The 72089-nt window shown below is 36.4% G+C and overlaps 3 protein-coding genes across 3 annotated transcripts; 1 reads left to right on the top strand and 2 right to left on the bottom strand.

The window, feature by feature from the left end:
• Positions 1-6635: 6635 nt before the first annotated feature.
• LOC145955076 (uncharacterized) lies at positions 6636-7464 on the bottom strand. Its single transcript, XM_083069782.1, has 2 exons — positions 6796-7464; positions 6636-6665 (listed from the first exon to the last, which is right to left on the bottom strand). The coding sequence occupies exons 1-2, from the start codon at positions 7462-7464 to the stop codon at positions 6636-6638; spliced, it is 699 nt and encodes a 232-aa protein (XP_082925908.1).
• Positions 7465-20624: 13160 nt separating this feature from the next.
• LOC109794216 (uncharacterized) lies at positions 20625-24965 on the top strand. Its single transcript, XM_020353685.3, has 10 exons — positions 20625-20757; positions 21112-21352; positions 21635-21839; positions 22490-22580; positions 22658-22803; positions 22951-23194; positions 23270-23374; positions 23475-23657; positions 23827-24031; positions 24281-24965. The coding sequence occupies exons 2-10, from the start codon at positions 21133-21135 to the stop codon at positions 24766-24768; spliced, it is 1887 nt and encodes a 628-aa protein (XP_020209274.2). The 5' UTR covers positions 20625-20757; positions 21112-21132; the 3' UTR covers positions 24769-24965.
• A 2370-nt stretch (positions 24966-27335) lies between these two features.
• LOC145949313 (uncharacterized) lies at positions 27336-32908 on the bottom strand. Its single transcript, XM_083061292.1, has 8 exons — positions 32730-32908; positions 32399-32437; positions 31624-31701; positions 30641-30774; positions 30434-30560; positions 30080-30358; positions 29894-29995; positions 27336-27890 (listed from the first exon to the last, which is right to left on the bottom strand). The coding sequence occupies exons 5-8, from the start codon at positions 30452-30454 to the stop codon at positions 27432-27434; spliced, it is 861 nt and encodes a 286-aa protein (XP_082917418.1). The 5' UTR covers positions 30455-30560; positions 30641-30774; positions 31624-31701; positions 32399-32437; positions 32730-32908; the 3' UTR covers positions 27336-27431.
• Positions 32909-72089: the final 39181 nt, after the last annotated feature.

Below are 72089 nucleotides of genomic sequence, written 5' to 3'. Positions count from 1 at the left end.
ACAACAAAGGGAAAATTCTTGGACATGGCAATGTTGGTAATCCCTCCTCTCAAACATTGATTGAAAATGTATTGCTCGTTGATGGTTTGAAACATAATTTTCTGAGTATTAGTCAACTAAGTGATAAAGGCTTTAAAATTGAATTTGATGATACATGTTGCTTGATTTGTGATAAAAAGACAAAAGAAATCAGATTCATAGGAAAAAGAATTGACAATATATACATGTTGGACTTAGAACACTCAATAGCAATTTCAAGTACTAAGTGTCTAATAACTCAAGAAGAAAATATATGGCTTTGGCATAGGAGAGATGCACATATTCATATGGATCATTTGAATAAGCTGTGTAGGAAAGAATTAGTGGTTGGTTTACCTAAACTCAAGTTTGGAAAGGACAAACTATGTGATGCTTGTCAAAAGGGCAAGCAAGTGAAGGCTAGCTTTAAAAGCAAAAATCAGATTTCCACAACTAGACCTTTGCAATTAATTCACATGGATTTGTTTGGTCCTTCAAGAACCATGAGCCTAGGCGGAAACTACTATGGTTTAGTGATTGTTGATGACTACTCAAGATATACATGGGTTATGTTTCTTGCAAACAAAAATGATGATTTTAATGCCTTTAGAAAATTTGCAAAACTTGTTCAAAATGAGAAGTGTTCAAACATCACCTCTATAAGAAGTGATCATGGAGGTGAGTTTCAAAACATAATGTTTCAAAAATTCTGTGAGGAACATGGTATAAACCATAATTTCTCAGCACCTAGGACACCTCAACAAAATGGGGTGTTGAGAGGAAAAATAGGTCCTTAGAAGAACTTGCTAGAACAATGTTGAATGAAACAACCTTGTCAAAATATTTTTGGGCTGGTGCTATTAACACTGCTTGTCATGTGTTAAACAAAGTTCTGATTCGGCCTATATTAAAGAAAACACCCTATGAAATTTACAAAGGAAAGAAACCTAACATGTCATATTTTAGAGTGTTTGGGTGTAAGTGTTATGTGCTGAACAATGGGAAAGAACAACTTGGAAAGTTTGATGCAAAAGTTGATGAGGCAATCTTTCTAGGATACTCTACAAATAGTAAGGCTTATAGAATCTATAATAAGAGAACTCTAGTTGTAGAAGAATCTGTCCATGTGGTATTTGATGAGTCAAATAAGCAAGTGACTAGGCAAACTGAAATTGAAGATCTAAATGAGCTGATTGATCAATCCCTATTGGAGAATGAACCAAGTGAAGTGCCTAAAGTGAGTGAGTCACATGAAAAAGTGAAGGAAACATGTGAGCAACTGCCTAAGGAATGGAATACTTCTAGAGACTTATCAATGGATAACATAATTGGAAATATTGGTAAGGGAGTTTCAACTAGGAGTGCTATTAAAAATATTTGCAACACTATGGCATTTGTGTCACAAGTTGAACCTAAGAGCATTGATGAAGCACTTAAAGAAGAACATTGGTTAATGGCAATGCAAGAGGAACTAAATCAGTTTGAAAGAAATGAAGTGTGGGATTTAGTGCCATTACCAAAAGATTATCCAATTATTGGAACCAAATGGGTTTTCAGAAATAAACTTGATGAATCTGGGATAATACTAAGAAATAAGGCAAGATTAGTGGCTAAGGGGTATAACCAAGAAGAGGGGATTGACTATGATGAGACTTTTGCCCCTGTAGCAAAAATTAAGGCCATTAGATTACTTCTTGCTTATTCCTCTATAAAGAATTTCAAGCTGTATCAAATGGATGTAAAAAGTGCTTTCCTCAATGGGTTGATACAAGAGGAAGTGTATGTTGAACAACCACCAGGCTTTGTGGACTTTAAGAATCCTAATCATGTGTTCAAGCTCAAAAAGGCACTCTATGGCTTGAAGCAAGCTCCTAGATCATGGTATGACAGGTTGAGCAAATTTTTGATTGAGAATGACTATGAAAGAGGAAAGGTGGATAATACATTGTTTGTCAAGAAATTTAAAAATGATACAATGTATGTACAAATATATGTGGATGATATTGTGTTTGGATCCACAAATACATCTCTTTGTAAAGAATTTGCTAAAACCATGCAAGGAGAATTTGAAATGTCAATGATGGGAGAGCTTACATTCTTTTTAGGATTGCAAATTAAACAAATGCATGATGGAATATTCATAAGTCAAAGCAAGTATTGCAATGAACTTCTGAAAAAGTTTGGTATGGAAGGGTGTAAGGAGGCTACCACACCTATATCAAACAATTGCAATCTTGACTTAGATGAGAAAGGAATTGCTGTTGATAGTTCAAAGTATAGAGGCATTATTGGATCACTCTTGTACTTGACAGCAAGTAGGCCTGATATAATGTTTGTTGTGTGCCTATGTGCAAGATTCCAAGCTAATCCTAAAGAATCTCATATGAAGAGTGTGAAGAGAATCCTTAAGTATTTGAAAGGTACAACCAATGTGGGGTTGTGGTATCCAAAGGGAGTCTCACTAAGTCTGATAGGCTACTCAGATTCAGACTATGCTGGGTGTAGACTAGATAGAAAGAGCACAAGTGGAACTTGTCACTTACTAGGGAGTGCACTTGTTTCATGGCATAGCAAAAAGCAAGCTTGTGTTGCTTTAAGTACAGCTGAGGCTGAGTATATAGCTGCTGGAAGTTGTTGTGCTCAAATTCTTTGGATGAAACAACAATTAAGAGATTATGGAGTTGAGTTGAATAAAACTCCTTTGAGGTGTGACAATACTAGTGCAATAAATCTGACCAAGAATCCAAATTTTGCACTCTAGGACTAAACATATTGAGATAAGACATCACTTTTTGAGAGATCATGTTCAAAGGAATGATTGTGTTGTAGAGTTTGTGGAGACAAGTAAACAATTAGCTGATATTTTTACAAAACCTCTACCAAGGGAAAGATTCAACCATTTGAGAATTGAATTGGGAATAATCAATGAATCATGTTTGAATTGATTATGCTTTGAGAGTGATAGTTAGAGATGTTTGGAAGAGAATATTTAAGAGTGACAAATAAGACTTGGTGAAATTTGAGGAGTTAAAATTTCTGAGAAGCAAAACTTCTCTGGAATAATCGATTATCTTGAGATATAATCGATTATCTTAAGTAAACCCATGGAAATAATCGATTATTTGGGTAATAATCGATTATCTGGAACATGAAGAATTTCAAGAGTCTCTGAAATAATCGATTATTTGGGCAATAATCGATTATCTGGTAAGAAGGAACTCAAAAGTCACTGTAATAATCGATTATCTTGGGTAATAATCGATTATTTGAGTAGTGGAATCTGAAAGGCCACTGGAATAATCGATTATTCTGTAAATAATCGATTATCTGGGTTGTATTAGGAGAAAATACCCTCTATAATAATCGATTATCTTGAAAATAATCAATTATCCATATCAGATTTCGTTTTTAAGAGATTTTACTGATGCAAATAATCGATTATTTGCATAAATAATCGATTATCTGGACCGTTTTGAGAAGTTCCTGAAGCGTTTTTAAACGGTTATCTACGCGCCAACTCTTAAAACCACCCATTACTCTTATACCCAAAATGTGCTAGGGCATAAAACACTTCTCCCAACTTCTCTTCTCTCATTCTCTCATTTTCTCTCAAATCTCAAAACCCTAACTCCCTCAAATCCTCTCAAATCTCTCATTTCCTTCATCCTCTCCAATACCCACTCATGGCATCTTCTTCCAAAAGGCCAAAGAAGCTTGAAGTGAGGGGGAGCAAACGTCCTCTACCCTCTGGGCAACTTATTTCTAAATGGTTCCCTGATGAGAAGACTCAAGAGTACTATTTTGAGTGGTATGCTGGCCGGAGAATCATTCCTCCGAAGACTCTTAAACTGGAATGGTTTAAGAATGAGCGCTTTAGTTTTCCAACCCTTTTGGAGCATCAAGGGCTGAAGAAATTTTTAGAGCTGGAAGGTCCCTATTATCCTGAGTTGATTAAGCTTTCCTTCTATTTTTCCACTAGCAACGATGGCATTATGCAATCGGTGGTAAAAGGGAAAATGATTCGGTTGGACGGACCGACATTGGCGGCTGCTGCGGGGCTAAGCGGCACTGGAGTAGAGAAACCCCAACCGTTCAACTTTGGGGATTTTGAAGAGCTAACAACATTCCGGGACTGTCAAAGGAACCCGGTGAACACAAATTATGAGAAATTTTTTGCGGGAGGTATGAAAAAGAACTCTCGTCTAATTTCATTTATTATTGCTTGGATGTTGAAACCCAGGTTGCACAACCATGCTCAGATGTCAAAAGATGACATTCTGTTGATGCATGTGATTAAGAAGAATATAAAGATCGATTGGGTATCGGTCGTGAACGATTGTATGTGGAAGGCTAGAAGAAAAGAAGACGGTCCAATTCCTTATGCTCTTTTGTTGTCTAAGATTTTTGAAGGTGCCGGTATAGATTTATCTGGAGAAAGAAAAATAATTTTGCATGCTTCAAACAAGATAGAAAAGTCTTCATTGTTTCACATGGGGATGCTTAAGCAAGAAGACAAGTGGGTGTTTAAAGGTGATGTACCCCCAACTCTGGAGCAGGCAACCGATGAAGACGGTGTTCCGTCCCATGATGAAGATCAGCCACCACAGGTGGAAACTGAATCGAGCAGGGAGCCTGAAGTGGAGCTGAAGCCGTTTTCACCCTTTGAGCAAATAATGATCAACAAGAGGGATGCAGTGATGGAAATGTCGAGAAGACATGAGTCTTTGTTTTCCGGTATGCTTGACAGATTTGATGATCTGGACCATGAAGTGAGGCTGATCAAGGCTCAACTTGGGATACCGGAGGATGAAGATTGATCTTTGTTTTATTTTGATTAGTTTTAATGAGGAGTTTAAATTCTGGTTTGGAACAATTATTTTCAATTTGGTTGTAAGGTTTTTAATTTCTGAACAATTTTAATGTTTTGTTGTTGAACAATTTAAATTCTGATGAAATTGAAGTTTGGTTTACTGATGTGTTGACTTGATAATGATTCCAAAGTCTGATTTGGAATGTTGGTGCTAAAATGCTCTGTTTTTGTGAGTATATGTGGTGATATTTTGGTTTTAATTTTGCTGGTTGATTTGCTCTGGTTTTGTCTATTTTGGCTTGACATGGTCTGATTTGTGACTCATTGGTGCACAAATGACTTGAATTTGATGAATTTGGATTGCTGAACTTTTTATATTGTGATGCTCTGTACATGGCTTATAATTGTCAATCTTGGCGTACTTTGTTTTTGATAATGCCAAAGGGGGAGAAATGGTATGGTAGTATGGTAGTGTGTGTATAGTTGTTGTTTTTGCAGGTATTGTGCTTGTGTGTGTGTAGTGTGCAGGTTTTCTATGTTGGAGTTAAAGGCACAATATGAAGATTGAAGCACAATAGCATTGGGTTGATAATCATGGGTTGTCATCATCAAAAAAGGGGAGATTGTTGAGCTTAGGAGAGCTTGAAGCCTAAAGAAGTTTTGATGATCACAACACAAGTGTACAACAACAACTTACAACTTGGAAGCTCAAAAACAAAGTCAAAGAAAAGTCAAGAACATGCTATGTAATGGAGCAATGTAATAGAGTTTAGAAATTAAGTTGTTTTGAATGAGATTTTATATTGTTTGTGCTTAGTATGCTTTGTGCATAATCAAATCTATATCTAAACTAAGTAGAGAGTATATGATGATGAGTTAAAACACTGAAAAATTATTTTGAGACTTAAAATGAAGTTTTAAGTACTAACTCAAAATAATCGATTATTGTTAAATATAATCGATTATTCCAGCAATAGGCAAAATGGGATGCCTTGCTGCAATAATCGATTATTTGCCAAAATAATCGATTATCCCAGGAACAACTTTCTGGAATAATCGATTATCCAGCAAAATAATCGATTATATTGTTCTTGGTTGGTTTCCAGAAAACCTGAAGAACAAAATAATCGATTATTCTTTAAAATAATCGATTATCTGCGTCTGAAACTTTTATAAATAGTTTGAACTTTGAGAAACTTCAGACAAGAGTTAGAACTGATAATCAATTTGTGAAAAACGTTTTGTGGAGTCTTTGTGACATCTTGAAGAGTTTTCTTTGTGAAATCCAATAGTGAAAACGTTTGTGAAAAGCTTGTGAGAAGATAATCATCATCATATTCTTGAAAGGGGAAGATAAAGATTTGTTCAAGAATTCCAGGTGAATTCGTTCCTTTATTCTTTGTGAATCTTTGTAAAAAATCTTGAGAAGGGTTTCTCAAGTGGTAAGGTTTCTTGTAGTGGGTTCTACAAGGGGTTCTTTCTTGGGGTCAAGAAAGTGGTTATCTTTTGTGTTGAAGTATATGCATGTGTGTGTGCTTGTAAACCTTCTTGCTTAAGATAGTGAAACAAATCTTAATCAGGTGTTGATTAAGGACTGGATGTAGGTCACATGTGGAGTGGCTGAACCAGTATAAAAGACTTGTGCAATCTTCTTCTACCTTATCTTTTACTTTGAGTAATTGCTTGATTGAACATTAAAGAAGATAATTCTTGATTAACATGTGTATGTGAAAATTGTTGGTTTAAATCTGAATTAGAACATTGTATTTGAACCTCACAATTTTGTAATCAAGAAAGCATATTGCATTCATACTTTCATAACAAGTCTTTGAGAGAGCTTCATATGAAAATTCAGTGTTAGAAAAGTTTAAAAGTGAAATAAAGATCCTACATACTCTGATAATTTTTAAAGAGTCATAGAATCCAATTCACCCCCCCTCTTGGATTGTGCCATTCTTTTCTATCACCCCTTGTTGGGGTTGGGGCCTATCATACGGCTTCCTTTGGTTCCCTCTTTTCTTGGAACCGGATGGCCCCTCAGCAGTCTTCACCCCGCGGTTACCACCCTCCAACCGCTCAACCACCTTCGCCTTCTCCACTAAGGCTGGAAACTCCGTGATGGCCTTTGGCACCACCACCCTCTTCAGACCATACTTCAGTCCCTCAGCAAACTTTCGACACTTCCAGGCCTCGGCTATACCTTGCGAATAAAAACGAGCTAGGTGCTCGAATTTCGTCGCATACTCAGAAACAGTCATCCCTCCTAGGTGTAAGCGCATGAACTCAGCTTCCTTGGCATGTCTCACACACTCAGGGAAATATTTCTCCAAGAACATCCTTTTGAAACATTCCCAATCAACAACCACCCCTCTGGCAGTCAGCATATGATGGGTACCCCTCCACCAATGCTTGGCTTCCCCAACAAGCATGTACACTGCGTATGCTAGCCTCCTCTCTTGAGAACATCCCAGCACGGTGAAGATCTTCTCAAGCTCGCAAATCCAGTGGTCATCCACCTCTGGATCTGCATCTCCCTTGAATTGAGGAGGATGGCACTTCCGGAACTCAGCCAGGTCTCGGCTCTCCTGTGACCCAGTGGGCCTTGCTACACCAGCTGCAGCTCTCTCAGCATCCATCCGAGCAAAATAGGCATTTTGCTGCTACATAGCCATGGCCATCATCTCCATGGCCCGGGCTATCTGTTCATTGGCTTTAGACATTGTCTACAAAAGCAACAACATCTTTAGTATACAACATCTAAACCAAACAACAATTCAACAACACAACACAACACCACAACAATCAGCACAACAAACAACACAGCAAGACAACACAACTCAAAGTTCAACACAACAAAAGCCTAAAGGAACCACCCCCACAGAGTGTCCACTAGACTCGAACTGCTCTGATACCACTAAAGTGTAACGACCCGACTGGTCACTACACACGCCACTGTACACCGGAAACACCAGACAGAAAGAACGAGTATATAAATATAGGATCTAGAATATAAATATATACAAAGTCCCAATCTGACCAGAGTTAGAGTGTGCCAAAACAACCAAACAAAACAAAATACATCATCAACCGCTACACCAAGTAGCAGAAACAATACAACAGCAACTAAGGTTCGCTCTGCCTGCCAGTTGCAAACTCACCACAAGCCACACACCTATCCCTGCTCTACTCCCGTACATAGTACAATCATAGCAGTCTAACCACAAGGAAATGACAAAGGGTAAGCTAGTATAAAAAGGACAACATATAGCAAGATTTAAGTAATCAGAAACAACTTCAATTATCAACACATCGTCAGTCTACATCTCATCATTACACAACAAACCAGCAATTAGCAAATAATGCGTCGTCACGCTTGTCACCTCGGAGATCTCCTACAACAACTCAGTCGTTATGGCCTACAACAACTCAGCCCTTATGGCCTACAACAATTCAGCCCTTATGGCCTACATCAACTCAGCCCTTATGGCCTACATCAACTCATCCCTTATGGCCTACATCAACTCAGCCCTTATGGCCTACATCAACTCAGCCCTTATGGCCTACATCAACTCATCCCTTATGGCCTACAACAACTCATATCAACATACAACACAACACAACTTTTACAACTCAACATATCAACTTACAACACAACTCAACTTTTACAACTCAACATATCAACTTACAACACAACACAACTTTACAGCTCAACATCAATCAACCAACATTATCTACTAGTCATCACATTATATTCATCCATTTCAAATCAACTCAGCATTGTCGCCACCGGCCCGAAACGGGCTTTCGGCATTCGCGAAGGATGGTTGGACTCTTTTATTTGTTTAAAAATATGGATTGCTAGAATGACTTATTCTCAAACTGAGACCTTGTCAAACGAGCAATTTTATTAAAAGGCTCACCAATCCATGTTAATCCCAAGCGGGACCCTCCATGGATTAGCGGTTTTCATAAAAAGGAAGGGTTCGTGGAGTCGCCACCAATGTTTTACTCAAAACATTGGAAAAAGAAGTTTAAGGCAATCGATTCAAAAATTGACTTCGGCCATGACAACCAGAGTCGGGTAAGGGAGTCGGTTACGCGTGGGGAAGGTGTTAGCACCCCACAGCGCCCCTTTCGGGTTCCCTATGACAGATTATTTAAAAATAATAGTGCAAAATTACTAAATTACCCCTATTTATTCTAAGCAATTATAAATTAACTATCTACATGATGACAGTTTAAATATGTACACACAGAAAGCGGTAAAAGAAGGGACTTTAAAGATATAAACCTTTGAAGCGTGCTTTCTTATATATCTTGACAGAAATTGGGAAGCGTTTTGGCGTTCCCTCCCTCTACAAGACCGCTCGCTCCCTCCTATAAAATTTTAACTATGGAAATCCGGAGGATTTCCCTTCGACTAGGTTCGAGACTCAAGCAAATGGCTCGTGACTCAAGAACTTCGTCGGATCAACTCTCCGAGTGATTTCTAGGCAGAGCACTGCTCAAAAAAAACCCAGAATACTCAAGAAGAGGGTTAAAACTCAGTGTGAAAGTGTCGAATGACGTCCAATTGACGTCATATTTATAGGGATGAGGCGCAATACGGCCTCTGGGGGTCAATACGGTCCGTATTGAAGTTTTGAACTACAATACGGCCATATTGAATTCAATACGGCCGTATTGAAGTTCAAAAAAACCTCAATACGGCCGTATTGAGTTCAGTGCAGCCGTATTGAAGTTCAGTGCAGCCGTATTGAGTTCAGTGCAGCCGTATTGAAGTTCAGAAACTTCAATACGGCCGTATTGAGTTCAGTGCGGCCGTATTGTAGTTTAAAATGTTCAATACGGCCTTACTGAACTTTTGGGAGGCCGTATTGGGCTTCATTCCCTCCACTTTCTTATTTTGAGCTATTATAAGACCTCTAGACCTACAGAGAATCCTCCTAGGGCCTTCCATGAGTCCTTCTGGCTGACTTTTCTTCAGTCTTCAAGAGTCTTCAAGCTTTATTTCCGACCCGGACAATTTTAGGGGTCTACAGCTGCCCCCCCCTTTACTTAGTCAAACGGCCTTTTGGTGTACCGTTTGATAAGTAAAGGAGTTGACCCAATTGTCCGGGGAATAAGGCCATCCTTCCGACTTGTAGTGTCTTCAGGTGGGAAAATTGTTGAGTAGCCTCTCCAGGTTGAGTTTGCCCTCTCCAGGGTGAGTATTAGTCGTCGCCTCTCCAGGCTCATTGCATACCTCGGTGCTCTGGACATCTGGGTAGCTGAGTATTGCCTCTCCAGGCTTGTGCATACCTCGGTGCTCTGGACATCTGGGTAGCTGAGTATTGCCTCTCCAGGCTTGTGCATACCTCGGTGCTCTGGACATCTGGGTAGCTGAGTATTGCCTCTCCAGGCTTGTGCATACCTCGGTGCTCTGGACATCTGGGTAGCTGAGTATTGCCTCTCCAGGCTTGTGCATACCTCGGTGCTCTGGACATCTGGGTAGCTGAGTATTGCCTCTCCAGGCTTGTGCATACCTCGGTGCTCTGGACATCTGGGTAGCTGAGTATTGCCTCTCCAGGCTTGTGCATACCTCGGTGCTCTGGACATCTGGGTAGCTAAGTATTGCCTCTCCAGGCTTGTGATAGTTTTGTCTCCACAGTCCACGATGCTGCTTCGACGACTGTTTTTGATTTTGGTGCCGCTGAGGGCTGGATAACGCAGGGATCCGTCTAGGGGATGTGCAGTTACTCATAGGTTCTTGTGTCCCAATTTTGCATTGCGTAATTGGTGCCCATTGAGGAATTTCTGTTTCCTTGGGGTGTAGACACAAAGATGCTCTTTCTGAGATGAGCGGTGCCTTATGGTTGGCTGACGTCCTTTTGACGGTGGTGGAGTATCCCGGTTATCCTTATTCGGGCGACTCTTTTTGTTTTTCTGGTTTTGTTGCCTCTGTGTAGGCTATTATCCGCTGGGGATTTTGTCATTGATTTTGTCTCCACAGTCCACGATGCTGCTTCGACGGTTGTTTTTTTATTTTGATGCCGCTGAGGGCTAGATAACGCAGGGATCCGTCTAGGGGATGTGCAGTTACTCATAGGTTCCTGTGTCCCAACTTTCCATTGCGTAGTTGGTACCCATTGGGGAATTTCTGATTCCTTAGGGTGCAGACACAAAGATGCTCTTTCTGATGTGAGCGATGCCTTATGATTGGCTGACGTCCTTTCGACGTTGGTGGAGTATCCCGGTTATCCTTATTCGGGTATCTCTTTTGGATTTTCTGATTTTTGCTGCCTCTGTGTAGGCTGTTATCCGCTGGGGATTCTGGATGTTGATTTTGATTAGCCTCTTCTGTTAGGCATATCATCTTGATGTTCAATGATTGGCTGAAAAGCCAAATTCCTCTTGGGGAATTGTTATTGATCTTTTGGATTTTTTTCTTTTTTGAAAGAGTGCCTCTGAGTAGGCGAATTATCTTGATGTTTGGTGTTCGGCTGAGTGCCGGATTCCGCTTGGGGAATGATTATTTGTCTTTTGTGATTTTTCTTGAGGGGGTGCCTCTGAGTAGGCGAGTGGGGATTTAAAGTTTATTTATCCCAGAGTATTATTTAGAAAGCCTCTTCAGGCTTAGCTTCACTCATCGCTTGACTTGGAAAGCTACCTTCCACTGAGGAAGTTTAAGTCCTTTCGACTTGGATATTCTGTTTAGATGATCAAGCCTCCCTTGGGGAATTTTGCTGATCTTGGTTTGATAGCTTTCACTGGGGAATTTGGCCCGTGAGTGGAAGCTGAGGTTTCTCTGGGGAGTATTATTTCTGCGAGCCTCTCCAGGCTTAATTATTCTAAGAGGGAGTATTGTTTTTGCAAGCCTCTCCAGGCTCAGTTATTCTGAGAGTATTATTTCGGCAAGCCTCTCCAGGCTCAGTTATTCTGTATGAGTATTATTTCGGCAAGCCTCTCCAGGCTCAGTTATTCTGTACGAGTATTATTTCGGCAAGCCTCTCCAGGCTCAGTTATTCTGTATGATTTGTTGGATTTTCTGTATTTTGCCTTTTTTTGTCGATTTTGGCTTTTTCTGTGTTTTTGCTTTTTTTGTTGATTTCGGCTTTTTCTGTGTTTTTGCCTTTTTTGTTGATTTCGGCTTTTTCTGTATTTTTTGTTGATTTTGGCTTTTTCTGTATTTTTGCCTTTTTTTGTTGGTTTTGGCTTTTTCTGTACAGAAATGTCTCTGGGGAGTATTATTTTGGCAAGCCTCTTCAGGCTCAGTTATTCTGAGAGAGTATTATTTCGGCGAGCCTCTCCAGGCTCAATTATTCTGAGAGTATTATTTCGGCAAGCCTCTCCAGGCTCAGTTATTCTGTACGTTTTATTGATTTTCTGAATTTCTGCATTTTGTTTGCTGCTGTCATACACAAGCAATTTTTCTATTTTTTCTATTTTATGCGACTGCCTCATGATGAGGTCTTTGAATGTGCAATTAATGTGCGTGATGCACAAAATGCAAGTTTAATTATTTTATTAATTTGTGTGTTTTTTTTTTTTTTTTTTTTTTTTTAGAAAAAATGAATGGCTCCCCCTATCCTCTTCTTCTTGGAGGAATTTTGTCATCGACGTGAGGGAGGATTTCTGTTATTGCCAATACGGTCGTTATTCATTTCAGTATGCCCGTATTGAATTGAAAATTTGTTCATAACCCTAATTTTGGTACGGGCGTACTGAACATGATACGGGCGTATTGTTTTTCTGAAGTTTATATATTTTTTTTTTTTGTTTTTTTTTTCATTAAACAGAGAATAAGTGATCTTCCATTACACCTATCATCTGTATGCATGTATGCAGTATGATGCACCTAATTCTATTTGATTTATCTTTCAAAAGAATTAACCGATGCGTTTCTCTGTTTGGATTTTGCCATTCCTCAAGACGGACTGTGCGCTGCCGACTTCTGTAACCGAGGAATGATGCGTGTTATATTGAGATTTGGTGTCATCAACCAAATGATCCTTCCCTTCCTTTAAAAGATATGTCAACCCTCCTATTGACCACTATATCTCCATGTTTCCACTAGATTATCCTAAAATCGTTTGGGACAAGAGAGAAAAGAAAGGAAAGGTATATTCTTTTTTGAAAGTTTGTGTTTTAGAGGGGATTTATTTTTATTTTGAAAAATTATTTTTGTAAGAATGGCTGGCCATGGTAGGCTTATTGTGTTTAGGCTTGTTTGATTAAACACTTATGAAGTTAAACACGTCTTGGTTATTAACATTTGTGATTTGACAACTTGGATAGCTTTTCTTGAGCCCCTTTGTTGAATTCAGTTGGTGGTACCATCATGGATTTATTCTGTTTTTCGATTGCCCTAACTTTTGCCTAAAACACCCATTTGTGGAGTTTTAGTGGGCTTTTGTTTTTGTTCATTATTTTGTAACCCTAACTTTTGCCTAGGTCACCCTTTCGTGGGATTCCTAGCGGGTCTTTTGCTCTTATTTTTGCGCAGCCCCCCTTTTTGGGTTTCCTGCCGAGCTTTCTTTTATTTTAAAAGATTTCTTTTTATCCATGATGGCACTTGTCGAGGCCAAGGAAAGGTGCTCTAAGTTGTCACGCACACTTCCACATAAAAATGATGTGGGTTTATTGTTATTAAGACAATTTTAACCTCATTCATGCTTATTCAAACAGGGTTAAAAATAATGTGGTTTAGAGATTTATTGCAAGCAAGAAGAGAAGCAATAAGAAAGAATGATTTTATTATAATCATAGTGGAAAACATGTGCCCTATCGAGGCTCGGGGGTCGGGCTGTCCCCGAGGAGTGATCTCTAACAGTCATCGAGTTTATACATCCCTATCGGAAGAAGAAAAACACTTGATGACGATAGCTGGCCTTGATATTTGTGAACCAACCTTCCTAAAGATCTGGCTTAAAGAACGTCGAGAAGGATCTTGATTCCTCTTCGTTCTTTGATCTTTAACGGGGTTATATCCTAATCCTTGTTTCCCCGGATTATCCTTGATAATGGGTAGCTCCGGGATTCCTTGGGAGTCCTTGCCTAATCCTTGTCCTGGCAAGTATCCGTTCTTAGTGAGCATATGGGCTACCTTCTTCATTTCTCTGGGAAACGTCTCAACATTGGCAATTTCCAATGCTTGGAAGGCGGTTTCTAGAGCTTCCTCTGCTGCATCCACGTAAGGTATGGTGGATGGCTTGCTGATGAGTATGTCATCTTCAGCTTGTACGGTCACCAGTTTGTCATCCACTATGAATTTGACTTTCTGGTGGAGCGTAGAGGGAACAGCTTTCGCATCATGAATCCAAGGTCGGCCGAGGAGACAGCTGTATGCGGGAGTAATGTCCATCACTTGAAATTCGACGTTGAAGATGGTGGGTCCAATTTGGATTGGGAGATTGACTTCTCCCACCACTTCTCTTTTAGAACCGTCGAAAGCTCGAACGATCATGTTGCTCGGGCGCATTTGGATTCCCTTGATTGCCACTTGCTCGAGTGTTCTTTTTGGCATTACGTTCAAGGAAGATCCATTATCTACCAAGACTTTAGCGATGTGATACTCCTTGCACTTTACAGAGATGTGCAAGGGCTTGTTGTGATTTGGTCCCCCAGCGGGGATTTCCTCATCGGTGAAAGAGAGGTGATCATTAGCCGTAATGTGACTAACAATCCCCTCAAATTTGTCTTGGGAGATAGTATGCGACACATATGCCTCGTTCAAGACTTTCAATAGAGCTTGTCGATGCGGTTCGGAGCATAGGATCAACGACAACAGAGTAATCTTTGCTGGCGTCTTATGAAGTTGATCCACGATGGAGTACTCGCTCTATCGGATATATTTTAACAGCTTATCTGTCTCCTCCTCGGATTCTTTGTTTTCCTCGGTTTTCTCTTCTTTTTCTTTCCCTTTATTCTTGGGAACTTTATCATGAAGATCTTTGGGAGTGTAGATCCTGCCACTCCTAGTCATGCCCCCAAGTCCAGCGATGTTGGAGATATCGCTGTCGGCAGAAGAATGGATGTCGTATATCCATGGCACAGCCTTATTTGATTTGTAGGGAAAAGATCTTGGAGCGATGATCCTTAACGGTGTTGGACCTTCCCCTTTGTTCGTCTTGATTACCAACAACGGAGTTGACGTGTGTTCGCTTGGCACGGTTGTTGGCTTACACTTGATAACGAACGGCGTGCGATCCATTCTTTGAACATACGCATCGATTAATTCTTTCTTTTTATTAATGTTTATTAATGAATTACTAGGAAGGATGTATGAAATGCAAATCTAGATCCCTCCATGATCTTTGATAAGAATGCATGATATGAGATGATGACGTTGAATATGCATGCATTGTGTTTATTTCAACTAAGCATTATCATGTTTTTAGGATGTCCCTAAGATGATGCATGATATTGCTTGGTTTGGATAAATAATATTTTTCTTTATTTTTCTTTTGGGTATTTTTTGTATTTTTTGGGTGAAAAGGGAAACTACCTATATGAATGTGATGAAGGTAGATGTTAACACCATGCAATGGAAGATTCTTATTCCTATTTATTCTTATTTTAAAAGAATAGGAATGTTGTATGTTTAAAGAAATGCAATGTATGCTCATACAATGTCACATAATCAATGCACAAACAATTCACTCATCCACGAACAGTCACGAGCGAATCACGAGGTAGGGGTATCCTGCAGAAAGGTGCATATTCAAGGTGGTTCTAACTGTTCTCACCGGTCTGAGGCCCCCAAGGTGCCCCCATTATAGGGACCCAATTCCTCTCGTCGTAAGCCGATGGAAAGCTCCAACGCACTGTCGGACTCGAGTTCATGGTTATCACCTTGAGTGATGCTTTCCGACAACGGTCTACGGGCACCTATAGACCCATTCGACAACCGGCCGTACTAACATCCACTCCCTATGGCTTACCACTCATGCCCCCGGGTATAGAGGGAACTGTTGTGTGCAAAGGTTTGTGTGCAGTTTGTATTTCAAACAATTGCGGAAAATTAAACAAACAACAGTTATTAAAGCCAAATAAATAAAGCATGTTATCATACAAGCAAGGGGTAATGAAGTAATTTTAACTATTATTTGTTAAAAATAATCTGTCACTAAATGGGACTGACTCTCGAGGCTTCCCCAGCGGAGTCGCCATCTGTCGCCACCGGCCCGAAACGGGCTTTCGGCATTCGCGAAGGATGGTTGGACTCTTTTATTTGTTTAAAAATATGGATTGCTAGAATGACTTATTCTCAAACTGAGACCTTGTCAAACGAGCAATTTTATTAAAAGGCTCACCAATCCATGTTAATCCCAAGCGGGACCCTCCATGGATTAGCGGTTTTCATAAAAAGGAAGGGTTCGTGGAGTCGCCACCAATGTTTTACTCAAAACATTGGAAAAAGAAGTTTAAGGCAATCGATTCAAAAATCGACTTCGGCCATGACAACCAGAGTCGGGTAAGGGAGTCGGTTACGCGTGGGGAAGGTGTTAGCACCCCACAGCGCCCCTTTCGGGTTCCCTATGACAGATTATTTAAAAATAATAGTGCAAAATTACTAAATTACCCCTATTTATTCTAAGCAATTATAAATTAACTATCTACATGATGACAGTTTAAATATGTACACACAGAAAGCGGTAAAAGAAGGGACTTTAAAGATATAAACCTTTGAAGCGTGCTTTCTTATATATCTTGACAGAAATTGGGAAGCGTTTTGGCGTTCCCTCCCTCTACAAGACCGCTCGCTCCCTCCTATAAAATTTTAACTATGGAAATCCGGAGGATTTCCCTTCGACTAGGTTCGAGACTCAAGCAAATGGCTCGTGACTCAAGAACTTCGTCGGATCAACTCTCCGAGTGATTTCTAGGCAGAGCACTGCTCAAAAAAACCCAGAATACTCAAGAAGAGGGTTAAAACTCAGTGTGAAAGTGTCGAATGACGTCCAATTGACGTCATATTTATAGGGATGAGGCGCAATACGGCCTCTGGGGGTCAATACGGTCCGTATTGAAGTTTTGAACTACAATACGGCCGTATTGAATTCAATACGGCCGTATTGAAGTTCAAAAAAACCTCAATACGGCCGTATTGAGTTCAGTGCAGCCGTATTGAAGTTCAGTGCAGCCGTATTGAGTTCAGTGCAGCCGTATTGAAGTTCAGAAACTTCAATACGGCCGTATTGAGTTCAGTGCGGCCGTATTGTAGTTTAAAATGTTCAATACGGCCGTACTGAACTTTTGGGAGGCCATATTGGGCTTCATTCCCTCCACTTTCTTATTTTGAGCTATTATAAGACCTCTAGACCTACAGAGAATCCTCCTAGGGCCTTCCATGAGTCCTTCTGGCTGACTTTTCTTCAGTCTTCAAGAGTCTTCAAGCTTTATTTCCGACCCGGACAATTTTAGGGGTCTACAAGCATAAAACAACATAATTCAGTACATAGTAAATTCTCTTTTCTGTGCCCAGCGCCCTCGTAGTTGCACCCAGCGCAGTACAACCATAGAGCACCAGGGGGCCAGCGCGCCCAGTGCAAGCATACCTACGCCCGGCGTGACCCAACCCGTGAGCCCCAAGGCTCTCACGCGCCTGGCGCAATACCACTTGCGCCTAGCGCCTACCAGGTAGAGACTCTAAGGAGTCTCATGCCCCTGGCGGGGACAAACCTGCGCCCAGCGTAGGGAAGGTAGAGACCTCCCCTAGGTCTCGCGCCCAATGCAATTCAAATTGCGCCCTGCGCCCACAAGGCAGAGACTCCCAAGGAGTCTCACGCCCAGCGCGACAAGGGCCACGCTCAGCGCAGAGTCAAGAACCCAAAATCATGCTATAACTGGTATCGCGCCCAACGCGATCCAAGTCACGCCCAGCGCGGGCCAGCCAGAGACCCACATTCTCAAGCGCGCCCAGCACACTCATCATTACGCCCGACGAGCTTGGCCAAATGGGGTCCCCTGGTGGCCACGCGCCCAGCGTGATGAACAGCGCGAAGCGCGAAGCTCAGCAGCAACCTTACCAAGTTTGAAAATTTGCCCAAACCTGCAAAAATCCACAGAAACTCCACATGCAACCCAATCAAAATGCCACATTTTCATCAATCATCTTAGAAACACCATCTTTTTCAACATGCAACCACAATTTCATCAAAACCCCCGAAATTTATCAAAACTCCGAAGACCCCCCAAAACCCCATTTTTCAACAATCTCAACTCGAAATTCAACAATCATCAACCAACAAATGAGTTCTGGACTCAATCACAGCCAAACACAGCGAAAATAACCAGCTTCCCTTACCTCGGGCAAGATTCCGAGCTTCGGGAAGAAAGACGACAATGAAGGAGGAGAAGAAAAGGGAAGAATGAGAGGCTTGAGAAGGCTCCGCACAGCTTCAAAAACAAACACCTACTCCGCACCTATGAATCAATTCAGCCACCACCAAGGAAAAGGATCAACAAGAGATAGTGAGTAAAGAGAGAGTAAGAGAGTTTAGTGAGAGTTGAAAAGGAGAAAAAGAGAAAGAAGGCACGGGTCTCACATTGTTTAAAGAAAATCTTTTGTTTGTTAACATTAAAACATAAAAGATCTTCTGTTGTCTTAAAGGCAAGATTTTTCATTTAACATGGTTAATTGTAGATTTTATATACATGCATTTGATTTTATCATAATTGTTGATCATTTATTTTATAGTTAACAATTGTGAGTATAATTTATAGGATAAAGTACACTCCTTGACTTAGAGACACTAATTTTCATTAAAAAAGATTTGACCTCTCTAAAATGAAAAGATTTTACTTAGAAAAATAAAATATAATAATATTTGTTAATTAAAAATCATTGGTTGATATTATAATTAAATTTAAATTTTATTATACATGTATTTAATTTTTTTACAATTCTCGATCTTTAATTTTCTAGATAACAATTATGACTTTACTTTATCCTCTAATGTATATCTTTTCTTTCATATGAGCTAAATCCCATTAAAAAGGATTTGACTTTTCCAAAGTAAGGAGATTTCATAATTAATAAATATAGTTAAACATACAAGTTATATTTTTTATTTATAATAAATAATTTATTTTTTTAATACAAAGTTATTTTTACTTATTGATAATTAGTATTTAACTTGTAGAATGCACAATCATATTTACTATATATAATATAATTAAATTTATAACAAATTATATATATATATATATATATATATATTATATTTGAATATATAAATTATATTTAAAATAAGTGTACATGAATATTTTTAAAAATATAAATTATATTTTAAATTTATGATAAATAATTTATATTGTAATTTTTTTTATTTATTAATAATTTATTTTAAAAAATTATTATTTAATTAAAAAATAATCATGATAAATTAAAGTTGAATTAGATAAAAAGTTAAAATTTTTAAAAATCATGTCATATGAGATAAAAGTTTATGTTTAATATATAGGAGTTAATTTTTTTAAAAATATTGAAATTTAATTTAAAATTAAAATTATAAAAAATAAATTGAAAGATACGAGAGCTTACAAAAACTCTAAAAATGATCCTATCAAAGGAAATAGGTTAAAAATGCTCTTAATCTCTAAAAAAATACTTTTACTGTAAAATAACTATTCAAATTCTAATTTATACTAATACTATATTTTAAATTGTGCCTAAATATATATTATATGTTACTAAAATTTATAAAATTTTATATACAAGTAAATTTTAATTTGAATATATAAATTATATTTAAAATTTGTATAAATAAATACTTTTAAATATATAAATTATATTTTGTTGGAAAAAAAAACTACTAAAAATACTATCGTATAAGATAGAAATTTGTACTTAATATATAATGATTGATTTTAGAATATGTAATGCAAATGACAAATGTTTATTTTATATAGATATAATTTATAATAAATAAATAGTTTTACAATCTTAAATTATATTATAATTAAAATTTGAAATAAATAAATATTTTAAACAAATAAATTATATTTTAAATTTATAATAAATAACTTATATTATAAGACAATGTTATTTTAATTATTCATAATTTTTAAGAATAAAAAATGACAATGTTATTCTAACTATTATTAATTTTAAAATATTACAATTTAATTTAAAATAAAAATAAAAATAAAAATTTAAAAACTTAAAAAGATAGAAAAAAATATCTAAAAATGATTGATAAAAAATAAGCTAAAAATATTATCTACGATAATATAACCTTTTCTAATATTTTTGTATTGTTTACAGAAAATATATATATATATATATATATATATATATATATATATATATATATATATATATTTAAAAGTATTCAACATGTTTTTATAAAAAGACAAAATTATATTTCTGTATATTTGACTTTAATTCATGTTGAAACATCTTAATCCTTGACTAAAAGTTTGAAATTCTACTTTTATATATTTTTTTAAAAATATAACCAATATTACTCCCTATATATTAACATGAATAGATATCCTGCACTTTTAGGAATTATTTTAGAACTTTTGTACTTTAATTTCTTATGATTTAATTAATTATGAATTAAATTAATCTTTGGTACTTTAATTTCTTATGATTTAATTAATTTATGAATTTCTTTTGAATTTAATTAGTTTATGTATTTTGAAACTTTTGTACTTTAATCTATGTACTTTAACATATTAGTCTCTAACTCTTTAGAGATATACCAAAAAAAAAAAAAAGACTTTTCTTAATTTAAAATAAAAATAAAACAAGATTTGTTATTGGTTACAACAGTGAAACCGAATCATATCTTTAAATAAACTTTATTTTGGATTTTGGAGTGATCAATTATTTCAACAAAACACCCTGTTGAGTTTTCCCCCTCTATATATTCATACACCCGTAGCACATGAAGGAGCACACACACATTCTCTCTCTCTCTCATATCTCAGTAACAGAGGTGAGAGTCTCATTCCTCTTATGTTCTAGAACCTTGGTGTAGTATGTATCTCTTTTCAGTTTTCACTGTGACTTGCATGTGGATCCATCTTCTTTTATTATTATTATTATTATTATTATTATTATTATTATTATTTTCTTCTTCTGTTAAACAGCATGAATGAATTTGACAATGTTGTTTTTTGTTATTTGTTTACTGTTATGATTTAATTTTGGCCTGTCTTGTCAAAAACTTTTTATTTAGATTCTGTTATGTTGTTGATGATTTGTTGTACTTGTATTTGTACGATCGCTGCATGAGTTATCATTGATGGCAATATTGGAGTGACCCTGTTTCTGATCTCTCATTGTGAAGCTGCATTGAGGAGAAGAAAAAATGGTCAAAATTTGCATTTTTTTCGTGGGGCTTATGCTCCTGCAATGTTGGGTAGCCATGGCAGAATCAGAGCACTTCAAATATAAAGATCCAAAAGAGCTACTCAATGTTCGAATCAAGGATCTTATGGACAGGATGACATTGGAGGAGAAAATTGGCCAAATGGTGCAGATTGATCGTTCGGTTGCTTCTGCTGAAGTCATGAAAAAGTATTATATTGGTAAGGTTTCTTTTGTTTTTTTTTTTATTCTGAAAAATTATAATGAGGATAATATGATTTAAATCTCAAATTATGGATAAGCTTGTTTAAATATAAGTTTAGAAGTGTTTGTTCAGAAAAATATTTTTTATTTTTTGTAAAATATATTCTTAAAAATGTTTGTAACTTGTATCCATATAGACTCTATATTACATTCAACCTCGGTAGACTTAACTGTGTGTTTTTCTTAAATAGTGGGTGATGGGAATTTATGCAAGCTTTTACTTATTTGTTTTTTTGTAGGGAGTGTGCTAAGTGGGGGTGGCAGTGTTCCAAAGGCAAAGGCTTCAGCAGAGGATTGGGTTCACATGGTGAATGATTTCCAGAAGGGTGCTTTATCAACTAGATTGGGAATTCCAATGATATATGGGATTGATGCTGTTCATGGCCATAATAATGTCTATAATGCAACAATTTTTCCTCACAACGTTGGACTAGGAGCTACCAGGTAAATTACCTGTCTCATTATATAACTCATAATTGATATGACAATTTTAGTTTCAACAATCATCATTACGAAAAGACCTTTTGACAAAATCGTTGGTTTGAGATAGAACCAGAAATTGACATTGATTTTTATTTTCTCATGTTGTTAACTACATCGATAATGATTTTTAAATTGCCCAAACCAAATAAACAATGCTTACCTGAATTAACAATTATACGTGGTTGAAAACAACAATAAAAGTAGAATGACTCGTGCCCAAAACGTTATTATTGTCGTGATCAAATATTTATTGCGTGGTTATATTCTCATCCACACACTTCAAGTGAATCAGACAAGCAATTATTAGTTGTGTTTTTCTGCGTTTTAATATGTTAAGTTGAGAATCCAAACACAATTTATTGTCAGAAAGTCATAATAATAGCAATTTGTACATGTCATGTTGTGAATTCTTTGGTCGTATATTTTTGCTCTTTTGTTATTCTTTTCTCCACTCGTTTTTTATCCTGTGATGCTGTGACATATTTTAAACTCGCGCTTAAAAAAGGTGATTGAATAAAAGTTGGTTACAACTTACAAAGTTAATTGTAGTTAAAGCAAATAAATTATAATATGCTTCTGTATCTTAATGAAGTTTAACTCTGATCAAACAGGGACCCTAAACTAGTGAGGAAGATTGGAGAAGCAACAGCTCTTGAAGTTAGAGCAACTGGAATTCAATATGCCTTTGCACCTTGCATAGCCGTAAGCGAGAACATCCTAATTGATAATTGTACCATATATTTTTTTACCTTAGTCTTACCTTATAATATGTTGAATAGGTTTGTAGAGATCCAAGATGGGGCAGATGTTATGAAAGTTATAGTGAAGATCATAAGGTAGTTCAAGCCATGACTGAGATCATTCCAGGACTGCAAGGTGAAATCCCTGGAAACTCCAAAAAGGGTGTTCCATACGTAGTTGGAAAGTAAGAACTCACACTATTGCATTATAATTTGAGAATTGATCATATAAAATATTGACTTTTTCAAAGCGCTTTTGATTTTATTCTGGCTGTGATTTTTGTATTCCTGAGGAATGACAATGATCAATTTATGTTATTGAAATTGCACAGGAAGAAAGTTGCAGCCTGCGCAAAGCACTTTGTTGGTGATGGTGGAACCACAAAGGGAATCAATGAGAACAACACAGTGATAAGCAGACATGGATTGCTAAGCATTCACATGCCAGCCTACTATAACTCAATCATCAAGGGTGTTGCATCGGTCATGGTCTCTTATTCAAGCTGGAATGGAGAAAAGATGCATGCTAATCATAATCTAGTCACTGACTTTCTCAAGAACACACTACGCTTCAGGGTAACAACACTGAACTCATCAAGGCACCATTGAATTCAAAATTATGAACGCCTAAAATCCTTTGATTTCTTGCAGGGTTTTGTCATATCAGATTGGCAGGGAATTGATAGGATTACTTACCCTCCTCATGCTAACTACTCATATTCCATTTATGCTGGAGTCACTGCTGGAATTGACATGGTAAAATATTTCAATTCTGTTGATTATCTATGATATCACCTTAATTGATATTTCACATAACATGTATCATCTTCTAATACTTGCTCTGGCAATGCTGCAGGTAATGGTTCCCTATAACTTTACAGAATTCATAGATGGCCTAACCACACAGGTGAAAAAGAATATCATACCCATGAGCCGAATTGATGATGCAGTAAAGAGAATTTTGAGGGTAAAATTCGTCATGGGACTTTTTGAGAATCCTTTGGCTGACAATAGTCTAGCCAACCAGATTGGGAATCAGGTTAGTCAATCAAAAAATATGTAAAAATTGGCCTGTTTGTTTAATCATTTTCTCCTAAAGATACATTTTTTTTAAAAAATAATCAGTTTTCTGCCTTTTTAAAGAAAAAATTTCTATCTATATATCCACCATGTTCTGATATAACTGCGTTGTCAATGTAACTCTACAGAAGCATAGAAATTTGGCTAGGGAAGCTGTGAGGAAATCATTGGTTCTATTGAAGAATGGTGAAAATGCAGATGAGCCACTGCTCCCTCTTCCTAAAAAGGCTAAAAAAATTCTAGTTGCTGGAAGCCATGCTGATAATCTAGGATATCAATGTGGTGGCTGGACCATTGAATGGCAAGGACTTAGTGGCAACAACATTACTAAAGGTACATTATAGCTTCCTTCTCAACTTCTTACCATTTTGTATACCTTGGAGTCTGTTTAGTTACAAACTTATTTGAGCTTACAAAAGTTTTTCTATCAGTAGATGCAACAAATAGTTGCTTTTACATAAATTTTGATATGATTTTTGTCTAAACGTGGATCATGAATGTAAAATCAAACATATGCTAAATTTGTATTAATATAGACTCTTGGCTGAAATGCAATATTGACAAGGCCTGTATGATCTGCAGGTACAACAATTCTTAGTGCTATCAAGAACACAGTTGACAAAGAAACCGAGGTGGTCTACAAGGAGAACCCAAGTTTAGAGTATGTAAAGTCCAACAACTTTTCCTATGCCATTGTGGCAGTTGGAGAGACACCATATGCTGAAACAAATGGTGATAGCATGAATTTGACAATCTCTGGAAAAGGGGCAGACACCATAAACAATGTGTGTGGAGGAGTCAAATGTGTGACTGTGATCATCTCTGGTCGTCCTGTGGTTATACAGCCATATGTTGATGTGATTGAAGCACTTGTTGCTGCATGGCTTCCAGGTTCTGAGGGACATGGTGTCACTGATGTGTTGTTTGGTGACTATGGTTTTAGTGGCAAGCTTCCAAGGACATGGTTCAAAACCGTTGATCAGTTGCCAATGAATGTTGGAGATTCTCACTATGATCCCCTTTACCCATTTGGATTTGGCCTTGAAACCAAACCCCACAAAGCCAATTAGGAACTGAAAATAATGATGGCTTTGTTTTCCTTCATATTGCTCTCCAATTCCCAAGTAGTATAATAGTCCGGACACAGAGAATGAGAGGGGTCTAAGGATTTGTACATGTGTTAATTTATATTACCTATAATAAGATGTATTTACTTTACAATGGCTCATTGCTTAATAATTCTATAGTTAAACATGTTTGATTTTGAGTGATTTAGGAATGGGAAAACCACTAGTTTCCTAAAAAATATGTAAGTGAAGACAAAACACATTGTAGGGTCTAGTATTTGTTTGCGGAGACAATAGATGATCCTAAAAGTAGCCAAGCATCTCAAAAAGGGCTACTCACAGAGGATTTTGACTGGTGAATGATTTTGACCAATGAAAAATTATGTAAAGTGTCACCATGTGAAGTGTTATAGAGTACAACTGTAACCCCGCTTCTAGATTACAAATATTAATCCCATTTAATTAATAAGGTTAATAAGTTTTTCTATAATTATGAATAGATAAGATACTAAAATACACAAATAATTATTCTAAATAAAGTTCTATTATATAATAGTAATATTACAAAGGTTTTAATATAAAATTACTAAATACTACAAAATATTTCTAATATATCCATCATAACTGTCGCAACCCGAAAATTTCCGATCTCGCGACCTATGGTTTAGACATCCTTTTAAAGATGTCATCAATTAAGGAATGCCCAGACACTAGACTAATCCTTAATTAATGGTTTTGAAAAATGAGTTCATGGAGTCGGCACCAATATTTTACTCAAAACATTGGAAAAAGAAAAGGATTTTAAAAATCCAATAATGGCCTTGATAACCAAAATTGGGTTCGGGGGTCGGTTACCTGTGTAGAGAAGGTATTAAGCACCCCTACAGCACCCTTAATCGGTACCCTATGATTAAGTTAACGTGATAAGAATTAATAAATTAAATATTAGATCCCTTTATTAATATTTATTTACATTCTACAAATTTAAATTACACGATTAATCCTAAAATATCTACATGGTTACTTTTATTATAACAATATTTAAAATAACAGAAGTGAAAGATGAAGCAAGAGATTGATGAGAAATACCTCGTAGTAGCTTTATTAGATCTTCAACTATGGATACTTTTAGGCACTTTGTCGCAACCTTTCACACTACAATATGCCTCACAATACTCAAGAAATACAATAGGGGGAGAGAGAGAAATTTCGAGCTCCAGGGAGTCTTGGACGAAATTTTGTGGCCTTGAGAACTGTGGCCGAGTCTACTATTTATAGACATCAAAAAGTTGTTAGAACGGCCCGTTCCAGGTTCGAAACGACCCCATTCTAGATCTGAACATTATGTGTTAATTTCGCATCTTGAAACGGCCCGTTCCAAATTAAGATTTTAGCCCTTTTTTGTAACTTGGAACAGCCCGTTCCAATTATGGGAACGACCCGTTCCAGTTTAGGAACGACTCGTTCCAAACTTAAGTTTTAGGCCTTTTTATGGACTTGGAATGGCCAGTTCCGGTTTTGCAACAGCCCGTTCTAGGCTACTAAAACCAGCTTGTTTGGGCTTTTAGGCCCTCTGATGTCATGCCTTGCTGCTTCCATGCTTCGGGAGCTCCTTTCCTTGATAATAGACTTCCATTTCATTACTTTTGTGGGTCCGGATGAAATTGGGTGTCTATAGCTGCCCCTTTTTACTTGTCCTTTGGAATAACTATGTGTTGCTTTTCCAAAGGCAAGTAAAGACGTAGACATTTCGTCCAGGTCTTCTCTCTATCTCACTATAAAAAAATCAAGTTTTAGCTACCACCAAAATCGGTCGCTATTTAGGTAAAATCAGTCGCTATTTCATTCAGCGACCGAAATAGCGACCGAAAAATTCCGTCGCTAAAACCCTGGTCGCTATTTTAAATAGCGACCGAAACTTTTTCCGTCGCAATTTAGCGACCGAAAAATCAGTCGCTAGACAATAAAAATCCATCGCTAAAATTTTGGTCTCCTAACTTTTGGAGACCAATTTTGTGACTGAATTTTTTGGTAGCAATTTCCGTCGCTATTTTTTATATTTATTTAATAAAAACATTTAATGAATCAGTGGCTAATTCGATCGCTAAAAAACTGATGTAGCTACGGAAAAAATCGGTCGCTAAAAAACTGATGTAGCTACGGATAAAATCAGTCGCTATTTCGGTCGCTAAAAAATTGATGTAACTATGCACAGAATCGATCGCTATTTCGGTCGCTAAATAACTGATTTAGCTACGGATAAAATCGGTCGCTATTTCGGTCGCTAAAACACTGATGTAGCTACGAATACAATCGGTCGCTATTTCGGTCGCTAAAAAAAATTGACTATTTTGAATTAGCTACGCATTGTTTCAGTCGCTAAAATATACCAGTATTTTTAAATTCTTTTTTAATTATAAATTTATACCTGTTAATGAATATGAAATTAACAATATATTTATTAGCTAATTTATAATAATAAACTAGAACATACTAAAAGACATAATTTTATCGATGTAAATTTATATTATAGTGAAAACTAAATAAAATATAAGTATGTCAATATAGTATGCTAAAAACATAATAACATAAAACGTTTAAACTTCAACAAAGTAATAGTGAAATACAATAAAATATCCTGAAACAAGTAAAATAAAGAAGCTTAATTAAGGGTCTTCTGCTATGTCATCAAGAGCATCATCAACAGCATGGTCAGGATCATCTGGGGTAGTACTCGGTGCAGGAGGGGTTGGCCTTAAAGGGTCAATGTTGAGATGGCGTAGTATATACTGCATCTGCTCATCATGCTGTCGTATATGCTCTTCCAATGCTTTTTCCTTTGCTTCCTTTGCAGCAAGCTCAGCATTTAATTTAGTTATCCTATTTTGCATTTCTTCTATCACCCCTGCAGTGACTGGTAATGGCTGTGACGTAGAAGATTGTGGAAGTGTTGAGCGAATGAAATCATCGGTCAATCCAGCAAGCCCATACAAGTTCCCCTTCGGATTCTTTTTAACCACCTGCAAATAAACTTCATTATCACTGATACAAGTAGAAGCAGAGCCCTCTGTGTCATCCTGTGTAGCTTGTTGCTTGACTTCAATTAGACGCTCCTTATATTTCTCCTAAAAAAATAAAAAATATTATTTCAACAAAAATTTCAAGACAACATATTCTTTGATTTTAAATCAGCAAATAATATTTTTTGTGCTTTATATTATAAAATTAAACACACGCACATTCAGAATACACGTAATTAGTGGGTAGTTTTTATGTGTAATTAAAATATATTAGTGATATAATTTATAAGATTAGTCAAGATCCATAAAAAATAATTCAGAAAATATAAAACTGAAAAACAAATATCACATTACTGATAGTTAAAAGGTTCATGTATGATGAATAGAGTAATAAAGACATGCAACAATGGACAAGATCCAATAAACATTACTGATAGTTGTATATTTGAACTTTTGTTTGGCTACGTTATTAGCATGATAAAGATCCAACTAGGAATGGGAAGCTTCACATGTATAATTGTTTATGAATCTAATATTTTGGCGATTGAATTTAAATTTTGAACTGGGGGAAGAGTTGACTCTGGCATATGTTTAAGCCCTTTCTGTTTCCATGTTTCTTTTGGTTCAGTAGCATAGTTTGGCTTTTGAAGAGTCTGGTGAGCAAATCTTTTCTGAAGGAAATTGTTTTTAGAAATAAATGATTAGGATATGAATATTAAATTCTTATCAGTTTGGGGCCTTATTATTCAGTGATCCTCAACTCTTTGGAATTTTCCTTGTTTATATGCTTATTCTCCTTGGAACAGTTTCCCACTTTTGTGAAAACTACTAATATTACCTTATTGAATATTTATTGTCCAACCCAATATGCTGACTTCATCTTTATGTACACAATAAAGCACTAATATACTGTATCGTTAGGTTTAATTGTGTATGTTTTTGCCATTAAAAAAGATTAATGCCATCATAAACTGATAGCTGAGTCACCTGCTTAGGATAAAGAATAATGGGAAAACACATGCTCATACAACAAACACAAGGTGAGTATATGTTTGAATTTTGGGGTCGAAGTGTAATAAAAGTCCTTGAAAATAAACCTTTCTTTGCCAGCTGATGTAGTATACACATGCTGCTTGTAGTTTTACTTAATCTTACGGTTGTTTAATTATGTTTTTAGTTTTCTAAATTTGGGATATATTTTTTTTGGTCCCCTAAAATTAAAACTTGTGTTTTTAATCTCCAAAGTATAAAAAATTATTATTTTGGACCTCCAAATTTAAAATTTATTTTTTAATCTTTGTAATTTCAAAAAATATTGTTTGTCACTAATATCATATTTGATAGTGAAATTGAGAGGAGCTAAAATAATAATTTTTGATATTTTGCGAACTAAAACACATTTTGAATTTGAGAGGACAAAACTATTTTTTTTTTAATTATTAGGACTAATAACAGAAGTTCTAAATTTGAATGGCCAAAAAAATATACATTTCAAATTTAATAGATTAAAATCATATTCAAGACTCTTAGTACAATGGAATTGGGGATGCACCTGAATTTTACTGTAGATGCCTGTTTGACTTCATGGTGACCATTTCCTGTTTGACCTACTTGTTTAAGAGGCCTCTATGTTGCAGGTGATTTAGGAAGCAGTCTTGTAATGTAAATGATTTTAAAACCACTCAGCAGTTGAAAACAAATTGTTTAAGTTTAATAATATAATTTTATTGGACATTTACGCAATCTCTAGTTCTTAGCTTGACAATGCTCCTAATCTCATTTTTTCTATCATCTAATTCTCGTTTTGTCCTGTTATAGGCAGTATTTAAATTTTCTACTTTTATCTCTGCATCTTTTACCCAATAGTTCTCCCCATAGGATATAATTTCACTTTTTGCTGTTAAGCAGGACTAACTATTTTGCAATAGCACCTTTTCTAGGGTGATAACTATAAAGTAAAATAAACACTACATGGCCAGTGACATGCCTAATGTGTAACTATACAACAGTCACACACATCAACAACATCACAAGACAAAATTGATCACAAACAAAAAGGAAAGTCAACAAAAATTACATAATAAAATACAACATGGAGAGGAACTTACAGCAATGTTGCGGGCTTTATCACTAACCCATTCTCCAGTCTTAAGTTTTTTTATCTTTTCCACTAATTCCGAAGCAGTAGGGGGACGATTTAGCTCCTTCGCCTATATAAATTTAAATATTGCGATTCAACCAATCAATTATATTAAATTAAACTAAATATAAATAAAAAAATGAAATAAACTTACCAATTTTTCAAAGTGGGCTCCTGTAGATATGGAGCCACCAGTGTAAGCTGTTGCTCCATTCTCTACAGCCCGATTCCCTTTAGCAGTATTACTTTTGTTTTGGAATTTTTCAGAAGCCCAATGTTGATCCAAAATAGCTCGAGCATTTTCAGGGATCCAATTTCCCTTATCGACACCTAGTCTAACCTTATGCATAGCATTTTTCAGAAGAGTTGATCCTTTATGCTCAAAAGTCTTTCTTATGGCCCGATCATGTTGTGGATCCCACTTATACTCTTTCTGCATTAAAAATGAATTAGGAAACATACTAAAAAGTACATGCAACACATTTTAAATTAAACAAAATTTAATTACCTGAAACTCTCCGAACCACATGTCCCGAACTGATTCATCCACAGCCTTCCAAGTGGGCCACGCTCCCTCAAATTTTTGTTTAAAGATCCCTGAAATGACATCAGCAGGGCCTTTTGCAGGAACAAATCTATTAAAAAAGACATTGTCAAAATCACATTTAAACAATGTTATATTAGAAAAATCATCTTTAAATTAAAATGTACGTACTCTTTGCCTTTCAAGGATAGCCAAAACCTTTGGTCAGATGAACCCCCAGACTCAAGAATGGGAGGAGGTGGGTATTATACATCCACCTTCGATTCTCGGGAATTTCCATTGATGCAACTTATCATAGGTTGAAGCTTAATAGTAAAGTCAAAATAATGAGTTTAGACCCTATGTACTTGAAATTCAAGTATGCAAAGTGAATACAATCTTAATTAATATCATTATAAAAATATACAAAAAAAAACAACTAAAATGAATGACGAATAAGATTAAATTGAAAGTTTTCCAAAGTAATAATAATAACTGCAGCATAAATAGTAGATTCATCAAATAGATTTAATAATAATCATCATAATGGCATAAAAAAGATCACTAGATACAACCAAACAATGACAATAGTCTCATCCCACAAGGACTATGTACAATCAATCAATCAAAAACAGTGAACTGTTGATAAACTAGTTAGAATAACAAGTATAAAAAATGTAGATGTAGTTATAAATAATTTTTCAGATTTGAATAGTTGGCTAGAAGAATGGATAGAATACGTTAAATCTGACTATAATATGATTTGATCATGGAACCAGATTTGATATTTCATTTTTCTTTTATAATTAAATTTGATTATGATCTGAATTGATATGTGATTTTTCTGCCTTTAATTTATTTTGTAATCAGATTGGCTAGTTTTGACTTGAAGCAACACATTAAAAGAGGCAATATATTTTGATCATTTATTTCAATAAAAATTTAAAAACAACACATTAAAAAATTATTAGTAAAGGATGCATGATATTAAGTATGAAGAGTGGACATTATAGCATTATAAGTTACGGAGGGATAATACTCATGGTAAAGGGATTTCATATTTCATATTTAATTCTTCTCTCCACTCTCCAGTCAGGAAAAAGAGGAGAAATACGGGCCACTCAGATCAGACAGGGAGATAAAAGTTATCAATATGTATTTTGTAAATTTCTTACCAGTTCCTGACGAAGCTTGTTGTTTTGTTGAATTGAATTATTCTTTTCTTCAGTCAGCCCTGAGATAAGAGCTTTTGCCTGCAAAAAGTGACTACAATCAAAAAAAGTTGCTACACATAATAATAATATTAAGAAAATTAAAAAAAAAACTGAAGTTACGAGCTTTCAAAATAATTACAGCCTAGAACCCCCAAAAAAAAACAAAAGAATTCTCGTTTTCTTTTGTCCTGTTAATTCAAGATTGATAGGTCACACAATTTGACATGTTGGTACTTGAAAATATGAACTTATCCCTAAGGCTAAATATTACAAGAAAACTAAATCATTAGACCTCAAGGAAATTTTGGTTCAAATCATTTAATGTCATTCTTTAGAGTCTGATCTCTGAAGCAGAAACAACTTGCAAAAGTTGCATACGTCCTAAAGCTATATGAAGTGACTATGAAATCACACCAAATACATAATTTTATGTCCAAGAAAATTATTTCCTAAAGCCATCGGGTTATACAAATAATCTTCACTAGCACATAATGAATAAAACAGCCTAAAATTCCAACTGTATAACCAGCACACACACAGTGACACATGCTCAAACAACAAAGTTCAGTTTTCCTTATACTTTTCTGATGAATATCTATGACTAGAGTTAATTCATTAAGACAGCAGCCATTCACAAATCAAAAGGAATGTTGACAACAACACACACACAAATAAAAAATAAATAAAATAAAATATTTAAAAAAAATAAAAAAAGAAGAAGATTGGTTTGCTTTACCTCTGCAGATTTTTCTGGACCTTCAAATGCTCTTGTTACCTGCAATACCCAAAGAGAAAGGCATCCTAGTTAATATCATCAGATCTTCAATTGAAAAACAACAAAGGTTCATTTTGCTAAATCATCATCAATGACTCATTACTATCATAAAACCAAACAAAACCTAAAAGAAAACGATGTTTCCTAATCCTAATCGCAACACGAGTTAAGCACATTAGAAAACTACGAAACACGCTTGAATTAAATTAAATCAATAGGACCGTACACATCGATGCAACATTAGAGTAGTAACAGCTTGCAAAGAGGCATCGCAGAAAGAGAGAAAAATCACCTGTGTCGGGTGCACAATATCAAGTGGAAGTTGGCGATGGAAAAAAGGAGATAGCGGAAGCAATATGCTTGCAGAAGCTATTCGAGAGAGAGAAGTGTGAAGAAGAGGAACGGGGTTTTGGTTGCAAAGGTTGTGGTGACTCGTAATTGAGGAAAGTCCTTTTGTTATGGACTCATTGGCCCAAACCATTCTACCTGATGCTATAAATTCTTTTTTGAAAAAATTGAAATAAATATCTTTCCATAGAATATTTTCCAATTATAAAATTTAACATAACATTAAAATTATTTCTTATAGTTCAATATAAAAAAAAGGTATCATGTACTCTGTTAAAATAAAATAGTAAATATTTATTTTTTTCCTTAATTTTAGAAAAGTTGTTATATTAATTTTAAAATTAAAAATATTAAATTAATTTTTAGAAGTACAAGTATACTTGTAAAAAAAATTCAAAATACGAATTTATAAAAATTAAAATAATATAAAACATGTTTAAATATAAAATTATTTAAATATATACTTATAGATTACATAAATTTTAAAAATATATTAAAAGTTGTAATATTGTATCAAGTATCAACAAATCATCCGCAGAAACTATTATTATATTGGGCCTAAAGTTTATTAGAGTATTGAATTAAAACCTATGACACAATAAAAGGCCCAGGCCTTAACCCAAGCCAACCAAATTGGGTCATTGTGAAGCTGAGCCCCTTTTAAATTTTTTGGTGTTATTATTGAATCAAACATGTTATTATTGAATTAGAATGTTATTATTGAATTAGATTAAAATAAAGGAATTATTTTTAATTTCACTCGAATAGGATAATCATATTAATTTATTATCAAATTTTTAATTAATTTCATATCCTATTAATATAATTAAATAATTATGTTAATAAATAAAGTTTATAAATAATTAAATAATATTTATCTTAAAAATAAACATTATTTTTAAATGTTAGGTTGTTAGATTATGAAAATTAAATCATAATAAATCAAAAGATTATAAAAATTATAATTCAAATCAAAAGAAATCAAAAATATTAAATACATTAAAATATTATAATTAAAAAAATTCAGTATTAAATCAAAAGAGTATAAAAATCATAACTAAATTTATAATAAATATTTTAATATTTAATATTTGAATCAAAGAAATTGTTACAAATTTTAAATTTTATTTATTATGTTTTATAATCAAAAGATATCTAATATTAATTCAAAAGATTATAATAATTATATCTCAAATCATAATAAATAATTTGATATTAAATTTATTATATATTAAAACTAATTAAATATTTTTTATCAAAGAAACTGATACAGATTTTAGATTTTATTTACTATATTTTATAATCAAAAGAAATAATATTAAATTACATATAACTAAAATCAATACACATTATAATAAATTATATTAAAATTTTAAAATTAATTGAAAATAATATTTTATAATCCAATATTATATTATATATTTTATTTTATTAAATTAATTGAAAATAAATTATATTTTATCACTTTTTAATAAAATGAGTGAATGATAATAAATTAATTAAAATTTTAAAATATATTTTCAATAAAAATATTTTTTTATCAATACAGTGACTAAAAATATTATAATAAATAAAATTAAACAAATTAAATCTTATAATAGTTATTTTTTAATAATGCTAAATTAAATATTCTTATTCTTTTACAATAAATTAAAATGAAAAGGTAATAAAATATTTTAATTGATATTTCAAATAAAATATATTAAAATATTATAATCAAAAGAAATGCAATATTAAATTAAAAGATTATAAAAATCATAACTAAATTTATAATAAATATTTTCATATTAAATATTTGTATCAAATAAATTATTACAGATTTTAGATTTGATTTATTATATTTTATAATTAAAAGATATTTAATATTAAATTAAAAGATATCTAACATAATGAGGAGGATTTTTCAAAGTTTAGAAAAGATATTATATTATATATACATATTACTTTTAATATTTAACAAAGAAATTAAAGTGGCACAGCGGTACCATGCATGGCCTATATTCTCCATGTCCATGGTTCGAATCCTAGCTTTGGCATTTTAATAAATATTGCCACATCAATTGACATTTGAATGATAAAAAAAAAAAAAAAAAGTTTTAGCGACCGATTTTAATTCGGTCGCTAAAATATTCAAAAGTTTAGGATTAGCGACCGAATTAAAATCGGTCGCAATTTTTTTTTATATTTATTCAAAATTGGTTGCTAATTCCGTCGCAAACCACGCTTTCATAAAACCACAATTAAACAGCGACCGATTTAGCGACCGATTTTCTCGCTACCACCCTAATCCGTCGCTAATTCGGTCGCAAAATAGCGACTGAAAAATTTCGGTCGCTAAATCGGTCGCTATTTTAATCAGTCGCTAATTCGGTCGCAAAATAGCGACCGAAAAATTTCGGTCGCTAATTTCGGTCGCTATTTAGTATTTTTCTTGTAGTGTCTCTTTGTGCTGGCACTTCTACGTTGCTTTCCTTGGATAGGTGTATTTGCTTGTATCCTCGCCGCTTAGAGCATCTGAATGTCGGGTTAGGTACTCTATTGGGTAACAAGGGTGACAAACTATACACCTGATCTTCAGTCTTTGAGTAGATGCTCCATGCCATGGCTCTAATTGCTTCTTTTGCGATAGTGAAGTGGAGATCCGGTTCTTCATCCTGCTGATGTTCAGTATTGTTGTGTCGATCTCTCCAGGCAGGTTGTTGATGGTGAGTATTATTGTTTTGGCCTCTCCAGGCCAGTTGCTGATGGTGAGTTTTGTTGTGCTGGCCTCTCCAAGCCGGTTGCTGATGGTGAGTATTGTTGTGCCGGCCTCTCCAAGCCGGTTTCTAATGGTGAGTATTGTTGTGTCGCCCTCTCTAGGCCGCTTGCTGATATTGTGAGTATTGTTGTGTCGGCCTCTCCAGGTCGCTTGCTGATATTGTGAGTATTGTTGTGTCAGCCTCTCTAGGCTGCTTGCTGATGTTTTGAGTATTATTGTGTCGGCCTCTCTAGGTTGACTTCTAATGTTGTGAGTATTGTTGTGCCAGCCTCTCCAGGCCACTTGCTGATGGTGAGTATTGTTGTGCCAGCCTCTCCAGGCCACCTGCTAATGTTGTGAGTATTGTTATGTCGGCCTCTCCAGGATGCCTATTGATGTTGTGAGTATTGTTGTGCTGACCTCTCCAGGCCGCCTGCTGATATTGTGAGTATTATTGTGCCAGCCTCTCCAAGTCGTCTGCTGATGGTGAGTATTGTTGTGCTGGCCTCTCCAAGCTGCCTGCTGATGGTGAGAATTGTTATGCTGGCCTCTCCAGACTAGATGCTAATGATGAGTGTTGTTATGCCGGCCTCTCCAAGCTAGCTGCTGAAGGTGAGTATTATTATGCTGGCCTCTCCAGGCTGGCTGCTGATGGTGAGTATTATTATGCCAGCCTCTCCAGGCTGGCTACTGATGGTGAGTATTATTATGCCTAACCTCTCCAAGCTGGCTGTTGATGGTGAGTATTATTATGCTTGGCCTCTCCAGGCTAGCTGCTGATGGTGAGTATTATTATGTCGACCTCTCCAAGCTGGCTGCTGATGGTGAGTATTATTATGCCGGCCTCTCCAAGCTGGCTATTGATGGTGAGTAGTATTATGTCAGCCTCTCCAGGTTAGTTGTTGATAGTGTCATTTGATTGCCCTTTTTCTTTGGCGAGGACATCTGATGAAGATGAGGATTGCTCATAGGTGGTGCCCCTGCCATGTGAGTATTGTGATGCCTCTCTAGCCGTCTGCTTGTGGTAGGTTTTTTTCTAAATTTCATTTTTGTTTATCTTTGGCTCTTTCATGTTTGAAGCTTTCCTTTTTATGTTATTTTTCTAAATGCTTCGGCTTTTTCAACATTTACGAAGCTTGCCCTTTTTTCATGTTGTTGCTTTTGCTCTTTATTGTCATCATTGGTGGAGGGATCTATTCCCATGATGTTATTTGCTGAATCTATATTGATGAGTATTATTTTGGAAGCCACTCCTGCCTTTGGTGAGGAAACCATTCCTGGTCTTAGCATTCTCTTGGATCATCCTTCATTCAGTTGAGGAGTAGGGCGCGATGTACTCTTCATGCTTATGGGCTTTCTTATTCGGTCGATTTCGTTCTATTCCATTGTTGATATGTCTTTGCCTAGTGGGTACATAGAATACTTGGGGTTTTTATTGATAGAAAAGAATGGCACAATCCAAGAGGGGGGGTGAATTGGATTCTCTGACCTTTAAAAATTATCAAAGTATGTAGGATGTAACACCCCAGCAACCCGCATGTGGATATTGTCCGCTTTGGCCGCAGCCCTCACGGTTTTGCTTCTGGCAATGGCACTCATGCCACCCCAAAACGCGTCCACACAAGGAAGGTATCCACACCCATATATATGGCATGCTTCGTTCTCCTTCCTAACCGATGTGGGACTTCACAATCCACCCCCCTCAAGGGAGTCCAGCGCCCTCGCTGGCACACCGGCCCGGGTCCAGGCTCTGATACCAAATGTAACACCCTAGCAACTCGCATTTGGATATTGTCCGCTTTGGCCGCAGCCCTCACGGTTTTGCTTCTGGCAATGGCACGCATGCCACCCCAAAACGCGTCCACATAAGGAAGGTATCCACACCCATATATATATGGCATGCTTAGTTCTCCTTCCTAACCGATGTGGGACTTCACAATCCACCCCCCTCATGGGAGTCCAGCGCCCTCGCTGGCACACCGGCTCGGGTCCAGGCTCTGATACCAAATGTAACACCCCAGCAACCCGCATGTGGATATTGTCCGCTTTGGCCGCAGCCCTCACGGTTTTGCTTCTGGCAATGGCACGCATGCCACCCCAAAACGCGTCCACATAAGGAAGGTATCCACACCCATATATATATGGCATGCTTCGTTCTCCTTCCTAACCGATGTGGGACTTCACAATTGGTGTGCCAGCGAGGGCGCTGGACTCCCATGAAGGGGGTGGATTGTGAAGTCCCACATCGGTTAGGAAGGAGAACGAAGCATGCCATATATATATGGGTGTGGATACCTTCCTTATGTGGACGCGTTTTGGGGTGGCATGCGTGCCATTGCCAGAAGCAAAACTGTGAGGGCTGCGGCCAAAGCGGACAATATCCACATGCGGGTTGCTGGGGTGTTACATTTGGTATCAGAGCCTGGACCTGGGCCGGTGTGCCAGCGAGGGCGCTGGACTCCCATGAGGGGGGTGGATTGTGAAGTCCCACATCGGTTAGGAAGGAGAACGAAGCATGCCATATATATATGGGTGTGGATACCTTCCTTGTGTGGACGCGTTTTGGGGTGGCATGAGTGCCATTGCCAGAAGCAAAACCGTGAGGGCTGTGGCCAAAAGCAGACAATATCCACATGCGGGTTGCTGGGGTGTTACATAGGATCTTTATTTCACTTTTAAACTTTTCTAAGACTGAATTTTCAAATGAAGCTCTCTCTAAGACTTTTTATGAAAGTATTAATGCAATATGCTTTCTTGATTACAAAATTGTGAGCTTCAAATACAATGTTCTGATTCAGATTTAAACCAACAATTTTCACATACACATGTTAATCAAGAATTATCTTCTTTAATGTTCAATCAAGCAATTACTCAAAGTAAAAGATAAGGTAGAAGAAGATTGCACAAGTCTTTTATACTGGTTCAACCACTCCACATGTGACCTACATCCAGTCCTTAATCAACACCTGATTAAGATTTGTTTCACTATCTTAAGCAAGAAGGTTTACAAGCACACACACATGCATATACTTCAACACAAAAGATAACCACTTTCTTGACCCCAAGAAAGCACCCCTTGTAGAACCCACTACAAGAAACCTTACCACTTGAGAAACCCTTCTCAAGATTTTTTTACAAAGATTCACGAAGAATAAAGGAACAAATTCACCTGGAATTCTTGAACAAATCTTTATCTTCCCCTTTCAAGAATATGATGATGATTATCTTCTCACAAGCTTTTCACAAACGTTTTCACTCTTGGATTTCACAAAGAAAACTCTCCAAGATGTCACAAAGACTCCACAAAAAGTTTTTCACAAATTGATTATCAGTTCTAACTCTTGTCTGAAGTTTCTCAAAGTTCAAACTATTTATAAAAGTTTCAGACGCAGATAATCGATTATTTTAAAGAATAATCGATTATTTTGTTCTTCAGGTTTTCTGGAAACCAACCAAGAACAATATAATCGATTATTTTGTTGGATAATCGATTATTCCAGAAAGTTTTTCCTGGGATAATCAATTATTTTGGCAAATAATCGATTATTGCAGCAAGGCATCCCATTTTGCCTATTGCTGGAATAATCGATTATATTTAACAATAATCGATTATTTTGAGTAGTACTTAAAACTTCTTTTGAAGTCTCAAAATAATTTTTCAATGTTTTAACTCATCATCATATACTTTCTACTTAGTTTAGATATAGATTTGATTATGCACAAAGCATACTAAGAACACACAATATAAAATCTCATTCAAAACAACTTAATTTCTAAACTCTATTACATAGCTCCATTACATAGCATGTTCTTGACTTTTCTTTGACTTTGTTTTTGAGCTTCCAAGTTGTAAGTTGTTGTTGTACACTTGTGTTGTGATCATCAAAACTTCTTTAGGCTTCAAGCTCTCCTAAGCTCAACAATCTCCCCATTTTTGATGATGACAACCCATGATTATCAACCCAATGCTATTGTGCTTCAATCTTCATATTGTGCCTTTAACTCCAACATATAAAACCTGCACACTACACACACACAAGCACAGTACCTGCAAAAACAACAACTATACACACACTACCATACTACCATACCATTTCTCCCCCTTTGGCATTATCAAAAACAAAGTAAGCCAAGATTGACAATTATAAGCCATGTACAGAGCATCACAATATAAAAAGTGCAGCAATCCAAATTCATCAAATTCAAGTCATTTGTGCACCAATGATTCACAAATCAGATCAAGTCAAGCCAAAATAGACAAAACCAGAGCATATCAACTAGCAAAATTAAAACCAAAATATCACCACATATGCTCACAAAAATAGAGCATTTTAGCACCAGCATTCCAAATCAGACTTTGGAATCACTATCAAGTCAACACATTAGTAGACCAAACTTCAATTTCATCAGAATTTAAATTGTTCAACAACAAAACATTAAAATTGTTCAGAAATTAAAAACCTTACAACCAAATTGAAATTAATTGTTCCAAACCAGAATTTAAACTCCTAATTAAAACTAATCAAAACAAAACAAAGATCAATCTTCATCCTCCGGTATCCCAAGTTGAGCCTTGATCAGCCTCACTTCATGGTCCAGATCATCAAATCTGTCAAGCATACCGGAAAACAAAGACTCAGGTCTTCTCGGCATTTCCATCACTGCATCCATCTTGTTGATCATTATTTGCTCAAAGGGTGAAAACGACTTCAGCTCCGCTTCAGGCTCCCTGCTCGGTTCAGTTTCCACCTGTGGTGGCTGATCTTCATCATGGGACGGAACACCGTCTTCATCGGTTGCATGCTCCGGAGTTGGGGGTACATCGCCTTTAAACACCCACTTGTCTTCTTGCTTAAGCATCCCCATGTGATGCTGAAGACTTTTCTATCTAGTTTGAAGCATGCAAAATTATTTTTCTTTCTCCAGATAAATCTATACCGGCACCTTCAAAAATCTTAGACAACAAAAGAGTATAAGGAATTGGACCGTCTTCCTTTCTTCTAGCCTTCCACATACAATCGTTCACGACCGATACCCAATCGATCTTTATTTTCTTCTTAATCACATGCATCAACAGAATGTCATCTCTCGACATCTGAGCATGGTTGTGCAACCTGGGTTTCAACATCCAAGCAATAATAAAAGAAATTATACAAGAGTTCTTTTTCATACCTCCCGCCAAGAATTTCTCATAATTTGTGTTCACCGGGTTCCTTTGACAGTCCCAGAATGTTGTTAGCTCTTCAAAATCCCCAAAGTTGAACGGTTGGGGTTACTCTGCTCCAGTGCCGCTCAGCCCCGCAGCAGCTGCCAATGTCGGTCCGTCCAACCGAATCATTTTCCCTTTTACCACCGATTGCATAATGCCATCGTTGCTAGTGGCAAAACAGAGGAAAAGCCTAATCAACTCAGGATAATAGGGACCTTCCAGCTCTAAAAATTTCTTCAGCCCTTGATGCTCCAAAAGGGTTGGAAAACTAAAGCCCTCATTCTTAAACCATTCCAGTTTAAGAGTCTTCGGAGGAATGATTCTCCGGCCAGCATACCACTCAAAATAGTACTCTTGAGTCTTCTCATCAGGGAACCATTTAGAAATAAGTTGCCCAGAGGGTAGAGGACGTTTGCTCCCCCTCACTTCAAGCTTCTTTGGCCTTTTGGAAGAAGATGCCATGAGTGGGTATTGGAGAGGATGAAGGAAATGAGAGATTTGAGAGGATTTGAGGGAGTTAGGGTTTTGAGATTTGAGAGAAAATGAGAGAATGAGAGAAGAGAAGTTGGGAGAAGTGTTTTATGCCCTAGCACATTCTGGGTATAAGAGTAATGGGTGGTTTTAAGAGTTGGCGCGTAGATAACCGTTTAAAAACGCTTCAGGAACTTCTCAAAACGGTCCAGATAATCGATTATTTATGCAAATAATCGATTATTTGCATAAGTAAAATCTCTTAAAAATGAAATCTGATATGGATAATCGATTATTTTCAAGATAATCGATTATTACAGAGGGTATTTTCTCCTAACACAACCCATATAATCGATTATTTACAGAATAATCGATTATTCTAGTGGCCTTTCAGATTCCACTACTCAGATAATCGATTATTACCCAAGATAATCGATTATTACAGTGACTCTTGAGTTCCTTCTTACCAGATAATCGATTATTGCCCAAATAATCGATTATTTCAGAGACTCTTGAAATTCTTCATGTTCCAGATATTAAGATAATCGATTATATCTCAAGATAATCGATTATTCCAGAGAAGTTTTGCTTCTCAGAAATTTTAACTCCTCAAATTTCACCAAGTCTTATTTGTCACTCTTAAATATTCTCTTCCAAACATCTCTAACTATCACTCTCAAAGCATAATCAATTTAAACATGATTCATTGATTATTCCCAATTTAATTCTCAAATGGTTGAATCTTTCCCTTGGTAGAGGTTTTGTAAAAATATCAGCTAATTGTTTACTTGTCTCCATAAACTCTACAGCACAATAATTCCTTTGAACATGATCTCTCAAAAAGTGATGTCTTATCTCAATATGTTTAGTCCTAGAGTGCAAAATTGGGTTCTTGGTCAAATTTATTGCACTAGTGTTGTCACACCTCAAAGGAATTTTGTCCAACTCAAAGAATCTAAGCACAACAACTTCCAGCAGCTATGTATTCAGCCTCAGCTATACTTAGAGCAACACAAGCTTGCTTCTTGCTATGCCATGAAACAAGTGCACTACCTAATAAGTGACAAGTTCCACTTGTGCTCTTTCTATCTAGTCTACACCCAGCATAGTCTGAATCTGAGTAGCCAATCAGGCTTAGTGAGACTCCCTTTGGATACCACAAACCAACATTAGTTGTACCTTTTAAGTATTTGAGAATTCTCTTCACACACTTCATATGAGATTCTTTAGGATTAGCTTGGAATCTTGCACATAGGTACACAACAAACATTATATCAGGCCTACTTGCTGTCAAGTACAAGAGTGATCCAATAATGCCTCTATACTTTGAACTATCAACAGCAATTCCTTTTTCATCTAAGTCAAGATTGCAGTTGTTTGATATAGGTGTGGCAGCCTCCTTACACCCTTCCATACCAAACTTTTTCAGAAGTTCATTGCAATACTTGCTTTGACTTATGAATATTCCATCATGCATTTGTTTAATTTGCAATCCTAAAAAGAATGTAAGCTCTCCCATCATTGACATTTCAAATTCTCCTTGCATGGTTTTAGCAAATTCTTTACAAAGAGAGGTATTTGTGGATCCAAACACAATATCATCCACATATATTTGTACATACATTGTATCATTTTTAAATTTCTTGACAAACAATGTATTATCCACCTTTCCTCTTTCATAGTCATGCTCAATCAAAAATTTGCTCAACCTGTCATACCATGATCTAGGAGCTTGCTTCAAGCCATAGAGTGCCTTTTTGAGCTTGAACATATGATTAGGATTCTTAAAGTCCACAAAGCCTGGTGGTTGTTCAACATACACTTCCTCTTGTATCAACCCATTGAGGAAAGCACTTTTCACATCCATTTGATAAAGTTTGAAATTCTTTATAGAGGAATAAGCAAGAAGTAATCTAATGGCTTCAATTCTTGCTACAAGGGCAAAAGTCTCATCATAGTTAATCCCCTCTTCTTGGTTATACCCCTTAGCCACTAGTCTTGCCTTATTTCTTAGTATTATCCCAGATTCATCAAGCTTATTTCTGAAAACCCATTTGGTTCCAATAATTGGATAATCTTTTGGTAATGGCACTAAATCCCACACTTCATTTCTTTCAAACTGATTTAGTTCCTCTTGCATTGCCATTAACCAATGTTCATCTTTAAGTGCTTCATCAATGCTCTTAGGTTCAACTTGTGACACAAATGCCATAGTGTTGCAAATATTTTTAATAGCACTCCTAGTTGAAACTCCCTTACCAATATTTTCAATTATGTTATCCATTGATAAGTCTCTAGAAGTCTTCCATTCCTTAGGCAGTTGCTCACATGTTTCCTTCACTTTTTCATGTGACTCACTCACTTTAGGCACTTCACTGGGTTCATTCTCCAATAGGGATTGATCAATCAGCTCATTTAGATCTTCAATTTCAGTTTGCCTAGTCACTTGCTTATTTGACTCATCAAATACCACATGGACAGATTCTTCTACAACTATAGTTCTCTTATTATAAATTCTATAAGCCTTACTATTTGTAGAGTATCCTAGAAAGATTGCCTCATCAGCCTTTGCATCAAACTTTCCAAGTTGTTCTTTCCCATTGTTCAGCACATAGCACTTACACCCAAACACTCTAAAATATGAAATGTTAGGTTTCTTTCCTTTGTAAATTTCATAGGGTGTTTTCTTTAATATAGGCCGAATCAGAACTTTGTTTAACACATGACAAGCAGTGTTAATAGCATCAGCCCAAAAATATTTTGGCAAGTTTATTTCATTCAACATTGTTCTAGCAAGTTCTTCTAAGGACCTATTTTTCCTCTCAACAACCCCATTTTGTTGAGGTGTCCTAGGTGCTGAGAAATTATGGTTTATACCATGTTCCTCACAGAATTTTTGAAACATTATGTTTTGAAACTCACCTCCATGATCACTTCTTATAGAGGTGATGTTTGAACACTTCTCATTTTGAACAAGTTTTGCAAATTTTCTAAAGACATTAAAAGCATCATTTTTATTTGCAAGAAACATAACCCATGTATATCTTGAGTAGTCATCAACAATCACTAAACCATAGTAGTTTCCGCCTAGGCTCATGGTTCTTGAAGGACCAAACAAATCCATGTGAATTAATTGTAAAGGTCTAGTTGTGGAAATCTGATTTTTGCTTTTAAAGCTAGCCTTCACTTGCTTGCCCTTTTGACAAGCATCACATAGTTTGTCCTTTCCAAACTTGAGTTTAGGTAGACCAACCACTAATTCTTTCCTACACAGCTTATTCAAATGATCCATATGAATATGTGCAGCTCTCCTATGCCAAAGCCATATATTTTCTTCTTGAGTTATTAAACACTTAGTACTTGAAATTGCTATTGAGTGTTCTAAGTCCAACATGTATATATTGTCAATTCTTTTTCCTATGAATCTGATTTCTTTTATCTTTTTATCACAAATCAAGCAACATGTATCATCAAATTCAATTTTAAAGCCTTTATCACTTAGTTGACTAATACTCAGCAAATTATGTTTCAAACCATCAACGAGCAATAAATTTTCAATCAATGTTTGAGAGGAGGGATTACCAACATTGCCATGTCCAAGAATTTTCCCTTTGTTGTTGTCACTATAGGTAACATACCCTTCATTCTTCAATTTCAGACTTGAGAATTTTGAAGGATCCCCAGTCATATGTCTTGAGCAGCCACTATCAAGATACCAAAGTAGATTTTTGGCCCTCAAGCATTCCTACAACACAAATTCAGAGGAAAAATTTAGGTACCCATGTGAAGGGTCCTTGTTGGTTAGTTCTCAGCCTTTGACTCTTTTCAACCCAAACCATCTCTCCATTTGGAACTCCATATTTTCTAGAATAGCAGTTCCTAATTGTATGGCCTATTTTACAGCAATAAAAACAAGTTGTTTGTCTAGAAAAGTTGCTTTTAGTTTTTGTAAAATTTTGGTTTTTCACAAAGTCTACTTTCTTTGACTTAAATGGCATGCTCATGCTTTGGTTAAAACCAAGTCCACTCCTATCAAAAGTATTTCTTTGTTTTCCCAAAAGAATGTTTAAGTTTGAATTTCCATTTGTGAACTTTGCAAGAGTTGATCTCAAATCATCATTTTCTTTTTCAAAAACTTTGCAATGTTCACAAGCATCTTTTGAGGAAGGAGAGTTTTCACAATGAGCTTCATTAAAGTTAAACATAGTTTGAAGATTTTCATGCTCATGCTTTAAATTCTCAAGCTCTTGTTCAGCTTTAATTAAGGCATTTTCATACCATTTCAGCTTGTTTTTCAGCTTTAAATTTAAGGCTCCTAATTTGACAGCTTCTTCATGGATTTGTATAAAAGCTTCTCGGAGTTGATCATAATCCGGATTTGATTCAAGGTCAGAGTCACTTACAATTGTGTCTTGGTCAGTTCCAGCCATCAAGCACAAGTTGTTCTCCTCACATTCGGATTCATCATTTGATGTGCTTGAGACATTATCTTCCCAAGCAATGTAGGCTCTCTTCCCTTTTCCATTTTTCTTAAATTTCTTCTCCTCTTGTTGCTTCTTCAAGAGATTTGGACACTCATCTTTCATGTGTCCCGGTTTTCCACATTCAAAGCAATTGAAGGAGGATATGCTTGCTTCCTCTTTCTTGTTTGTCTTTTTATTGAATTTGTAGGGGGGATTTTTCTTTCTTCTCATGAACTTTCTGAACTTCTTCACCAGCAGATTGAAGTTCTCGGTTTCGGAATCATCGGAGCTTGTTTCTTCACACACCTCTTTACCTTTGGCAGATTTCAAGGCTTTCAATGACACTCCTTTGCCTTTCTTATCTTGTTTCTCATGTTCATCAAATATGTGCAGCTTTTGCTCATGCTCTCTTAGCTTCCCAAAGAGAGTGGCTAATGTCAAGGAGGTCAAATCCTTTGATTCTTCAATGGCTGTCACCTTTGCTTGCCATGTTCTGTCCAAGCATTGCAGCACTTTTAAATTCAGCTCTTCCTTCTCAAATTTCCTGCCAAGGTCAACAAGGTGATTTATCAAGTGTGTAAATCTCTTTTGAAAATCAGAAATAGATTCACCATTTTGCATTCTAAACAGCTCATATTCTCTTATGAGAGTATGCTTCCTTGATCTTTTTACATCACTTGTTCCTTCATGAGTGACTTGCAAAGTACCCCACATTTCTTTAGCAGATATGCATTGTGAAATTCTAAAAAATTCATCAATAGACAATGCAGATGTTATGATGTTTTTAGCTCTCTTATCATGTTGGGCTCTTTTCCTTTCCTCATCACTCCATTCACTCCAATGTTTTTCCTTAAGCTCACCATCATCATCTTTTTTCATAGGGATATAGGGTCCACTTTCTATAGCATCCCATACAGCAATATCAATAGCTTCAATAAAAATTCTCATCCTAATTTTCCAGTAGACATAGTTTTCACCATTGAAAACAGGAGGTCTATGAATAGACACACCCTCACCATAGGGTAAGTTGTTGTTGGCCATTTTTGAAATCTTGAATAACTCTCAAGAACCTTGCTCTAGATACCAATTGATAGAAAAGAATGGCACAATCCAAGAGGGGGGTGAATTGGATTCTATGACCTTTAAAAATTATCAGAGTATGTAGGATCTTTATTTCACTTTTAAACTTTTCTAAGACTGAATTTTCAAATGAAGCTCTCTCTAAGACTTGTTATGAAAGTATGAATGCAATATGCTTTCTTGATTACAAAATTGTGAGCTTCAAATACAATGTTCTAATTCAGATTTAAACCAACAATTTTCACATACACATGTTAATCAAGAATTATCTTCTTTAATGTTCAATCAAGCAATTACTCAAAGTAAAAGATAAGGTAGAAGAAGATTGCACAAGTCTTTTATACTGGTTCAGCCACTCCACATGTGACCTACATCCAGTCCTTAATCAACACCTGATTAAGATTTGTTTCACTATCTTAAGCAAGAAGGTTTACAAGCACACACACATGCATATACTTCAACACAAAAGATAACCACTTTCTTGACCCTAAGAAAGCACCCCTTGTAGAACCCACTACAAGAAACCTTACCACTTGAGAAACCCTTCTCAAGATTTTTTTATAAAGATTCACAAAGAATAAAGGAACGAATTCACCTAGAATTCTTGAACAAATCTTTATCTTCCCCTTTCAAGAATATGATGATGATTATCTTCTCACAAGCTTTTCACAAACGTTTTCACTCTTGGATTTCACAAAGAAAACTCTCCAAGATGTCACAAAGACTCCACAAAACGTTTTTCACAAATTGATTATCAGTTCTAACTCTTGTCTGAAGTTTCTCAAAGTTCAAACTATTTATAAAAGTTTCAGACGCAGATAATCGATTATTTTAAAGAATAATCAATTATTTTGTTCTTCAGGTTTTCTGGAAACCAACCAAGAACAATATAATCGATTATTTTGCTGGATAATCGATTATTCCAGAAAGTTGTTCCTGGGATAATCGATTATTTTGGCAAATAATCGATTATTGCAGCAAGGCATCCCATTTTGCCTATTGCTGGAATAATCGATTATATTTAACAATAATCGATTATTTTGAGTTAGTACTTAAAACTTCATTTTAAGTCTCAAAATAATTTTTCAATGTTTTAACTCATCATCATATACTCTCTACTTAGTTTAGATATAGATTTGATTATGCACAAAGCATACTAAGCACACACAATATAAAATCTCATTCAAAACAACTTAATTTCTCTATTACATAGCTCCATTACATAGCATGTTCTTGACTTTTCTTTGAATTTGTTTTTGAGCTTCCAAGTTGTAAGTTGTTGTTGTATACTTGTGTTGTGATCATCAAAACTTCTTTAGGCTTCAAGCTCTCCTAAGCTCAACAGTTATTTGACACCGCTTTAGCTCATGCTTGGCTATTGAGCTTTTACGAGTGCTTTGTCCTAATGAATGCTTCTGACCCATAACAAGTAGAATGAATGGATGCATGGATGCAATGAAAATGCAAGACAAGAATGATTTTATTATTATTTTTTTGTGTAACTCCCTTCCATATGCCCCTACCTCCTATGCATGCGATGCAATTTATGCTCATGTGTTTGTTCCTAAACATGCAATTCATTTTTTTTAATGTCGGGAAATTAACATGTGCGCATTAAGGTTAATGTTGACGATTCCTTTCTATCCATGCCATTTTTGATTATTGTTGGGATATGTTCCTTGTAGACCCCTAAAATTGTCCGGGTCGGAAATAAGACTCGAAGACTCTCAAAGATCGAAAGAAAGTCAGCCAGAAGGACTCCTAGAAGACCATAGGATGGCTATCTGTAGGTTTAGAGGTCTTAGAGTACCTAAAAATAAGGAAGTGGGAGGTTTGGAGCTCAATACGGCCTCCTTGGAGTTCAGTACGGCCGTACTGCACATTTTGTACTACAATACGGCCGTACTGAAACCAATACGGCCGTATTGAAGTTTTTGTATTTCAATACGGCCGTACTGAATTCAATACGGCCGTATTGAAGTACAAAAACTCAATACGGGCCGTATTGAACCCAGGGGCCGTACTGCGCCTCATCCCTATAAATAGGACGTCATTTGGACGTCATTCCACACTTTTACACACAGTTTTGACTCCCTCCTTGAGTATTCTGGGGTTTTTGAGCAGTGTTCTGCCCTAGAAATCTCTCTGGGAGTCGATCCGACAAAGTTCTTGAGTCACGAGCCATTTGCTTGAGTCTCGAACTTAGTCGAAGGGAAATATTTTGGATTTCCATAGTAAAAATTATTTTTTAGGAAGGAGCGAGCGAGCTTGTAGAGGGAGGGAGCGCCAAAAAGCCTCCTAAACTTCATTGATATATAAAAAGCACGCTTCAAGAGGTTTCTTCTCTAAAAATCCCTTCTTTTACCGCTTTCTGATTGTTGCATATTTAAATTCGTCATCATGTAGATATTTAATATATAATCGTTTATAATAAATAGGGGTAATTTAGTAATTTTACGCTATTATTTAATAAATAATCCGTCATAGGGAACCCGAAAGGGGCGTTGTGGGGTGCTAACACCTTCCCCGCACGTAACCGACTCCCTTACCCAACTCTGGTTGTAATGGCCAAAGTTGATTTATAAAATCAATTGCCTTAAATCTTTTTCCAATGTTTTGAGTAAAATATTGGTGGCGACTCCAAGAACCCTACCTTTTGCGAAAACTACTAATCCATGGAGGGTCCCGCTTGGGATTAACATGGATTGGTGAATCATTTTAATAAAATTGTTAGTTCGACAAGGTCTCAGTTTGAGAATAAGTCGTTCTAACAATCCACCACTTTTCAAAACATTAAAACGAGTCATGACCATCGTCGCGATTGCCAAGGTCCGTTTCGGCGGGTGGCGACAGATGGCGACTTCACTGGGGAAGCCTCGAGAGTCAGTCCCATTTAGTGATGGATTATTTCTAAAATAATAGTTTAAAATTACTTTATTACCCCTCACTTGTATGATAACATGTTTATCTATTTGGCTTTAATAATTGTTGTATGTTTAAATTCTCGCAATTGTTTGAAATAAAAACTGCACACAAACCTTTGCACACAACAGTTCCCTCTATACCCGGGGGCATGAGTGGAAAGCCATAGGGAGTGGATGTTAGTACGGCCGGTTGTCGAATGGGTCTATAGGTGCCCGTAGACCGTTGTCGGAAAACATCACTCAAGGTGATAACCATGAACTCGAATCCGACAGTGCGTTGGAACTTTCCATCGACTTACGACGAGAGGAATTGGGTCCCTATAATAGGGGAACCTTGGGGGCCTCAGACCGGTGAGAACAGTTAGAACCTCCTTGAATATGCACTTTTCTGCAGGATACCCCTACCTCGTGATTCGCTCGTGACTGTTCGTGGATGAGTGAATTGTTTGTGTATAGGTTTATGTGATATTGTTTGTGCATTAATAAAACCTCGTGATAAGGTCTAAGAATAATCCCCATGCATGAAAATACCATGACATGAGAGGAAAGACCATGTGTGGAAATATAATAAAAGTGAGGAGCATGTACATCATTACCAATAAGACATCATGCATCCTCATAAACCATGCATTTTAGGTTCACCAATACCTCTTGACATGAGTAAAAGAGACCCATAATTATCGAGATTCTCCGTTGGGGAGGGATCATAAGTCAAGGAGGGTGGTAACACTCTGTTTTAAAAAGGAAGCGCCTTAAAAATGGAGGGTTATCAAGCTCATGTCAAGAGCGTATTCATTCCATAAAATAAACTAATTAAGCATTCATTTTAGAAAGTGGCTGGTCATCTCTCTGTCCTCACGCGCGCGCAGAAAATCAAGAAGATGGACGCGTTGGAGGAACAAAATAAGAAGCTTACAGCCGAGCTCTCACAGCTCAAGGAGAAAATGGCGCAAATGATGGAACTCATGCGTCATCAAAACATGAACGGGGCTCACCACAGTGACCATGAGTCCCATCATGAGGAGGATCATGAGGAAGAACAAGACCCTCCGCGAGCTGTACCCCTTGGGGCGGGGATTACGATTAGAGAGCCTGAAATTTCAAAAGACCAATTCCGCGCTCTAGAAGATCGGCTGAGGGCTATGGAGGGGCGTGATTTTGATATTAAAGATGCCGCCGACATGTGCTTAGTGAGGGACATCCAATTCCCTCCCAAATTCAAAGTGCCCGATTTCCCAAAATATGTGGGATCGACTTGCCCCAAAAGTCATCTCACCATGTATTGCCGAAAAATGGCTGCATATGCTACCAATGAAAAGCTCTTGATCCATTGCTTCCAAGAGAGCTTGGCTGACACCGCACTCAATTGGTATATGCAGCTGGATGGAAGTCAAGTGTGCACATGGAGGCAGTTGGCCGACGCCTTTCTCAAGCGCTATAAATATAACATCGACCTAACACCCGATAGGTCCGATCTTCAAGCCTTGAGTAAGACAAATGATGAATCCTTCAAGGTGTACGCCCAACGATGGAGGGAGTTGGCGGCACAAATAGAGCCCCCGCTGTCGGATAAGGAGACGGTGTCCCTATTCATAAACTCGTTGACCGGTCCCTATTATGACAAGATGATAGGGAACACGACAACACTCTTCTCGGACATCATCACCATTGGCGAAAGAGTGGAACAAGGGCTGAAAAGTGGGAAGCTAGCTGGGCTTTCCCAATCATTTGAAGCCAAGAAGACCTACGGGAAGAAGAAGGAGGGAGGAGTCAATGCCGTAAATATTTCTTCATCTTCTTCCACTTCGAAGTCAGGAAAGTCGCAATACAACCCTGTGAAGAAGTTTGATAAACTTCCGACCACATATAGCGACCTCCTGCCGAAGCTAGTGGAAGCACGTCTTCTAGCTTACGTTCCACTAAAGAAGATTGATCCACCTCATCCCTATTGGTACAAACCGCAAGACAAATGTCTATACCATTCGGGGGCATCGGGGCATTCAACGGAGAAATGTAGAGCTCTCAAAAATAAGGTCCAAGACCTTATCGATGCTGGTGGATCACTTTTGATTCAACAGCGCCCGACGTGAGCAAGAATCCTCTGCCGAAGCAGGAGTAGAGAGAAGATCAAGCCACGATAGGGCCCCTCCACATTTTTTTCTTTTTCTAGGGACTCATGATCAGTACCCGAGATCATGAGATCCCTTTTCATGTAAATAAGGGTTTTTTGTACAGTTTTAATACATATCAATAAAGAGGCATTTTTCACACATCATTCTCTCTTTTGTTCTTTTCTCTCTTTCTCTTATTAATATTAATAATTCTAAACCAAAATAGAACCAATAAAATAATTATGTCTGTAATTGTTCGCTCTGACCGGGATCCGGAAGTTGAGGATGAATGGGTTGAGCTGGACAGTGATGAGGAGGCCATCTCTCCGGATCTGCAAAGACTGCTAGATCAAAAAGCTCGTATACTCCAACCGTGTCAAGAGAAATTGGAGACTGTGAATTTGGGGCAGGGCCGAGAGATAAAAGAGGTCAACATTGGGACCCATATCAGTGATGAAATAAGGACACATGTTTCCGCTATGATTATAATAAAATCATTCTTTATTCTTTCTCATTGCTTCTTTTCTTGCTTATAATAAAATTCTAAACCACATTGTTTATAACCCTGTTTGAATAAACATGAATGAGGTTAAAATCATCTTAATAACAATAAACCCGCATCATTTTTATGTGGAAGTGTGTGTGACAACTTGGAGCACCTTCCCTTGGCCTCGACAAGTGCCATCATGGATAAAAAGAAATCCTTTAAAATAAAAAAAGCTCGGCAAGAAACCCAAAAAGGGGGCTGCGCAAAAATAAGAGCAAAAGACCCGCTAGGAATCCCACGAAAGGGTGACCTAGGCAAAAGTTAGGGTTGCAAAAATGAACAAAAACAAAAGTCCGCTAAAACGCCACAAAAGGGTGTTTTAGGCAAAAATAAGGACAATCAAAAAACAAAAGAAATCCATGATGGTACCATGAACCGAATTCAAAAAGAAAGGTTCAAGGGAAGCTATCTAAGTTGTCAAATCACAACGTCAATAAACAAAGATTTTCTTAACTTCATAAGTGTTTAATCAAACAAGCCTAAACACATAAGCCTACCTTGGCCAACCATTCTTACAAAAACCATTTTTGAAAAATAAATCCCCTCTAAAACACAAACTTCAGAATAAAAGTATCTTTCCCTTCTTTTCTCTCTTGTCCCAAATGATTTTAGAATAATCTAGTGGAAGCATGGAGAAATAAATCATCACTGAAAATGGATCTAATCTGAATAATAAAATGGTGGAAGAACTGTGCCAAGAATTCAAGATCCAACATCATAACTCTTCCCCATATCGGCCAAAGATGAATGGGGCAGTCGAGGCAACCAATAAGAACATCAAGAAAATAGTGCAAAAGATGGTTGTCTCATTTAAAGACTGGCACGAGATGTTACCCTTCGCTCCTCATGGCTATAGGACTTCAGTACGTACATCTACAGGAGCTACTCCATTCTCCCTCGTTTATGGGGTGGAGGCAGTTCTACCCGTCGAAGTCGAGATACCTTCTCTAAGGGTAATCATGGAAACAAAACTTTCCGAGATAGAATGGATTCAAAGCCGATACGACCAGTTGAACCTTATCAAAAAGAAACAGCTGAACGCCATATGCCATGGTCAAGCCTATCAGAGGAAGATCAAAAAGGCTTTTGACAAGAAAGTCCACCCTCGAGTCTACCATGAGGGAGAGTTGGTAATGAAGAAATTGCTACCAACTCAAAAGGACAAAATCGGAAAGTGTGCCCCAAATCACGGAGGACCATACGTGGTAAAACGAGCATTCTCAGGAGGAGCATTGATCCTCACAGACATGGATGGAGAAGAACTTCGATACCCAGTCAACGCTGACGTGGTAAAGAAGTACTATGCTTGAAGACGTTGCTTGCATAGGCCCGCTAGGATGAAAACCCAAAAAGGGCGTCCTAGGTAAAAGTTAGGGCAAAATAAAAAGCCCGCCAGTACAAGGGTACTAGGCAAAACAAAGGTGAATTTATCCCCGCTAGGATACGTCCTAGGCAAAAATTAGGGGCAAAAGAATAAGATACAAAAACAAAGCAAGCAACGATCACTTGAATCGAAAACCGAAAGGCGGTTCAAGTGATTATCTTCTAGAAGCAAGCGTCTTGCAGCATCTACGCTCCTGGCTCAGGCATCTCACCCGAAGCAACTAGGGGAATGTAAAGAGCAACAATTACAGATATAATTGTTAAGGCCAATGTATATAGCCTACCCTGGCCAGCCATTCTTCAGAAATTCCTTCTGTATATCTTTCTGTAAAAACACTTGTGAATATCAATAAAATATCTATTCATTTTCTCTTCTCTCTTGACCATGTGATTATGCCTCTAAAATTGGTATTTCATAAAAATTGTACGAAATTCCTTTAATAATCAGTCAATAAAGAAAATTGGAGGGGTTCCTATAAAATCCGTAATCTCCTGTGAAAAAGGCTCACAAAGATATTCCCTCACGTCGACGACAGAAATTCCTCCAAGAAAAGGAGGATAGGGAGAGCCATTCATTTAAAAAAAAAAAAAAGCATTAATAAAATAATCAAACTTGCATTTGTGCATCACACACACATTAGTTGCACATTCAAAGACCTTATCATGAGGCAATTGCATAAAATAGAAAAATAGAAAAATTGCTTGTGTATGACAACAGTCAACAAAAAAGGCAAAAATACAGGAAAAGCCCAAAAACGACAAAAAAGGCAAAAGATTTAGAAAATCAATCGCATCGTACAGAATAACTGAGCCTGGAGAGGCTTGCCGAAATAATACTCTCTTAGAATAACTGAGCCTGGAGAGGCTTGCCGAAATAATACTCTCTCAGAATAACTGAGCCTGGAGAGGCTTGCCGAAATAATACTCTCTCAGAATAACTGAGCCTGGAGAGGCTTGCCGAAATAATACTCCCACAGAATAATTGAGCCTGGAGAGGCTTGCCAAAATAATACTCGTACAGAATAATTGAGCCTGGAGAGGCTTGCCGAAACAATACTCCCACAGAATAACTGAGCCTGGAGAGGCTCGCCGAAATAATACTCAACAAATTGTACAGAATAATTGAGCCTGGAGAGGCTCGCCGAAATAATACTCCCCAGAGATATCTCAGCTTCCACTCACGGGCCAAATTCCCCAGTGAAAGCTATCAAACCAAGATCAGCAAGATTCCCCAAGGAGGGCTTGATCGTCTAAACAGAATATCCGAGTCGAAAGGACTATGACCTCCTCAGTGGAGGATAGCTTTCCAACTCAAGCAATGAGTGAAGCTAAGCCTGAAGAGGCTTTCTAAATAATACTCTGGGATATATAAACTTTAAATCCCCACTCGCCTACTCAGAGGCACCCCTTCAAGAAAAATCACAAAAGACAAATAATCATTCCCCAAGTGGAATCCGGCTCTCAGCCAAACATCAAGCGTCAAGATGATCTGCCTAACAGAAGAGGCTAATCACAACAAAACGACAAAATCCCCCAGTGGATAACAGCCTACGCAGAGGCAACAAAACCGGAAAATCAAAAGAGTCACCCGAATAAGGATAACCGGGATACTCCACCATCGTCGAAAGGACGTCAGCCAATCATAAGGCATCGCTCACATCAGAAAGAGCATCTTCGTGTCTACACCCCAAGGAAACAGAAATTCCTCAATGGGTACCAACTACGCAATGGAAAGTTGGGACACAAGAACCTATGAGTAACTGCACATCCCCTAGACGGATCCCTGCGTTATCCAGCCCTCAGTGGCACAAAAATCAAAAATAATCGTCGAAGCAGCATCATGGACTGTGGAGACAAAACTATCACAAATCCCTGGAGAGGGCAAACTCACGCTACCCAGATGTCCAGAGCACCGAGGTATGCACGAGCCTGGAGAGGCGACGACTAATACTCACCCTGGAGAGAGCAAACTCACCCTGGAGAGGGCAAGACTCACGCTACCAAAGTGATCAGAAGCACTGAGGTATGCACGAGCCTGGAGAGGCGACAACTAATACTCACCCTGGAGAGGGCAAACTCACCCTGGAGAGGGCAAGACTCACGCTACCAAAGTGATCAGAAGCACCGAGGTATGCTTCTGACCCATAACAAGTAGAATGAATGGATGCATGGATGCAATGAAAATGCAAGACAAGAATGATTTTATTATTATTTTTTTGTGTAACTCCCTTCCATATGCCCCTACCTCCTATGCATGCGATGCAATTTATGCTCATGTGTTTGTTCCTAAACATGCAATTCATTTTTTTTAATGTCGGGAAATTAACATGTGCGCATTAAGGTTAATGTTGACGATTCCTTTCTATCCATGCCATTTTTTATTATTGTTGGGATATGTTCCTTGTAGACCCCTAAAATTGTCCGGGTCGGAAATAAGACTCGAAGACTCTCAAAGATCGAAAGAAAGTCAGCCAGAAGGACTCCTAGAAGACCATAGGATGGCTATCTGTAGGTTTAGAGGTCTTAGAGTACCTAAAAATAAGGAAGTGGGAGGTTTGGAGCTCAATACGGCCTCCTTGGAGTTCAGTACGGCCGTACTGCACATTTTGTACTACAATACGGCCGTACTGAAACCAATACGACCGTATTGAAGTTTCTGTATTTCAATACGGCCGTACTGAATTCAATACGGCCGTATTGAAGTACAAAAACTCAATACGGGCCGTATTGAACCCAGGGGCCGTACTGCGCCTCATCCCTATAAATAGGACGTCATTTGGACGTCATTCCACACTTTTACACACAGTTTTGACTCCCTCCTTGAGTATTCTGGGGTTTTTGAGCAGTGTTCTGCCCTAGAAATCTCTCTGGGAGTCGATCCGACAAAGTTCTTGAGTCACGAGCCATTTGCTTGAGTCTCGAACTTAGTCGAAGGGAAATCTTTTGGATTTCCATAGTAAAAATTATTTTTTAGGAAGGAGCGAGCGAGCTTGTAGAGGGAGGGAGCGCCAAAAAGCCTCCTAAACTTCATTGATATATAAAAAGCACGCTTCAAGAGGTTTCTTCTCTAAAAATCCCTTCTTTTACCGCTTTCTGATTGTTGCATATTTAAATTCGTCATCATGTAGATATTTAATATATAATCGTTTATAATAAATAGGGGTAATTTAGTAATTTTACGCTATTATTTAATAAATAATCCGTCATAGGGAACCCGAAAGGGGCGTTGTGGGGTGCTAACACCTTCCCCGCACGTAACCGACTCCCTTACCCAACTCTGGTTGTAATGGCCAAAGTTGATTTATAAAATCAATTGCCTTAAATCTTTTTCCAATGTTTTGAGTAAAATATTGGTGGCGACTCCAAGAACCCTACCTTTTGCGAAAACTACTAATCCATGGAGGGTCCCGCTTGGGATTAACATGGATTGGTGAATCATTTTAATAAAATTGTTAGTTCGACAAGGTCTCAGTTTGAGAATAAGTCGTTCTAACAATCCACCACTTTTCAAAACATTAAAACGAGTCATGACCATCGTCGCGATTGCCAAGGTCCGTTTCGGCGGGTGGCGACATTCCTTTGAACTCAAGGTTTCAGTGGCTCCTTGATTATCTCGTCGATGTGTAGTCAAGCGTCTTCAAACTCCTTTCAGGGACATCTCTATCTTCCCTATGTGAGTATTCACTGTGCATTTTCTATGTATCTTTTTAGTACCTTTTTAATTCTATAAACGTCAAGAGAAAAGAAGAAAATGGATGTTTGTATTTTTTTTTCAAAAGGATGTTAGAAGGAATTTTTTTCAAAAGGGGTTTTTAGGAGAATGGCTGGCCAAGGTGGGCTTTAGTGTTTATGGCTATTAAACAAAGCATATTTTCTACAAAGAAGCTATCGTTGTGTTTTAGCCTTTTTGGAAAGTGGAGTGATGACTTGGGGTCATACTCTGATTGGATTATTCCTTTGAGCTGCCTTTCGGTTTTTAACTCAGGTTGCTACTTTAACGTCCTAACTTTTGCCTAGGTCACTTGAGATGTGTTCCCTAGCGAACATTTTTCTTTTGATCTTTTCTTTTTCCTAGGTTACCCAATTTTATTGTGGGTTGCCTAGAAGATCTTGCCCTAACTTTTTGGCAGCCCCCTTATTGGGTTTCCTACCGAGCCTTCATTTTTTGCAACACTCGTGAGGTATGAGATGTCTTTATTTTATCAAACCCTAGTCATGTTTGAATTCACGTGATTACTTCTCTCTTACCATTTCCATGTTATTGTCCGAATAACATTTTTATTGCAAATAAGCTTTATTTATTTGGGGTTAGTGGATGAGGCCTAGAGTGAATATTTAAAGGGAGAAAAGAAATGAAGGAGTGTTATGGCATTTAAAATAGTACTTCCAATTTACACGTGCCCCTTTAGCAAAGCATGGAGGCCCAGGCATGCCCCGATTTCGTGATTCGTACACGGAGAGTTAGACGGAGGTTGCCCCCTAGAGAGTCATGGTTGATGATTGGTCGGACTACTTTAGGAACACATTCCCACTTGCTTGAACGTCGATGTTTTGAATTTGGAGTGAAACCTCTATGAATTCTTGCTTTCTAAAGGGAATACTCGAGCTGCCTTTCGGTTTTCAACTCATACATGCATTTTTTATTTTTATACATCCCTAACTTTTGCATAGGACGTATCCTATCAGGATTTTGATTCTTTTTTTCATTGCCCTAATTTTTGCCTAGAATGCCCCGTGCGGGTTTTCGTCCTAGCGTGTCCTCATCATGCAATGCATTTATTCTTCAATTGGGTTTTATCTTGTAATTCCTAGAAGCAAGGATTCGTCCATTCTTGATCATTCCTCCTATCCCGGCAATTATCATTTTCGCATGGGAAAGTCTCGGTGTTTGAATCGTCGATTTGGACGTGTGATGCCCCCAATTATTGATAAGTGTTCCCCGATTTGATGTGTTAGGTTCGCATTTGGTTACAGTAATTTCCATTATCCAACTTACATGCACAAATTAAATTTCCCTTTTTATTCTTATCACTAGTACACAATACACATTTTACGTCAGTTATTTTAGGGGTTTTTACATCAGAAAAACTTCCGACGTAGAAGCGGGAGACGTAAATTTACGTCGGGGCGTGAAAACTGACGTAAATTTACGTCGGACATGCCAAGGTTCGACGTAAAAAAGTCATAAAAAATTTAAAAAAGAAAAAAGAAAAACAAGTGCAAGCAGAACGACTCGTTCTGCTTGATAGACCCAGGAATGCGTTCTCCAAACCCGGACTTGGTCACTTCCTTCTCCTTCTCCAGCTACAAAAACTAGAAATGCAACACAAACATTATTACAAAAAAAATATCCCAGAAAACACAAACTTGATGGAAGATGCTACCTCATAGAACCTCCCAGAAAAGCCCATGACCACGCGAAGAAGAAACAGAAGAAGGTGCAGATGAACGCCATCAAGGAGGAGGCGCGGGAGAAGGAAGAAAAACAGAAGAAGGAGGAGGAGGCACGGGAGAAGGAAACCATGAAGATTTTGAAATTTAGCTAGTGCGCGCTCACCCTTTTAACAGGTTCTGTGGGTTATTTACGTCGGCCCTAATTGGAATCGACGTAAATTTTAACATCTACGTCGGACACAATGCATAGCTGACGTAGATGTTAAAATTTACGTCGGACCCAATTAGGGCCGACGTAAATAATTCAACAAAATTACGTTACATGCCACCGCATTTTTATTACGTCGGGTATTTTTATATCCAACGTAAAATGGGTGACGTAGTATCCCAATTTTCCACTAGTGTATTTATTATTTACAAGGAAGGTGTGTTATCTATATAAAACGTAAAATAGAATGCAAAGACACTTGAGAAATTCAACGAATATCATTCTCATTGATTCTTGTTTAGAGAACATCTTTGCATACTATTATTATGCCTCCCATTTCTAATGGATGTATGCTAATGTACTATCCTACGAGATGCATGATGTTTGTTTTCTGTCTAAATTTTATCATTTTTTTTACTAAAAGTTATGATGCATGATTTTTGCTATATGTTTTTTTTTTTTTTTTTGAAACAAACTATCCTGTATGATGCTTTAGAGCTAGGGTATACAGAAGAGTGTTTGTCTTTTTTTTTTTGTTTTATTGATATTTGTTTGTCTGTTTATAATTATTTTCTTATTTGAAATGAATAAAAAGAGAACACAACAAATGCAACACGCATATGCTCAAACAAATGTACACCAACGAACAGTTACGTTCAAATCCTTAGTCTGTGATCCCTATATGAAAAGTGCATTGTATAGGACAGTTCTAATCTCACTGGTCTTAAAGACCCCAAGGTGCCCCCATTATAGGGACCCAGTATCTCTATCGTCGTCACCTGGCAAACTCTAAGGTCTGTCATAGTATTTCAGGCTAGAGTAACCGGTTATCACCTTGAGTGTGATTTCTGACAAGGCTCGCAGGCTTCAAGGCCAAACTTGGGTTGGTCGTACGTCAACCACTCCCTATGTTAAATACCCTCATGCCCCCGAGTGTAGGGGGACTGTTGTGTGCAAAGGTTTGTGTACAATTTTTTTATTCAAACAGGTGCAGAATTTAAACATGCAAACAAATATTAAAGCCAAACAAACAAGACAAATAAGATAAAGCGGAAAAATATTATTCTTATTTTATTAACTACATCATTTATTTGGGCCTGACCCTCTTAAAACGTCCCTAGTGGAGTCGCCATCTATCGCAACCCGAAAATTTCTGATCTCGCGACCTATGGTTTAGACATCCTTTTAAAGATCTCATCAATTAAGGAATGCCCAGACACCAAACTAATCCTTAATTAATGGTTTTTAAAAATGATTTCATGGAGTCGCCACCAATGTTTTACTCAAAACATTGGAAAAAGAAAAGGTTTTTAAAAATCCAATAATGGACTTGATAACCAAAATTGGGTTTGGGGGTCGGTTACGTGTAGGGAAGGTATTAAGCACCCCCTACAACGCGCTTAATTGGTACCTTATGATGAAGTTAACGTGATAAGAATTAATAAATTAAATATTATATCCCTTTATTAATATTTATTTACATGCTACAAATTTAAATTACACGATTGATCCTAAAATATCTACATGGTTACTTTTATTATAATATTTAAAATAAAAGAAGTGAAAGATGAAGCAAGAGATTGATGATAAATACCTCGTAGCAAGCTTTATTAGATCTTCAACTATGGAGACTTTTAGGTGCTTTGTGGCAACCTTTCACACTACAATATGCCTCACAAAACTCAAGAAATACAATAAGGGGGAGAGAGAGAAATTTCGAGCTTTAGGGAGTCTTGGACGAAATTTTGTAGCCCTGAGAACTGTGCCCGAGTCTACTATTTATAGACATCAAAAAGTTTCTGGAACGGCCTGTTCCATATTCGGAACGGCCCGATCTAGATCTAAACGTTATGTGTTAATTTCGCATCTTGGAACGGCCCATTCCAGAGTTGAGTTTAACACGTAAATGCCTATGATGGAACGACCCGTTCCAAACTAAGGTTTTAGGTTTTTTTTGTAACTTGGAACGGCCCGTTCCAATTATGGGAACGGCCCATTCCGATTCAAGTTTTAGCCCATTTTTTAGGAACTTGGAACGGACCGTTCCAGTTTAGGAACGACCCGTTCCAAACTTAGGTTTTAGGCCTTTTTATGGACTTGGAACTGCCCGTTCCGATTTTGCAACAACCCGTTCTAGGCTACTAAAACCAGCTTGTTTGGGCTTTTAGGCCCTCTGATGTCATGTCTTGTTACTTCCATGCTTCGGGAGCTCCTTTCCTTAATAATAGACGTCCATTTCATTGCTTTTGTGGGTCCGAACGAAATTGGATGTCTACAATAACTTATAAAAATTATGAATTATATATAATATAAAATTACTAAAGTTGAATATCAGATATTTTATTAACTTCCTAACATTATGAATTATATATATCGATTAATTATATATACAAGTACCTTCATCTATTTTTACTCATTGATAGGGCAAATTTAATAGCTCATTAGCAATGATACCTTGATATTTATCCATTTACATTGCTAATTTTCCAAATAAAATAAAATTTTGTTTGCCCACGCGACTAATAGCACATTGAAATTTACGGTGTTAGAACATTAAAGGTTAGCAATATATATTTTGTGAAAGTGAACAAGAAAGGAAGATTTGGGCCCAAAGAGGACAATATCTCACCAATGTGGAGACATGTGTATATGTGTGGTAACCCCCAGTGCTCAACAAGTGGTATCAGAACCGATAGTTTGATCAAGTGATCGGCTCGACGAGTATGATGGCTGGCAAGTGGATCCAAGTTTGGGATCCCTTGTGTCGAAAGTCTTCCTAACTGTGGGTCCATGTGGAAGAGAGGCTTCCTAGTAACATGGAGGGTTAGGAGGCGTGTCCCGCTGTTGTAACATTCCAAATTTTCTACTAGTATAAGGGTTAATTATTATTTATTTTTATATTTATGAAAATTATTTTTGAAAAATATTTTGATTTTTAGTAGCCTAGAATGGGCCGTTCCAAATTACTAAAATGGCCTATAAAGACTATATTGGAACGGGCCGTTCCAACTCAGGATTTTATGAGTAAAATGCGAAGCCAGAACGGGTTGTTTTGATTTGGGAACAGGCCGTTCCAGATATGCCCGTTGTAGGTAAAATGTGACTTCAGAACGGGCCGCTCTAGTTTTGGAACAGGTTGTTCTGAATCTAAAATTTAAGCATGACGAGTGAGTCCAGAACGGGCCGTTCCGGATTCGAAACGGGCCGTTCTGGCTAGGGATGGCAACGGGCAGGGCGAGTACGGGTTTCATGATACCCGTCCCCGTCCCCGCGAGCCAAATCCATCCCCGTACCCGTTGGGTATATGATTTTCATCCCCATCCCCGTCCCCATCCCCGTCGGGTATCGGGTATACCCGTACCCGTACCCGTACCCGTACCCATCAATTTTTTTATTTTTTATTTTTTTATAAAAAATATAATATTTTTAAATTATTTTTTTATTATTATAATTATAATTAGGTTATTTCTCTATCTCATATTATAATAAATAATTACACATAAAAAAATATTAAAATTCTTTAATATAATTAAATTGAAAGTGGGTATTAAATTAAAAATGGGAACGGGGACGGCTACGGGTGCGGGTATGGGGCAGGTAAGTACATACTCGTACCCGTACCTGTACCCGATTTAATATATCAGGTTTTACTCGTACCCGTACCTGTACCCGGTCAAACCGGGTATTCCCCGTCAAAGTTGGGACGGGTTCGGGTATTACCCGCGGGTACGGGTATATTTGTCATCCCTAGTTCTAGCCACCCCTGATGCCTATAAATAGAACGCTCCAGCACTCCCAAAATCACATTTTTCACTTCTGGCCTCTTTTTTCTTCTACACTCTCTGAAGACCAAGGGAGAACCCATAAGAGGGGACTAGCAAGATCTAGCTTTAGTTTCAGCTCCTGCTTATCGAGGTAAGGGGGAGTGAGAAACCTCGCTTTGGGTGTGGGAATATATGTTGGGTAGTGGGATTGGCCCCCAATCCTATGTTTGTGTATGCTCATGTATGAGGGGTTTTTCTCAATTATATATGTTTCTTCTATTGCTCTTCTTATATGTAAATAATTGTATGATTTGAGATCTTTGTGGGTTCTTGAGAGAACCCTATGAGAAACAGGCAAAATATGAATGTTTTCTGTTTTGCTATCTGATTGCTCTATGGGTTTCTGTAGGAAACCCTATGAGAAATAGGCAAAATATGAATATTTTCTGTTTTGATTTCTGATTGTTCTGTTATATTCCTTGTTTGATGAGATGTACAAATATGTATTTAATTTTACAAATAGTCGAGTTTTGATATAAATTAAAGTGCTCTATGGAGACTATGTGAATATGATGAGATAATGTGATAATGTGATATGATGATGTGATGATGTGATATGATGATATAATGTGAAACGTGATTGAAACATGAAATGTGAAGATATGTGGTAATGTGATATGATGATGTGAAGTGATAATGAGACATGACAATGTTATATGAGAATGCATAGAGTCTTGATTGACATACATCATTTGTATAAATGTTTTTAAGGGTACGATATGGAATACACCGCCAGGGAAGGCCCCCTAGTGTAAAAGCTTTGGGGATTAGTCCTTGGGGATAGCTCAGTTTAGAAGTCCCAGTCTCGTCCATTGTGTGCATGGGATGTATCTTGCCCGGCTTAGCTATCCCGACGAGACCCTGGTAGTATGTCCTTCTATTGAGAGTGCGTAGAGGGTGTGACCCGGCATGTACTCCTAGACTACTCTTCGTGTATTGCTAGCAGCAATATGCCATGTGATATGTTACTGGCGCCACATGTATGATAATATGTAGTCCGGGTCCATACTTATGCATTTTTAATGTTATATGATAAAGTGATGGTTTATGTCTTGGATGAGTGAGATGTGATGTTATTATTAATTTATCTACATTATACCTGTTTTGTTTGTGTTTGGCTATCCGGCGTATATTTCTACACTGTGAGCCAGAGTGAGATGTTTCTCACTCCTTTTCCTCGTGTTATTTTTCTTTGACTGTTATACAGGTGATCATCAGCGTAAGGCTGAGGATGTTGGTGATGAAGCTTAGGCTTCTGTGTTGGGCTTTGCTCTGATAGGACATGTGACATCGGGGCATAGATAGGATTAGTTTAAGATGTTCTTATTAAATTATTTTGGAAAACTCAGTTTTATTTCTTTGTAATTTTACCGGCATGTTATTTGGATTAAGTTTATGAATGTGAGCTCTTTACCTTTATGTGGTTGGAAATTTGGTTTTTAATGATGAAAAATTTATTTTTTTTATAATTACTATATATGTATGTTGGGGTAGAGGGTGTCACATTAAGTGATATTAAAGCAGGTCGATCCAATCGGTCGTGAGTTATGAGTCTACTATGCTTGTTTGGTAGATGAATGATGGAATGAATTGATTGTGAAACTTATTGATATGCTAGTGTGATGATTGATTATGTTTGTTGTTTATTTAATTATGTGTAATATTTTCTCAAGAATTTGGCTGATAGGCATGATATTGCTTAGATGACACTATTTATGATTGTTTTTCATCATTCTCGTGATTACTTGTTTGTTTTGATACTTCTTGCTTATGTAAGAAGTAGTGGTTGGGTGTAATCGCTCGTGTTGCGAGCATATGTGCAAGTAGTAGTGGACGAAGCATCATACTAATCAACTAGAAACTATTGGAACCTTGGATGCGGGTGAGATAGTGATTTGTCAAGTTTATTAAGAGTTTACGGTTGATGGAGTTTCTAAAACCTATAGTTGTAGCGATTGAATTTTAAGAGGTTATATGTTGAGAATTGGAGTTGAGTGTTCATAATGAAAGGTTGAAATGTCGGTGATTTCCTTGAGTTTTGGTGCTCGGATGTTAACCTTTTATGGATTAGGTAGCATGTGATTTTTATTTTCTAAGTTTGTTGTGCTAAATATGTGAGTTGTTTTGGTTTAGGATTGCAGTGGGAAGCTTGAATATGAATTTGAGGTGTGTGTTTGGAAGGGTTGAGGTATTTTTGTGACCTTAGAAATATTGATACACTATTGTTGTCTGGTGTAGAGGATATTTTCGCTGCAGTTTTGTTCTACCAGTATGAGTACCGTATTGACAGATTTAGATTTTATGGTCTTCACAAAAGTTGTAGCCTTGGACGTTATCTTTCCAATGGAACTAGAATCAAGTAAAACGGAGGTCTAGAACTCTAGTTATAGCTACTTAGTGATCAAAGGTCTATATGTAAGCACTGAATATATCTGTGGTGGTTTTTGAATTTTTAGCTAAGAAGATGATCTTTTTAGAATCTCATGTCTCCATAAGAGTTGTATCTTATTCTCTTAGCTTTCTTTTGAGATAGTTTTTATATCATTTGGATGAGTATTACTCTCTAGGTATCATTTTCTTTGACAGTTGTTGAAGGAATATGTATGGTATCATGATATTTTTGAGTTGCTAGGCAATGCAAGGATAAAAACTGATTTTTTCATGATGTTCCGAGATGTTGTCATGTGGATTGAGAGGTTGTTTAAGGATGTATGATTCTATGTGGTAAAGTTGGTTCATGTACATGCTATATGGAGTAAATGGTGATTGATTCATACATGCTTAGGGATGATATATATCGAATGTTTGAAGTAGGTATTCTAATATGATTTGTTATGTGTGTATGTTGATACGAGGATAGATGACCTTATGGATTAATTAGTGGATGTTTGTGTTTTTAGAGATGATCTTAGAGGAAGGACAAAAGAGTACTTTTAGCATCCACTTAGGAGCTATTAACATGTATCAGAGTGGCGCAGCGGAAGCGTGGTGGCCTAAGGTGAAGAGAGGAGGAGAGGAAGTTTGTGTACTCATGTTTAGTATAATATAAGTCTAAGACAGAACATCATAAGCCTTTTAGGACTTTTGTAACCTTTAGATGTCCCTGTTTGGAAGTGAGATAATGTGTCTAGACTTTGTTGTGGGTTTGCCTAGGAAGTTTAGGAAGAATCTTGAGTTTAATGAAGGAGTCATAGTCGAACCTCTTCATTTCATAAATTCGAGGACGAATTTCTTAAAAGGGGGGAAGTATTGTAACACCCCAAATTTCAAAAAGGTTATTATTATTATTATTATTATTATTATTATTATTATTATTATTAGATGGTATTTGGTCTAATTATTTTAATAATTATAGAGGAATATTATTTTGTACGTTTTAAATAATTATTATTTTGGACAATTATTTTGTACGTATTAAATAAGTATTTTTATTAGCATTTTTAAATAAATATTTATATGTTTTAAGAGAAGGTTGATTTTCTATGATATTTTGTTATTGAAATTATATTATTATATTTAGGGTCAGAAATATATTATTATTATAGAGAAAAAATATTTTATAATATACATGTATTTATTTTATTTAATTATTTTGAGGAAAATTAGAAGTGGGTTAGAAGAGAAGGAAAATGGGTTGGGTTGACCCAGTCCAATGGATTAATTTTAAGAAAGGAGTCAGGTGGTGTTAAACCTATCTGCCTCATTTGCGTTCTGAAGGGTTAGGGAAAAAAAAGGAGAAAATTCTTGAAGGAAGGCGTAAAGTGTTCAGATTGCTCCGTCGTTCTTCTGTTGGCCTTCGTTCATCATCCTGAAGGTACGGGGGGATGGGTTTCTTCATATGTGAATATAGGGGTGTTTGGGTAGTGAGGGCAATCCCTAAGTCCCTTTAGGAACTCTATTTAAAATTCTGAACGATTATCTGTGCAATCGATGTTCTAAATTCTTAATTCATTTGGAAGAACTTATTTCTTGAATTGTCTTTGAATCCCATTGGGGCTTTCTTGTTAATTCTTTATTCTTAAATTTGATGACTTGAATTTTATGTGTTAAGAAGAGTTTAGATTTTTTTTTGTAAAATCAATGGAAACCAATTTTTGAGGCTTGAGATGTGTATGGATTGATTTGGAACGTATGAAGAATATAAATGGAGTTAAACTGAACCAACGGGGTGTAGAAGTAGTGAAAATTGGTAAAAACCTTGTTGGAACTCGTAAAACGCAGGTTTAATTGCACAGAGGGGAGTCTGGGCAGAGATTTGGGCGCTCAGCGCCAGTTTTGGGCGTCGGGCGTCGGGCGTCGGGACCCCGACATACGTTTGTAATTTTGCGATATCTTTCTGTGTAGTTATCCAAATCGCGTGCCGTTTGTTTTGTTAGAAACTAGACATCTGGGGCTACCATTTAGACACAAGAATCGTGTAAAATTATTAATATTTGATCAAGTTATGTGAGTTGCAATTTGAGCCTTCCAATATGTGTGCGAACCACAACATCAATTTTTGTGAGCCCTGAATGGTAACCTAAACGACTTTATTAGGATTTGTGTTCTTCATGAACGTTGTAGATATTGATGTTAGGATTCTAATGGAGTTGGGATCACTTAGAAAGGATATGTATATCTCGAGTTATGGTTAAATTATTAACTGAATGTCATAGATATTGTGATGTGTGTGAAGAATTATGTGAAATTTGTGATCTATGATGTTGATAACTTAATGATAGGTACCTAGCATGTGAGGATGATATTGCATGGATTTTTATTGACATGTGATGATGTTATATAATGGAGATGCATTAATTATGAGTTACGTGGGATGCATGAGTTGCATGAGACTTATGAGTTGCATGTGGTGCTTGAGAAGCCAGACGTGGCTATATTGCATTGGACCCTGGGCCCAGAGAGGGGTTGAGACAGGGGGGACCATGACGGGAGGCATTCCATGCGTGGGCCGTTGGGTGTTTAACTGCGCAACTCACTGGCCACAGAGGGTTTAACGGTGGGTGGATTGCCTTTGCACGGGCCGCTGGGTGTTTAACCGTGCAACATACCGGCCCTGGGAGGGTGTGAGAACGGTATGCCCGCATTGGCAACAACTAAGGGAATTGACGAGGTACGCCCATTGTGCGGAGTGCCAAGTTGAGACTCTTAGGAGAGGAGATGTGTATGAGCATATAGTGAGCATGTGTATGAAAGCTTGTATGATTGAAAAAAAAAATGATGTTTGGTAATTATATGAGATGTATTTGTTGTTTATATTTAATGATGATATTTTGGTGCACGGTGTGGGGTGGGAATTGGGTAGCTCTATGTTCATATATGATGTTATCTATCTCTCACCGTCCTGTTTTTATGTGGTTTTCTTTTAGGTGAAGATGAAGGCACTCATAGTGTTGAGTTCTAAAGGGAAAGGGTTATGCTCTGATATTGTGACATCGGGGCAGAGGACTTTTAGGAAAGAATTTTTATATGGATTTGGAAATGTAAATATCATTTTGAAAATAATTTGTAAACTTTTGTGTTTCATTTTCTAAATCTTTAATATTCAAGGTTATTAAAGAACGATTTTTGATGTTTATGTGTACCCTTTTACCAAATTTTAAAGTTTATTTTTCTTAATTTAATTACATTATTATGATGTATGTGTTGGGGTAGTAAGGGTGTCACAACCGTAGAATTCGATCTAATAGAATATACTTTTAAAACAGTGAATTTGTAATAAAGAAGTTTAAAATTAAATAAATAACAAAAAAATATGAAGCTGTCACATTTAAATTAAATTTAATCTTGTTGTCAATTCGGAAAATTGTTGAGAGTGAATATTGATCCTTCCAAATGCTCCATAACTTTTCAAAGTCACCTTCCTAGTAAATATAAGTAATATTATGAAAAAGTGATGATAATAAATTTTCATATAAAAAAATTAAAAAATACATTATCACTTACCTATGTGTCAAAATACATGTTCAAATTCTTTTTATTAATCTCTTCATATAATAGGAAGATCTCATTGAATCTTAATTTGACTATAGAAAGAAAAAAGGTTTCAAAATTTATTCATTCTAGTAAATTATTGAGAGTGAATATTGGTCCTTCCAAATTCTTTCTACAAAGCCCATATCTATTGTTATAAATTATAGATTATGGATTATAGATGTTATAGATCATAAATTATAGATTGTAAATTATGGATTATAAATTATAAATTATGAATGATATAGATAGATATATGTTATAGATACCAAAGTACAATATAAATATATAAATATTGAGGAACTAAAAATGTCTATGTACCATGATGGCATGATATATAATTTTGAAAATTATAGAAAGAGTTAAACATGCACTTAATTGAGTTCAATCTAAAGAGTATAATAAAGAAGGAAAGAAAAAAAGTAAGAGTACATACCCAAAGCCATCAAAGAAGCAAATATAAACACCAAAACTTTATTTGTTGTGTAAGGTTCCAATAAAATCCTGTATGAAAAAATGTAAATCATCAAAAATAATCGAAAACAAAAATGTAATGAAGAAACTAAAATTCAACTATATCAATAAATAAAAAAATAATTTAAAAATTCATGAATAAATCAAAGTATGATTATTCACAAAGAGAAAAAAAATTGAAAAATAAAAAAGATAGGGAATATTATAACACGGGTGTTCTTATAATTATTTTAACAATCTTCAAATTCTATATATTTTATGGGTGGGTGATGGTCAAGGTTGGACAATAAATATGAAAATATGACTATTAATTATGTAGCTGCAATTTATAGTTGACATCATCATATTATAAAGACCCTCACAACTCACCCAACTCATCTGTGTATAATGTTAAAAAAAAAACATGGTAAATATGACTATAAAGAGTTGAAAAGTTAAAAATCAATTAAATTACATTAAGAAAAAGAGTTTAAAAATACAAAATAAATAAACATCGGTTGTTATGATATTCAAAACATAACTTATAAAATAAACATAATTTCATGGTAATAAATGATTAAAGTTGAGAAACACATTGAATTTATTATTTTTAAGTTTAATAAAAAAATTATATAAAATAAAAATTGAGTAAATATTATTTAGTTTAAAAAATTACTAAATTTAATGTTTATTGTAGAAATTATTAACATAATTTCATGGTAAAAAATGATTAAAGTTGAGAAACACATTTAATTTATGAATTTTAAGTTTAATTTTTTATTTGTTAAAAAAATGAATAAACATAATTTAAAAAATGACTAAAGTTAATAATTTAGTTAAATAATAATAATAATTTAAAAAAAATTGAAAAGAAATTAAATCTATACATACTTTAATTTTTGAACTATTGTATTCTTTTTAAATAATAAAAATTAATTTCCAGAATTAACTAAACATTAAAAATCAAATACATTATTTTTCTTTATTTTATTGGCCAATGAAGTTACCATTCAATATATAACCTCTGCAAACTACCCGTCGGTACAATCAGTTATGAGTTGGTTACTATTCCTAAAGAAACCACTAATTCTTTAGAGCACTTTGATATCTTTCTTCAACTTTTGCGGATATTTATGAAATATCAAAGCTTCACCCTCTGACAATATGTTTTGTCTTTTGAGAAACTCAACTCTAAAATGTTGAATAAACTTATTTGATTATAATTTTTAAACTGAATTTCTATAGTTTTAAAACCGTTATAAATATTTATTTCAAAAAGACTTTACCAGATTTTGCCTTCATCTTTCTCCATGTTAAATGAAGAAAGGCTTTGATTTCTTTATATAAATTTATTTATTATATATAGGAAAAATCTGATAAAGAACAATTATGCTATCTTGTGGATGAATGAATAAGGAGTGGAGTTTTAAAATCGTATTTGTGCCTCTATCAAATTTATCTGTCGTATATTTGAAAGGTGTCATAATAAGATAGTTTTACCATTTATTTATTTATGCAATTTATCTTTAAACATGATAAATGGGGACTCAATTATTGATACAAAGCAAAAAATAAAAATTACCAACTGCATTGTTCGAATGAATGACTCCTCTATGGTTGTTATCATAGTGATCACACACAAGGAAGAGTTTTACCTTGCAAATCCGATCAAGAAATATAGCGAAGTCAGTAAAATAAAAACACGTAGCAGAAAAACATGAAGGTGAGAGACAAAGATTGTACCAAAGAATAAAAAGAATAAGGTGTGAGAGAGATGGAAAATGGGAGATGCGAGAGATATAGCGAAGTCAATAAAACAAAAACACGTAGTAGTAAAAAATGAAGATGAGAGACAAAAATTGTGCGAAGGATAAAAAGAATAGGATGCGATAGAGATGAAAAATGAGAGATGCAGGAAAAATGAATAGAAATTATAATAAGAAGAAAAGTAGCAGTTTGACGGTTTATAAATTTTGAATGAAGTAGTTACAAATTTAAGAGGTAATTTTATTATCTATTAAAGGGTAAAAGAGACCAAAGAAAACTGGAAACCAAGACTTTTCTTATTCCTTTTATATAATGTTATAGATTATAGAGGAAAAATATTTTATATAATATATGTATTTATTTTATTTAATTATTTTGGAGAAAAGAGAAGCGGGTCGGAAGATAAGGAAGATGGGTTAGGTTGACCCGGCCCAATGGATTTTTTTTAAGAAAGGGATTAGGTAGTGTTAACCTATCTGCCTCATTTGCTTTTTGAAGAGTTAGGAAAGAAAGAAATGAGAAAGAGAGCTTAGAGGAAGAGTTCTCGGGAGGTACTCAAAAACAATCTCAAATTAATTTAGGATTATTATATTTAACTCAATCAGGTATGGGAGAAAAGAGATTATTTGTATGCAAAGTCACATGAGGGAATTGGGTAGAAGAGGAATCCCGTTGGATTATGGGTAATTTTATAATCATTTCTGTTTTAGGAATTGATGATCCGATTAAATTTTGCATGTGTTGAGGATTATGAATATGCAAA

The sequence above is a fragment of the Cajanus cajan genome, chromosome 1 (genome assembly GCF_000230855.2).
Source record: "Cajanus cajan strain Asha chromosome 1, NIPB_CcT2T_4, whole genome shotgun sequence".
In the NCBI taxonomy this organism is placed as follows: Eukaryota; Viridiplantae; Streptophyta; class Magnoliopsida; order Fabales; family Fabaceae; genus Cajanus; species Cajanus cajan.
The sequence above is the reverse complement of the archived record's forward strand: the minus strand, read 5'-3'. Positions and strand labels throughout refer to the sequence as shown.

What these genes read in the sequence shown, in the direction of transcription:
- LOC145955076 (XM_083069782.1), bottom strand. Translation starts at nt 7,464, where the DNA reads ATGGATGCTGAGAGAGCTGCAGCTGGTGTAGCAAGGCCCACTGGGTCA. An exon ending in GGCCCCAACCCCAACAAGGG is followed by an intron (nt 6,666 to 6,795) that starts GTGATAGAAAAG and finishes TTTCATATGAAG; the next exon opens with CTCTCTCAAAGACTTGTTAT.
- LOC109794216 (XM_020353685.3), top strand. Translation starts at nt 21,133, where the DNA reads ATGGTCAAAATTTGCATTTTTTTCGTGGGGCTTATGCTCCTGCAATGT. An exon ending in AGAACACACTACGCTTCAGG is followed by an intron (nt 23,195 to 23,269) that starts GTAACAACACTG and finishes GATTTCTTGCAG; the next exon opens with GGTTTTGTCATATCAGATTG. An exon ending in TGGCAACAACATTACTAAAG is followed by an intron (nt 24,032 to 24,280) that starts GTACATTATAGC and finishes TATGATCTGCAG; the next exon opens with GTACAACAATTCTTAGTGCT.
- LOC145949313 (XM_083061292.1), bottom strand. Translation starts at nt 30,454, where the DNA reads ATGTGGTTCGGAGAGTTTCAG. An exon ending in GAGCCCACTTTGAAAAATTG is followed by an intron (nt 29,996 to 30,079) that starts GTAAGTTTATTT and finishes AAATTTATATAG; the next exon opens with GCGAAGGAGCTAAATCGTCC. An exon ending in ATAAAGCCCGCAACATTGCT is followed by an intron (nt 27,891 to 29,893) that starts GTAAGTTCCTCT and finishes TTATTTTTTTAG; the next exon opens with GAGAAATATAAGGAGCGTCT.